General features: G+C 51.3%; 4 protein-coding genes across 4 annotated transcripts; all 4 read right to left on the reverse strand.

The window, feature by feature from the left end:
- Positions 1–1,940: 1,940 nt before the first annotated feature.
- Positions 1,941–36,868, reverse strand: IUM83_15174 (Serine protease family S33; the record flags this gene model as incomplete). The annotated part of the gene is made up of 6 exons (XM_067939974.1): positions 1,941–2,762; positions 2,813–3,269; positions 5,534–5,687; positions 20,259–20,630; positions 20,706–20,958; positions 36,434–36,868. The coding sequence occupies 6 exons, from the start codon at positions 36,866–36,868 to the stop codon at positions 1,941–1,943; spliced, it is 2,493 nt and encodes an 830-aa protein (XP_067782218.1).
- Positions 36,869–37,829: 961 nt separating this feature from the next.
- On the reverse strand, positions 37,830–38,156 carry IUM83_15175 (uncharacterized protein; the record flags this gene model as incomplete). The annotated part of the gene is made up of 1 exon (XM_067939975.1): positions 37,830–38,156. One exon carries the CDS (start codon positions 38,154–38,156, stop codon positions 37,830–37,832), a length of 327 nt encoding a protein of 108 aa, XP_067782219.1.
- Positions 38,157–55,585: 17,429 nt separating this feature from the next.
- Positions 55,586–55,977, reverse strand: IUM83_15176 (uncharacterized protein; the record flags this gene model as incomplete). Its single annotated transcript, XM_067939976.1, has 3 exons — positions 55,586–55,638; positions 55,717–55,860; positions 55,941–55,977. The coding sequence occupies 3 exons, from the start codon at positions 55,975–55,977 to the stop codon at positions 55,586–55,588; spliced, it is 234 nt and encodes a 77-aa protein (XP_067782220.1).
- Positions 55,978–68,028: 12,051 nt separating this feature from the next.
- On the reverse strand, positions 68,029–68,511 carry IUM83_15177 (uncharacterized protein; the record flags this gene model as incomplete). The annotated part of the gene is made up of 1 exon (XM_067939977.1): positions 68,029–68,511. One exon carries the CDS (start codon positions 68,509–68,511, stop codon positions 68,029–68,031), a length of 483 nt encoding a protein of 160 aa, XP_067782261.1.
- Between the last annotated feature and the right edge of the window lie 3,395 nt (positions 68,512–71,906).

Raw genomic sequence — 71,906 nt, forward strand, 5'->3', positions numbered from 1 at the left:
ACACGTCGTACGCTCAGCACGTCTCGAGGCGCTGCTGCCGGTGAGTTCAGCTGGCCGGGCCGCTTGCCCGTCGCCATCTTCAGGTACTTTTGCTATGTTTTCAGCTCGAGAGGCACCCTCGCTATCCACCACCGCGGCCCCCACCTCCTCGTCCTTCCCGACCGCACTAGCACCTTCCTCCATGTCACGTGAGCCCTTTGACGCAACTTCCCGACTGATTCAGCACCCAGCACTGCCTGCCCTAAGCCACTCTCCATCCCTAGTTTACCGATCCCACACCCGATCATCAGTGCGACATCCGTCGGATCATAAAACCGATCAGTTCCGTATACGACCCGTTTGGGAGGTAACCACTCGCATCACTCCGAGCTGCTGGTGGCGTCACGTTATTCACCCCACCGCTCCTGGCGCCACCCTGTCCCATAGCCGGTTTCTGCTGTGCAGCTGACGATCCAGTTGACCACGAAGGTGCTGCTGGAGGTGGCTGCTTCGGTGTTTGTGCCCGTGTGGCTGGTGTTGGTGAAGGCTGAGTTGCTCCTTGAGGCATGCGATGAGCGTCTTGAGCTACTTGTTGCACTCGGTTCAGTCCTTCTGCGAGCTGACTCATAGTTTGCACCAAGCCCGCGACCGTCTGGTTTAACGCGGCGATGTCCGTGCTGATCCCGGTGCTCAGATTGCTGATAGTCGCATTGATATTGTTGCCAAAGGCACGAATACCGTCGTGGGTCTCGTCCAGCCTTGCTTCCAGGCGGTCGATCCTCACATGTTCGGCGCTGCGCTGAGTACCATCCAGCTGCTGCCGTTCCGGGGCGGTGTCACTCCGCAACACTCTGCGCGCGGTGTTTCTTGCTTGCATCGTCTCAAGTTCTACTATGTCGCACTTTTCCAACTCACTATCAGTGAGCTGGAAGAGTGTATGGTAGCACTTGAACAGAGGAAGTCGTTTGTTGTTGTTTGTAGAGATGCCCGAGCTCACGTCTTGAAAGCACTCCGATGATTACTGCTAAGGTGTCCGAGATTTGCTCTCGAGATCACCAAGATGAGAGCCCACCTTACTTGGCCAGAGCAGGTTGACTTTATTCTCTGTTGATACCGGAATGAGCCTACCGCTCATTCACTGCTCCATACTCTAACTCTGTTTTTACATGCATTCCTAGGTCTCGATGGGTTCACTGTGCTGGTTGCTCGTAAAGAGCACCGACCCTTCGGCTGACTGCGGGTAGTGTTGCTGAAACCGCACCATCTTGACGCTACTGTAATATTTACAGTAACAAGCCTTGTGTGGTATTTCGATCAGCTCGCGAGATACCACGAGAATATCGTGACAAGGGTACCTGATCTTCACGGAAGAACCTACAGGACGGGTGCGGATGCCCGATACCAGATCAACACACCAGTCGGACGGGTAGGGTGATTCGTGAACCTCTGTTTGTGAGTTCTGTAATACGGGGTGGTATTGAGTTTCGTGTTTACGGCAGCTATCTGACGCCAACAAATTCGTGAGAACTCTGGATTGTTGCTCAGAATAACAGTGGTTGTATCGAAAAGTCGCCAGGAGTAAAACGAATTCGTGTGCGCACAAACGCACAAGAAACGCAAAAGTTTTCGTACAAAATGGACGTCAGACGCCATCGAATTCAAGAGAATCATTAATAGTTAGTCGGGCATAAAAAATAAAGTGACTGCATTTTTTACTAGTTACTTTTTGCACGTCGGGTTGTCACTAGTAACTTGTTGAAAATGATGAAGTAACTAGTCGAAACATTATTGTCGCACAATATTGAAAGTGACTATTTTAAATATGCACTGGAATGTATTGTGGGAGCCTAAGAGCTCATTCAACATATCGAACCTGTCAGTACTGAATGATTTTCGCAGTGTGTGACTAGCATAGCGCGATCGATGTGCTATGTAGAAAACGACTTGAGGCAGAGCAATACCTACGCGGAAGAACTCAAACTTGAGTTCAAGGCACCGTCATACACATCGTCGGTGCTAAAGTAGGTGGCCTGGTACTCGATTGGGAGCGTCAGATTGAACGCAGGCATTTCTTCAATGCACGACTTGTCCAGACCTTTCAGGCTGCCTTTGTTAGTGACAAACGAAGCCAGAATCTTCGTGCCGCAAGTCGGCGTCCAACCTTCACTTGAATCGAGCTGAGTCGACATTACGACACCGTGAACTGCATTGTTAAAAGTAACGAGCTCCTTGTTGTCCCCATCAAGAGCTTCCAGCAAATATTCGGCGTACTCATGCGGTGTTTGAGCGTCCAACTTGCTACTTAGAAGCAGAACGCTAGCGTGGCTGGGGATCTTAGCGGACTTGTTCCAGTACTCATCGTGCTCGTAGATGATGCCGTTTGCCGCATAGTTGCCGTAGTTGAATTCATTGCAAGCCGTCGACTTTTCTTTGGAGAAGGCGCAATACAGCGGAGGTACGGCATTTGCGCCGGCGGATAGAAGAGCGTTGTTAAAACGTTTATCCATCTCGGCCTGCGAGGGTTGCGGAGTCTCATACATCTCCGAGAAAGCGATGAGATTGAAGAGAAGCGGAGAGTAAAATGCATCGTCTTGCGTGGCTGCACCAGCATACGCGTTGAAGTAATTGATGAATTGACTCATAACGTCGACGTCCATGGCCTCACAGCGTTTCAGGCGGTAAATAATGGGGGAATTAATTTTCGCATCTCCGGGCCCATCAGCAATGTGCCAAGCGTAAGCGAAAGTGTTGCCGAAGGAAGGAACTCGCCGAAATTCTTGACGCTGTTCAAAAGAGTCACACATGTCGAGTTTGGATCTTTGGTAAAGTCTACCTCCAAGCCTCGAAGTGTCTTCGGCAGCGTGTTGGGCTTCTTGAAGCGACTGCTGCAGGTAGCGTCCTGCGAACAGAGCTCCAGGAAGCAGTCGCCCACTACACCAAAGTCAACATCACACTTAGACGCAGACATAAACTTGTCCGCGGATGACCCGGAAGAAGTCGCAATGCCGTCCAAAACGTATCCGGTAACGTGCGGAGGGTTCAGGTGGATCAGACGTTCCACCAGCACCGTTCCATAGCTGGTGCCGTACACAATGGTACTGGCGCCGTTTGTGTACTTCGAGATGAAGCTCACCAAATCTGTGGCGGCACTTGTCGTCGAGAACGAGGCAAGACTGCCGTACTCGTTTTCTAGTTCTTGAGCACAGGCGGGAACTTCCGATAGATTGATATCTCTACCGCTTGGAGAACCGATGGTAGTAGCTTGCGCTGCTACGCAGTCCAGAAATGTGCTGCGCCGGTTCCACGATAGTCCATCGTGTACACATTTACAGTCCCATCGAGGTAAGTGTACAAATCAAGCATCGATGATTCCACTGGAATCGATAGCCACACCACAATAAAATTAGAAAATGGCGGAGCGTGCACGCCAAGAACCGAGAGGTAAAACTAAGGATATGCTGAAAGCTTTTACTTACAGGAAGAGGAGGAATATCCGGGTCCTCCCTGTAGGAACCAGACATTCGTAGCGATTTTGGGATTACCATTGGTGGCCACCACCCGCTTCACGAAGATGTCGATCATCGGGTCGGCGAACTGTGGCGTCTCGCAAACGCCGGGGTAACACAGCGGCGCTTTGAACGTAGCACACTCCGAGTCATGTCCACTTGAGCTACCTTCATCGGAGAAGGTGTAGTCAGAGCACTTGTACCAGCCATTCAACCGGGTCTTGGCGGTAGTTTTGGTTGCTGCCGAGGTCCGCGAGATTATCGCCGCCAATGCGAATAGTTGATAAAAGCGCATTTGCCACTTCACTGGAAAATTTGGAAATGCCGAACAATAAATTCGTGCCGTATAGGAACAGTGCAATACATACATGCGTAACGTAGGTTATCATCCTGCTGTTACTATGTTGCTCATCGTTGAACCTCCGTTGCCAATGAATCCTTGGCGGAGCTTTGAACTTTGACTGAACTGTACTACATCTGTGTAGACTAGAGTATTATACTTCGTACCTACTGTTCACGCATTACAAATTACATAAACAGTACTTATACTTCACAGGCCTCTCAAAATTAGGCAGAAATATCTACCTACCTAATTTGACCTCGATTAGGCATTTTGGGAAAAGTCTGAATAGGTAGTGCTTAAGTAGTTCGATACAAATGGTTCAAAATCCAAGTTAGGCATGCAGGTGGTATACTTTATTCAAGTGAATTGTCTTAGCTACGTGGACTCCTAGCGACGCGGTCAGCTAGATCGAGCAAAGAGAAGTACTGCAGCGACTGGAGTTGGCCTTCCATTGCATAGTTGGTTAGAGCTGTTCTCTGCGGGTTCTTGACTTGCTTCAAGGCGCTGAACTCACTCTCAACTGAGTGAGTGCCAGGTGATATCGCCGCCACTCCAGCGACGAATGCGAACAGTAACGTGTAATTGCCCTCGCAGTCCACATCTGCAACATGTGTGTGAGAATGTTGTCGCGCCTGGAAGATGAGAACGACTTGATATTTGTGGTCTTGGGGGGCGTTTTTTTTCTCAGTCAGCCTCGTAAATGCAGTGCGCTCTTAACCAGGTGAAATTTCGCGGCCAAACGCTTGACAGAATTAGCACCATGCCTCGGTAATTTCACCATCAACAACACTTGCACTCAAAGGCAGAAGGCCAAGCTCATCCTCGTATTTGGGGATCCATTTTTGTCGCTGCTGCAGAGGGGTGATTATAGTTTGCACAAGGGCAGTGTTGACACAGCGGTTTGCACTAGTGACTTTAGGATGTGGTGCGGTCTGTTGGTCTCCACGAGCAACCCTTCTTAGACCCTCGCCTTTATCCTTTTGTCTTCCACATTCGTGCTAAGAGGTGGAGAGCGCCGAAAGGTGGAATGCACAGGCAGCGACGCGAATAGACTGGGAGCTAAGGTGGTTTCAGGCATGTCCGCAATTAGGTATTTTGAAAAAATAGGATTAGGCATTTTGCACTTTCCCTTCACGCACTACCTAATTTTGAGAGGCCTGTTGTCTATATGTATTAATACCAATGGTACTATCACGACGTCCCCTCAAACGACCGTCGCTTTTCAATACCCTGTGATTTCTGCTAGTGTTTGTGCAGAATTAATAGAGTCTGGTTACCAGAAAGTTCCCTCTTGATTTGATACCTGTGTAATCACTATTGCAATATTACCCTAAACCACGCGATCATACTATAGCACTGAATATGAATGTTCTGTATCGATTAAGTGTCACATTGTCGAAATCATACGATGGGCTCGCTAGTGTTAGGAAGCCGCAACATAATACGCTGTCCTGCATTGTTTATGACTACATACCATCTCTGAACAGTGTTAGCAGCTGGTTTTTGCAACCACTGGTTTTTCCAACACTGCTCTGAATCTGTACAGTTTGTCTGGATGTGACATAAGCATATTACTACATATTATATAGTACATATTAACGGAAATTACGGAATAATACCCCGGGCACTATTTAATAGTACCCCTCACAAAATCTCGAAAGGTTACTCTGTATTACCAAAAGGTTACATCGCTACCTTAGCTTACTCGTCGATCAGTGCAGCATCATCAAGAGCGTCGTGCAGCTCGTCCAGGTTAAAGTCGTCCATATCCTCGTGGTCCTCGTCAGCGGCTTCCCAGCTTGTACAGAATTGCTCACCATACACGTCGTGCTTCGCAACGTGCCAGTCCAGGTAGCTGTCTGCAAACCCAGCAGCAGAGGCTGAGTTAATGACAGTGTTGCTGTCAGTGGCGGTGTTGGGGTGCTGCGAACGTGTGCAGGCAGCGCTAGTGAATGGCTGGGGCTCCGTTCTATAGTGAAGTGAGGTGTAACAAGATGACTGGTCATCAGAGCAGGGTAGCGTACGTGAGTTACTGTAGGGTTACTACCGGGTTACTCTGAGAGAGTACTATTTGGGTAGAGGGTATTAATCGGGAATTTCCGTTAGTAACACTGCTCTGAAGCACTTGATACATGTACAGTTTGTCTGGATGTGACATAACATATTACTAGATAATATGTACTACATAATAAATAGTACATGTATCAAGTCATTCAGAGCAGTGTTGCTATATGATATGTATAATATTATATAATAATATATTATATTTTACATATCATATGTGTATGCTCAGATGTACCTAGATTTCTGCTTCAGCTGGAATTTTACTGAACCCTGGCTATTAATAGGGTGGTTTTGAAAAGGGCAAAATGAAGAGCACTCTTCATTTCAAAGTGACATTGTAACTTAAAGTCCGTACTCGCGGCCAGCTACTCACTTCACGAGAGAGGCTACGTGCTCCCCGTCTTAGAAAGGGCAGAGGTCAGTTCAAACGCCCCCAAAACCAATTTTTCTATCAATCCACTGTCGAGGAGTTCGCCTGTAGTTCCGGCCTGGGACCTTATCGGCCTGCAATTCCTCAGCCCCCAGAAAGTGGAGATCCTTACGCACCCGTAAGTGATCTCTACGTTTGCTCAGGTGCCTGCAACGCGCGAGAAACCCATTATTCTGGAGGGTACCAGTATTGGTGAACCAGGCCCGTGATTTCTCCAATTCAAAAATCAAACAAATCGAAAAGTACAACAAGTGAAATTGTATGCATCTCTGTTACTAAATGTCGCAAGACGGAGCTCGGCTCACTTCACGGCCACTCGTTGTTGAATGCAACCGTTAGTTGACGGGTCGTCCCGTAAGTCATCCCGTAAGTCGTCCCGTAAGCCGTAATAGTATCGTAGGTTACCCCATAGCTGCTGCTGCGGACATGTATTATTGCTGGATAAAAGGTTTGACGGTCCTATACTGCCTACTGTATCAGTTTGACAGGCGAAGGATGACCTCGTCAGGGGATCTTCATACAGCTGAGGGGAGGGGGGCTCCTGTTTTTGAGCTACCGGACGGGCTTACCCCTTATTTTTGAACTGCCAGATGACCTACCCCCCCCTATTTTTGGTCTGCCCCCCCCCCTCCCCCCTCAAATTTTGATTCGGGCTGCGCCCCTGGACCTCGTTTACGTCGCGTTTCTAGCTAAGGCGAGGTTATTTCGCTTGGCTTAATAATACACTGGTTTTCGTGGCCGTACGTAATGCTCATGATGGTTGGCGCGTTCGCCTTGCTGTCATTGACTGTATTGGAGCGGGTTTGGGGCGCAAGTCGAAGAGCTTCGCCACCCACGCTGTCAGCTCCACTTGCGTCATGGACGACAGGCCGCGGATTTTATTTTTGTATGATGGCTCTCTTGTAACCAATTTAAAGCCAGCCGCCCATCGTGCCTTTCGGACTTGGTCTGTTTTAAAGTGAGCGCCAATGCATTGCGAGCGCGAGTGAGCAGTCATCCGGACCTACCATTTTTGAGGAATTATCTGAAGTGAGTGGAAGTCCACTCACTCGTTTCCTGGACGGGAGTTCTGTTCCTTAACCAATGGCCACCATTTGGTGCTGTGAAATTTCACACTACCGCAGTTTAGGGCTTCATGGAGTATTAATGGTCACTGGCTTAGCTATGGGAAAAACAAGACGAAGCTTGACTTCGGGTCGGTGCCCTTCGTTCTAGATGCAGCCGATTTGACCGCAGCACGATCGTTCGGGCTACTTGACGATGCTGCACCCGTGAATACGACTGACTCGAAGTCTTCTCTGTACGGTGTTGCTCACAACAAAACATACGGAACATTAGTGAAGACGAATTTGAATCACAACAAGCTATTCAACAACGATGCGAGGATTTTGCAAGTTCGTGCGGCTTTCAGCTGATTGTACATGGCAGCAGCTAAGCAAACGCCAAATATACGTGCAAGCTCCTACACGGACAGCAATTTTTCGATCCCTATATTAACGAGGAACGTGTGCAATGCCCATTTTTCCTAAACACATTGATTTGTACGAGAAATTACCGGAAAAAAGCCTGCTCTTCATGGTTTTTCTCCACCGCTCTTATTTTCCGATACGTTTGCGTTTTCTAGCTGAGCTCATTTGCATATTCTAGCTGAGATAGCCATTAAAGTGCAGCGTGGTAGCGAGCAATATCCCGTTTGCTCGGAAACATGGTTTGCAACCAAAGGAGGGGGGGGGGGTCAGAGAACCTCTATTTTGTTAGGAATTAACTATAGAGTCCTGGAATTTCTGTAGGCTTTGCCTAATTGATGCGTTATCCGGTGGCCATCTTGGGCTAGATTCTCGAATACAACGCCGACTTAATGTTTCCTTAAGCCTTGGAGGTAAGCTGTTGAACTCATACATCCCTGGGGTAATTGTACCTCGTCGCGACAGTTTGATTAAGTTCGCCGGGCCTGACACCTCTTGAATTCTGGTTGTTTCCCACATATATGAGTTGAACTTGTTGAAAATGCTTGGATCATCTGGGCGTTGGGTCGCCGGTGCAGCACCTTGAATCATGACATGTACTGTGCTGGAGAGTGTGATTTGACGGAGCTTCTGCAGGGCTACTTGAAGGATTTCTCCTATCCACTCCTGAGTCGAACAGTAAACACGTCGTTTTTGTATTCCAATGACTTCGATTGTGATCCTGATCACTTGGCTGGGTCCTAGGAGTATCCAGGCCCCCGATATTCATTCGGCTGTTTTACTATGTGATATTGAATGATCCATGTTTGTAGAAATATCGCTTGCTGCAAAGGTGACACTCCCTTGAATACACTGTAGCATTGGGCAAGTCTAAATCCTTGATTATAGGTTGCCGTATTGGATGTCCACGCCAGAATTACGGCTGTTGTCTGAAAGTCTGCTGCGTTCCACACTATTTTTTCGGCTTCTTTCTGATGTATCTGGACATTTTCAAAGATTTCCTTGTTACGTATTCTCCATAACATGCATTGTGTGCTTGTCGTCCAAATACGCCACAGAGTTTGCATCGCCTCGGTAAGCTCATGTGACCATTCAGAGATTGAGCTTCTTGCAGCTGCCAAAAAGTCTGGAGTGGTTGATGGGGTCGATCTATCTGCTGTAAAGCTTCGCAACTCGGTCATCTCCTGATGCGTTGGATGGTGGCCAAGCCATGATGGAATCCAGGCTAGCCAAACACGTTGCGCTCTTGTACAATCCCAGAGGATGTGTTAGATAGTCTCCGGTGATGTTGTGCAGTGTTCATACGAACAACGTCGATTACTGGGCCATCCGGCATGAAAGAAGTTCAAAGTTCTAGTGCAAATTCTGTAGATCGTCCATTGCTGGTAGTCTGTCAAGATACCATCATGTTTCCAAATTGCGGCTGGGCTTTGTCGCTGTGTAGCTTCTATCCATGGGTGTTTTTCCGCGGCATCTTTCATTCGATTGAGGATATGTTGTACAGAGAATTTGGGTTGTCGCCGAAGGCGTTTAGCTCGGATTTTTCGGATAGTTTGACGTAGATTTCGTGCCAAGGTTTTTGGCGGGGCCGCCCATGGTGTTGAATACAGACTTGGGTTGTCTTGGAAGGCAATCCCGCTAGTTCTTTCGACATACAGCAGCGTTGCAAAATCTTCATCAAATCGAGTGTCATGGTTTCGCTCTGTGATTTTCCATGTCCATCCATCGTTGTATTGACTAAGTTGAAAAGCTTCTTCTCGTGGTACTGTGAGAGAAAATGCCGTCACCTTATGATACCACGTTGATACCCATTGATACTCTTTTTTCAAAGTGGGGAGATACCATGGGGTTACTGGATTTGGCAGTTGGGACCAAACCTTATCGGGAATACTCGAAATATGCATGCACACCACTTCCGTATTTGACGATGGTGCTGTATCTTGAATGGGCGGAAGCGAATAGGCGGAATCAGAATAAATTCGCCAGGTCCTAAGCTTGATATTTGGAGATGTAATAATGAGCATGGATATATCAGCGGAAAATCTCTCGCTTGCAGTGGTTTTCCTTTGTGATCAACAACACACGCATTGTCGCACCAGCTTCCTGCTCGTAGAAACCCGACAGTCCCGCCTTCCGGTTCCCCTGGAGTAGGTGCCTGTAGCGCACATTGGAGAGATCCGCTGTGATGCCAATAGCAGATCATAGTATCTTTGTTGCTTGCGACTCTATCAGCAGTTCCTGAAGATGGATGAAGTTGCAGCCGTTTTGTTTGATCTGCCCAAACCTCATATCGTCCCAGTTCTTGGACATTTGTTCTAGTTCCTTTATTCCTTTTTCTTGGACAAGAACGTATCCGATTCCTCAACGTAGGTGTAAATATACAGCAGTCAGGCGAGTTGATTTGGTCGGGATGAGCAAGGGAGTGCCACGCCGCTGTGTAGATATCTGGTGTAGATTGCATCCAATATTCTGCCTGATTCATACGTGTGATTTGGAGCGCCAATTCGATGTTTTGTAGACCCAAACCGCCTTGTTCTTCAGGAGCAAATACCAATCCGGGGGCTAACTTATTTCGAGCTTGTTCCTCTCCAATTGTTCCTTTCCAAATGAATCGTTTCTGTAGCTGTTCTAATTGGCGAAGCATTTTTGAAGTGATCAAAATGTGCTGGCCTGTAAATTGGATCACTGGCAGTACTATCGTGTTAAATAAAACCACTCGTTGTTTAACAGAGTTGGTTACTTGTGTTGCCACTTGCAGTCGTTTTTTAATGTTTTCCACTCGAAGCTCCCAATTTAGGTCAGTAGTATCTTTTACTCCGAAATGGTACCCCAATATTCGTGTTGTAGCCGTTTGAACCAATACTGGATATCCGTAGCATTTAGTCTGATGCCAAGCTGTATTGAGCGGTATCAATATACTTTTGCTCGGTTGGACTTTCAACCCCGAGAGCTGACCAAAACGATTTAAAATTGCGTTGACAGGTGCTAATTCTCTCGTTGCCGAAAGAAATATTGTACTGTCATCTACAAATCCGCTGAATGTATGTCGTCTTCCTCCTGATCCCGGAATTTCCACTCCTTTGATGGCAGGATGTGCTTGGATTGCTCGCCCTAGAAAATCAACAGCAAAGACGAAAAGTAAAGGTGCTAACGGACAACCCTGTCGTATGCCGGAGTTCACAGCCCATTTACTTGATTCTTCTCCATTTACTAAATAGCTAGCCATGGTTCCATTGTGAAGATTATGAAATACATCAAGGAATTGTTGGGGGAATCCATATTGCTCCAGCGCAGCCGCCATAAAGTTTCTTCATAGTGTGTCGTACGCCTTCTGGAGATCAACACAAAGAATCGCAGGGGAATCTGCCCAATCAATAGTAGGATCATCTATTACTGTTCGTAACAGCGCTTGAACCATTGTTACACTCCTTGTTAGTAATCTTCCCCTCACAAATCCCTGTTGCCCACTGCTAATTAGTCGTGGTAAGAAGGGGTGAATTCGATTAGCGTAAATTCTTCCCAATATCTTGTATGCTGTGTTCAACAGAGATATTGGTCTATAGTCCATTGCGCTTTTTGAATCACCTTTTTATCGAAGCGGTACTACCACCGCATCCAGGAACGATTTCGGGACTGCGGCACCGTTCTGAATATCCTGGTAAACCGCTATGAGGATTCCTACCAGTTCGTCTTTGAAATCCTTGAAGAAATCGTGAGATAGTCCTGAGGAGCCTCCAGATTTATCCCGTGGAAGCTGATCTATCGCGGTTAGAACTTCCTGATCTTCAATTGGTCTTGTCAATTTCGTTTGTTCCTCTGGTTGTAGTCGGTTTTGTTCAGGTACTTCGTGGAATTTTTTCAGAGCATCTTGAATGTTATCGGGACTAACTTTTGCATGAGATGCTCCTAATATATCGTTCCATTCTGATGCCATTCTTTCTGGTGTAGACATATTCTCAGTATAGAAGTGTCCCGGAGATGGATCAATCCCTGTTACGTATTGGTCCCGCTGCCAGTTAGCGTGTTTCTTGTAAAAAATCTTTAAATTAGAAGCAGTAGGTTGTATAGATCGACCAAAAGATCGACTACTCTGTCGTACTCGGCGATGCTGTGTTTTTAGTAGTATTTCAGTTCTTGTTGATGGTGGAGATCGGAGATTTGTCTGTAAACGGTCATAATAATGTTCGGTGTGTTCACGGTCCATACGGGCTACTTCACCAATCATTAACGAAAATTGCCTCGCAAAAGTATCCCAGGCTACGGCGGGACTACTTTGGCGCTGGAATTCAGTGGTCAAACTTTTTAGTCGCTTTTGTATTTGAGTTCGCACCCATTCTGGCCTCGAACTACTGAATGGATATCGCGTAACCCCTTTGCGTTTTCGACTCTGTGAATTTTGCATCGTTAGCCACAACCGGAGCTCCTGATGGTCGGAGTAGCCAACTGGTTCACGTGCTTCAACCCACTGCGCTGTTCCGGCAATATCACTGCTAACGTAGAACCGATCGATCCTGCTAGCTGAGCGCTTTCGCCAGTATGTGTAGTGAGTAAGGGGGTCTAATGTAATGTATTGTCTTCATCTGCGTGAGATGAAAGTGTCACGGCATCCATCAAATTAAGATTATCAATTAGATGATTGAGTTCTTTGCTTTCACAGGCACCTAAACTCGGTAGTCCATCAACAAGACGATCCACCCGAGGATTTAGTACCGCATTGAAGTCCCCACCAAGTAATGTCGATATATTTGAGTCCATCCAATCGTTCAAGTCAGAGAAGAAATCATTTCTTTTGATTCTATTTGTCGGTGCGTATATGTTTGCTAAGCACCAATCATCAAATTGAACCGCAATTCTTCTGTCATTCCAATCATTCTGTTTCGATGGATGAATTCGTGCGGCAATGCGTGGTAGTAATAGTATCCCTACTCTTCCTGAGTTGGTTGCTGTAGTTGTCCAGTAACTAAGAGGATGAGGCGGTTGTTTTGCTCCACAAACGCGATTCCACATTTCGGTCATCTCTGCAATGTCTGCCTTCGTCTTCAAATGTGTGTCCTGAACAAAAATAATTTCTGCGGGAGCTACGTCGGTGCGTAGTGGCCACCCGCGCAACCATGCCTCCCGACGCTTGCTAATAAATCCTTGTAAATTTTGTGTAATAACCTGAAGTGCTGTTCTCCCTTTATTCCATTTCGCTTCAAATGTCCTGGAGTGTAAAACATTTCCGCAACGTTATGCAGGTCTGCATACAGATCCGGGTATAAGTCTGTTGCCGTCTTGGTTGACTGAGCTGGAATAATTATTGGATGTTCGGGGTTTGTTGCGGTGGGTCAATTGACCTATGCGCTAACATCGATTCCAAGCTAGCTAGGTCACCGTCGGAATCTTGCCCATATAATGCCTTTTTTAGTCTGGGATCCTGTTTGAGTGCACCCTGCAAGATTTTGATCAAGGGTACTACCATGGCATTTGTAGGGAATGGCCTCCCACTGATTCTAGCTAGCTCAGGACCGTAAGCGATGGCTGCAATTATCAAGCGAGTAAGGTGGGCTGCCTGAGCTTTTTTGGAGATCTTGAGTAGTTCATTTTTGTCAGCGTCATACTTTCGAAGCTTGATCCAGTAGTCTCGCCCATGAATATAGAAATCATTTATCATTTCGTCGCGTTCCGTCTTCAGATAATTAATCTCATTGCCTAGTTCAGTCTGTGCCAGTTCGTCATGTTGAGCAGTGCGAACCTCGATTAGGCCTTGAATTAGACAGTCGATTCGAAATCCTCTCGTCCAGTCTTGTAGAACGTTTGCATTTATTGAGCGAATAGTATATTCGGGTGAGTCTACTGCTTGCAAGCTTTGCAATAGTTTCACAGGGTGAGCTTTAACCGCATTCTTCCATGTGGTAGTGTTTGCTGGAAGACCCGGGAAATTCAGGATGCTTATCTGCTTCCAATCAGGTTCCAGCGCATTCCATTACTCCCGTTGGCTAATCTCCCCCCGCCGACCAGCAGAAGCCGTTTTCTGATGGCTTGTAAATCTTCCTCCTCTTGGAGTGGTTAAATCGTCTCAGTGTATATCTGGAGGGACTGGGTCGTGCTTTGCGTCGCTTCTTGCCATCTCCGGTGGGGGCGACCATGATGATTCTTGCGATTCATCCATTTCAACGTCGCTATCCCCTGGTGTGCTGGCGCTAGATATTCCGTTGGCATGAAGTTGTTGTTGCCAGTGTTGTAAAGTTTCAGCGTTGGCCCCCGTCATTGTTTCCAAAGCCTGTCTCTGTGACGTGTTATTCCAGTCAAGTTGTAGCAGTAACTTTTGTACTACTGGAGCAAGGCAAAACGCTCCCACATTCGAGAACTCTAGCGATTCTTTTGTTCGTGGTCCACCTGGTTCATTAATTTTCTTCGACTCTTGTCGACCACTCTCTGGAAGACCTGTCTGGTTTAAAACAGCAATTGGCTGGGCATCTGTGTTGCTCGTTGGTGCTTTAATGTTTTCTAGTGGGTTCAGCTGCGTCCTCGGTTTTACTTTCTTCTTCACCAAGTTCTGGGGGCATGTCGAGACATGATGACTCCTCCTCTGTCTGAGGTTGGTTAACCGGACGGTTTCCGAATTGTAGCCACTGGTAGTGCTCCGAACCATACTTTAGTACAATAGGCAGATGCTCTTTTCCTCTGGGATTTAGGCATTCTGCTTGAAGGCGTTCCAGCCACAACTGTGCCTCTGGTTCAGCGATCATTACTTCTTTAGCTGATTCCCAAATGAAGTTCGCTGTTTTAGCTGTATACGGATCGAAGATCTGGTAGCTTGGCTTCGTAAGTCCATTCCGTGCTACTACTACAAAGATCGGTCGTTGTAGCAACTTGGCAGCTAGACGTAGCGTAAAATCAGAGCCCCAGAAGCTTCTGGCGATGAAAGCTGCACTCTTTGAGCTCGTTTGAGCTATATCTTCCATGTACTCCATCAGTAAATGCTTCGATTCCATTTCCGATAAGTTACTCGTATTTTTCATGCAAGCTAGTAATCGTAACTTACGTTCGTCGTGCTGGTACTCCTCGTCAAACCCATGCATCATAGCAATTTGCAAACCTTTCTTTAGTTTTGCGGTTAAGTTCTCGATAGCTTTCTGGTTTTCGGCTGTGGTGAAATCTGTGTTGAGTAGCGCCATGGCGATAGCATAGTATTGGCAATTTCCTGTTCCTGGTGTGGCTACGTCCTTTAGACCACAGTATTCAATGACTTGGTGGCCTGTTGTCGTTGCCCATTCCAGGTCATCAATGACAAGATTGCGTAATTGTTCAGTGTCCTCCCACTTCGGTTCCGGGTTGCTGCGACTTATCGCTTCCATGATTAATCTCTGTTGTTTGGACAGTGCTGCTGGTCGACGAATTTGTCGAGGGCCACTATTTGTCGGCTTTACAGCTTCCTTTTCTGGTCGACCTTGCGATTCCTGCTGGGATCCGTCTTCGCTGACTAGATCTATCACGTTCTGTTGATGGTTGTCTGTGGACACTTGCAGTTCTGATGATGACAAACTCTTGCTCTGTATGTGACTGTAGCTGGCATTACTGCGTTTTCCTCGCGACTTCGGTGTGATTCACGTTGAGATAGGCGCTGGTACCGCTCTTGGGACTTCCGGTTGAGATTCGTCTTGGTTTCCGTCGTTATTGTTCGTGGCTAGCGAAGTAATATGATGCTCAGTTACATCGTGGCGATGCTGTAGACTCGTCCACATACCTTCAAGCTCTTCAAAGCTAGTTATCGTTGATTTTTGCTTGATAAGTGTGGTGAGATATTGTGCATTTACTGTAATGCAGTTTGCTGTAGATTTCCATTGATCTGTTGAAGCTCGGCATTGAACAACCGTGTGGCCAGGCTTACCGCAATTGTAGCACGGAGAAGCCGGACTGCTACCAACGTGATGGACTAGTAATTTGGTTCCCAGCCAGTTAATAAATCTGATCCCCTCCAGAAAGGGCGGGCATCCTGGGGATCGAAAGAAAATTTCCCACGCTCCGGTTTGTAGTGTCTGGCGTCCCGAGGTAGGTTCTTGATACGTACTGAATTCTCCATCAAATCTCGATCGTAGAAATGCATCAACGGCTGCTTTATCTGTGAATCGCGAGATATTGAGTAGTTTGATTTTGTAGCGATCATGTTGACGTTCATTGGTGATACCATCTCTCCCTATCTGGATCGCCCAAACTCGTGCAGCGTTGTCACTAGGTGTTCCATCTCCAGAAGCGACTTCAGGGTGTACATTTGTTAATACAAACCGCCTGCTTCGAAATGGGATGGACTTGTAAATTTTACCTTGATCTCACTTTCTTTCAAAGAAATACCATCCAGTAGAGTTCGCCTACTGTCGAAAATGGATGTAGCAAGGCCCTTGAGTCGTCGCAGCCATATTTGCGCCGTACCATCGTGCTGCACCACTTCTAACTTGAAGAGCCGGATCAGACCTCGAAGTTCTTCTTGTTGGAGAATGGGATAATGCGATTTTTCTTCTGACAGCTCCTTTTGGTCTTGTTGCTTGAACGCCATCGTGAACATTTGCTGCATGACTTGATTGCGTGTGTGTTCTTCTTGCTCATTCATCTGTTCACCTTGATCAAATGTTCTCTCCATCTCGACCACCAGTTCACTGAAGGGGGCTTGTTTCTCTGGTATCCCTTCCGGGTTCTGGCTCTTGTTCTCGGAGGGCTCAGCTTCCGGCTCGATTTCTCCAACTGGTGGTGGTGTAGCTGGTGGTTGTCGCTCCGTTGATTCAATTGCCTCCTGATGCATTGTCTTCACAACCTCTTCTTGTCCACTCTGATCTTCAACCTTCTCTGGTTCCTTTGGTAGCTTTGTCGCCGTTGTTTTGTCTTGGTGGAGGGCGCCAGGGTCCGGTGGGTGATTTCGGGCCTCCATGGTGCACTGAGATGGCAAGATCGTAGTGCTCCCAATTGAAAACCTTATAGTTTAACAAAGCTTAAACTTCAAGGGTCGCTCGAATGCTGCTCCTTTTGGTGTCGGTTGGCTAGGTGGTGTACTGCCACGCACCACAGGTTGGTTCTTGTGCGGCTGGTCGGTCTGCGCGACTGGTCGCAAAAACGGAAGTGGTTTGCAACCAAAGGGATTCCAAGCTTCTTTCGCGCATAGTGGCTTTTGCTCGCAACGCGGCGGGACTCCTTCCGGGTAGCAGCACGAGCGACGACGGAGCGACGATCATGCTTAACTTCTTTGCAAGACGCTTTTTGAGGCCCTGCGACGTCTTTAACTTGCGCCGGCCCGTGCCGCTGGCCTTCTTGGTGCCAACTACGGCGCCAAGCTGCGTAGAAAGCTATACCAGGTCTGCGACGTTTGAGAATATTGATATTTAACCTAGTCCTACAAAAATGAGTGCTTCTTGCGCGAGCTGAACTCCCACTCACTTAAGATAATTCCTCACCATTTTCCGCCGAATACCTTTATAAAATGATTTTCGGATTTATATAATGTGGAACAGGTTATAGGCATACCCCCGTGTCGGAAGTGACCGCGCTGACTGTATTCTCAAACTGATCACCAAGATTGGTGCTTCAACTAGACGTCGTAGCCAGGGATTCCTTGAACCTTCACATCCATGTCTCAACCAATCACCTTCCTCGTCCACGCGAATAGCTATTCTGAATGGAGGCAACCGATATTAGTGCTGCGATTCTATCATTACTTCGTTGCACTACAAATGTTGGGTATGGTGACAGAACTGCGGAGGGCGTTGTGGAATGGCTAAATTTGCGGACAACTCGAAGATATTGCAAAAGCAGTACCCGCCTACTGTACAATATGGAAACTTACTTCTTGTGTGTGTGTTTAGCGTTTTTAGGAGTACACAAAAATACATGTCACATGTCACTTCCTAGTACATGTCAGCTAGACAAGGGAATATAATGTAGCCATCTGAACGATGTACCCATTTCTACGTTCTCTAAATGAAATAGCAAACCAATTCGGTGCGACTTATGGAGGTGTGACGCACTAGTAGAAACCTTGGGATGACCAAAAATGGGAGGCATACAAAATAGAAGACCAGCAATGCTGGTGCTGGGACACTGGCTTTGCCTTAGGCCGGTTCTCAACCGAAGCGTTTTTCTCGACGCGTGCGTTACATGCGTGCCCTACCCCGTATGCTCGGTTGAGAATGAAACTGACCCAATTTGATTGGTACAGTGTTTGATCAATATTATCCAATCATTGTACTGTTGCTCTTTGTGATCTACGTGTGGTGCACGACTCAACAATATCCGAAGCGCTGACCAAGACTCCCCCGTCTGGCAATGGGGAGCGAAGCTGGTCCAACCCACCAAGCTCCTGTAGTATCTCTTGAAAGCTGAATCTCTAAGTAGCGTAGAAGCATGTACTCGCCACGAAATCCACTCTCGAACTGTTGATTTTTTTTCGTGCTGCTTGGTGTCGCTTGATGGCCACCAAACAAACCAGAAGGCCGCACAGCTCATCTTCAGCTTTCCAGCGACGCCATTACCTTGCGGTGGGGGTGAAACGCGGCGGAGAAGCACGTCGAAGCCGGACCGACGCCATGTCAGAGGAGGGGGAGTGCTTTGAGGGAGAATGCAAATAATGCAGTGCACTGATTGGCCAAACGTAGTTTACGCTTGCCAAAGCATGCGTTGTGCAGTATCATTTTTGTAACGTCCTGTTAACCAATCAGATCATAAAGTGTCCGAAAACGCATGCGTCCGCCTCGGTTGAGAACGGGCCTTAGCAATGAGTACAAGCCACAAATAATTGAAATGATAGTGGGGAGGTACAGGGCGATTTCTCCTCTACGTGCATCATCCAACTCGGTCACAAGATACGTAAGGCTCACAACTAACCTTGTTACCTCTCTCTCTTACGTTTCCCCTCCTGTCATCTCTTACATTTACGGGATCTAATTTTCTTTTTTAGGCTCGGCGGGATGTTCTTGCCGTCACCCAACGTGTCAGACGTGAGAGCATGTCAGCATGTTCCCGCTCCCCACTCGCCGTACGTGATGGCAAAGAAGTACGCGGCCTCCGAATGCGTCGATGCACTGCGGGCAGAAGTAGCTGGTCTCTAATGACTTCGCCTTCGAGTCTGTAAATGCAGAGCACACTTTGCACAGGTACTGTCTGCGTTGGTGCTGCTTCGTGGTGGAGTAAAAGCCGTCCGTGTTCACTAACGTGTGGTCTTGACGTGGTATTGGTACAGACACTAGGTCCTCGGCGTTGGGGTACGTCTCGAAGTTGATCGTCCGCAACGCCAGCAGCTGCGTGAGCAAGCGGCGCAAGTACTCAGCATAGGTAAGTGGTTTCTCTCCTCTTTTCTTGAGCGTCGAGCAGTGCACGATGTATCCATTGACGACAGCCATGTCAGCGAGGCACACAAACAATTCCTTGTAATACCTTCGCAGGGATATGTACCGCGGGATACTGTAGCGCTGACGTCGTAGCTGGTTGTGGACGTCCACGCCCCACATGTCATGGTCGTAGTCCACAATCAACTGCGGACATGGAACTGTACTGCGTGTTCTTCTCCGTCCTCAGCACGCTGGCAACGTGGGTGCTTCAAACTTGTTCACCGGCTTAGAATCCATCCGGCTCAACACAACTAGTTGAGGATAGTCGCGAGCTTGCGCGATACGGTAGGTTCCTCTTCGCATCCGCTGCGGGCATTTGCTTTGCGTAAACTGAATTCCAATCGATCGACTCGTGTGGTACCAACGTGATACAAGCCCATTTGCAGCAGCTTTAAGCTCAGAGCCACTGTGGAGTAGAATCTATCCGTCACAATGAAGCGCTTCACCGGCTGATTCATCATCACTTTCGAGATATTCCTCACCACGCCTTTGGTTCCAGCCCCACGGTTTTTGTTGGTGACTTCTCCTTTTCTTCTTTTGCTTATCTGAACCGCAGTAAATCTCAACTCTGTACAGGGTTGCAAAATTCCCCGTTAATTTTAGTCAGCGGGTGGGGTTTTCTTGGACGACGGGTGGGTCGGGGTTTTGGATTTTTAACACCCACCCCTTGATTCAATTCATTTTTTGAATTGAACTGTCAAGCACCCTTCACAGAGTCTCTGTATGGATACAGAGTACCATAAATATAGATTAGCTTATTTTGTAGGATCTAGAATGCTGGAATGCAGAACAGCGAAACTTACCTCGCGCACTATCCGGTATCAGGACAACATATCATGTAGAACTAGTGCCGTACTTGCTGGGCTGGTCAGGCATGAAGATGCGCATGGGGTTGAACTTACTCCGGTTCCTTCGTCGAACGAGATGGCCTTCCCCAGACGGTATCCACGACAAAACGTTTTCTCGACTGCTTGCAACACTGGCCTAATTTTCCATGCCTTAATAGCGTGGGCTCCATCGCCCTCGTTGTTACTGAAGTGCAGGAACTTCATAATGTCTTCGAAGCGGCCGCGTTTCATGACGCGTGAGAATGTCCCACCCCATCTTCGCCGGTACACCACTGGTGGACCAGGCCGTCTCGAATCGGGGCCACAGCCCTAGCAAATAGCAGCGCCACGACGTGTACGATCTCATCAACTTGAATAGGCTTGAACTTGGTCAGGTCTGCTTCAATTTCCTCCAAGTTAGCCACGCTCACGCGCGGATCCTTGATCTGTGGAGCGAGCAACTTCTCTCGACGAGACCTTGCCATCGCCGAGATATTCTGCCTCCTGTACCGATCTGTCGCTTCAGCGATACGAATGCAGAGCTGCTTGGGCAGAAAGTAGAAGCACATCCCCAACGGGGAATCAGCGTAGGCGATAACGGATCGGGTGGGGCCGCACTGTCCGCCGTAATAGTCCGTTGCAGCGTCGACTTGGAGATTTCCTGCATCGTCAGAAAAAAGGATAATACACAATGAACAAAACTGTAAATCAAAGTATTCGGTATCATCCGGCTTACCGCTTTGCTCCTCATCGTACGCTACCCAACCACTTTCGGCAATGTTCCGAAGATCATCATCCGTCAAGTCAAACATTCCAGTGTCAAGATCGCCTTCATTCATTTCGACGCCTTCTATGTCATCTACCTCATCTGAGGCTACCACATTGTCATCCGTAACATCTTCGTCATCCACACCGGACTCGAAATCGCTCAAATCGGCAGTCGCCACAGCATTCACGTCATCTTCAGTTGTTGCACCAAATAGGTGTTTCTACTGCAGCTCATCCATGACGTTGTCACTACCAAAAACGTCCAAATTGACGAGGCCTTCGCACTGGCTCGGGGACTCGTCAGTCTCGCTCCTGGCTTCTTCAACATCCAGCTGATTCGTTCTTTCATCTGTAGGATCCGGAATAGTGTCGTTCGCCACACCGCCCTGCTTTGTAGCATCCCGAGGGGTGACTTGATCTATGACAGTGTGAACTGTCGCATCCGGAGTAGTAGCTTCGTCCTGAACGCGCTTGATCTTCAGTCAACTCGGAGAGTCGCGCGGCCACCACAGGGAGGGTCTCAACGAACTTGTTGTAGTAATTCAAGCTCCCCAAGTAACTCTGAACCGCTTTGAGCGTTGACGGGAACAGCAGGTCTTGAGCGATTTTGGGCATGGCTCGGATTCCTTCAGCGTTGATCTCATACAAGAGGTAGGGAATGGTCAATTTGCCAAACTCGCTCTTCGGGAGACTCACTGAGATGTTCCAATACCTTAGTCTAAAAAACGTGCATTCAGGTCCTCGCATAGCTGATCCCATGTCGTCGCTCCATGTCCCATGTCGTCAATTTACAATCTGTGTTCGAGTACCGGACCCATCCGAGGAGGTGCAGGGATGTTGCGCTTGAACACTGTCATCTCATCAGTCAACGCAGGAAAGGCAGCTGAGTGCTCAGTCTCGTTTCCATGGCTTCGATCCTGACCGCAGGTATCACTTAAGCCTTGAGCGCCAGCGTCGTCGAGCTTTGGGACATCCCGTTTCAGGAATTCCAGCGCGTCACGATCAATGAGAACTTCCAACTCAGGCGGTAAACGCACGAATCCCCACATATAATTGTTGATCACTGCTTGGTAAACGAGAGGCGCGCTCTTAAGTCCAAATGGTATCCTAATCCATTGAAAGTGCCCAAACGGGAAAATGAACGCTGAAATCATTTTGGCGCGTTCAGTCATCAACACCGCCCAAAAGCCACTGGCCATGTCCAAGCTCATGAACCACATCCCCAATCAGGAGGACATCAATCAGGGGAAGCGGGTTCTGTGATAGCTTGAAAAACTCGTTAACCACCCGGTAGTCAATGCACATCCTGATATCAACTCCATTTTAATTGAGCACGATGACGATTGGTAAAGCCCATTCTGATTCAGAGTGCTCAAGCAAGTCCGTTTCCAGGAGTTTCCTGAGCAACTCAGAAACCATGGCCAGCAAGTGTGGGGCAAGTTGCCTGGCACGCTGAGCTACTGGTCGCACATTTCCAACATCCAAATCACGATGTGCTCCACGGAAAGGGGCAGGGGCTGTCTTTCCATCACCGAAGAAAATCCGTTGGTGATCCTTCAAGATCTTCTCCAGCTGAGCTTCCATCTCTGGAGACGTGGCGCCTGTCTCGCCGACATCCGCTTCTTCGATCTTGCACTCAGGGCTCAAGTCATGAATCCCATGCAACATTGTGAGTTGATCGCGCAATTGGGCCACCAACTCGCTGCCTACTCGGATGTAAACGGGCGGTTCCAAGTCTACTCCTCCACTGAAACTCGCATGACTCGAGCATAGTCCGCCTCGAATCGCTGCACAGGCGTGTTCGCGGGAGCTTGGGCAGGAGAGATTGAAGCTGCATCAGTGTCTCCATCCACGTTCAAGGCTTGTTCTTCTTCAGCAACTGTAGGGGCTATGGAAGCACTCCCCACAGAGGTTGCATCTTGAGCGCGGGTCACCTCCACAACCGGATCAGTTTGAACTCCGACATCCCTGATCCTTGGACCAGCGTCACCAGGTATGCTCACATCTGGCTCCACCTCGCTAAACGTAATCTTCAGCTTCCTCGGCATCTTGTGCACCTGCACCATCAGAACCTGAGCAGTGCTGGGGGTTGATCGTAGCATGATCTTGGACGACCAAGGATGACTCGGCGTCAGCACGCAGGGCGGTTCTTGGTCATACATCAACTCAGCAAACCGATCAGCTTGCATCTGGTCTTGGGCGGACAGGGTATTGTCATAAATGAGCTGTTGCCATTCCTGATGCTGCCTTTCGCCTGGACACACGAACTGGCCAGCACGGGGAAAGAAACTATACTCTACAATTCGGGCAACGTCAGTGCGCGTGTCGATCCAGACCAACTTATCAGAAATATGCACGAATTTTACCGCAGGTGGCCACGATCTGTCTGAGTAGATGATCTTGGTTACCCATCTATCGCCACGTCCGGCCCAAATCACTTCACGTTGAGGATTGGACTGCCCATCGTCAATGCGAATAACCGCACTCTGCCCTGGTCGCAGGTAAAGACTTTCATTTGGACTCACAATCAAGTCCAAGCCCACACAGGTACGATCAGGTCCACCGTACATCAAGATCGTTTCCTCATCCGGAAGCTGAACTAAACCACTCTTGGACCAAGTGTGATCTTGACCGAGGTCAAGATCTCGGCATGCGCTGATATATATGTCGGACCACCTCCCAGTCCTGAGACCTTCACCTTCTTGTGTGTCTGTAGCTAGACCTTCAACTTACGCGCAAAGTCAAAACTCAGCATACTAATAGACGCGCCAGAGTCCAGGAGGATCTTGGTCCGACAAGCATTCACAGCACCACGCACTACGGCAACCTCATGCGCTTCGTCTGGTTCATGATCTTCCCGCCATCCATAACGCTCGCCTGGGTGTAGTCGAAACTCCACCCGGGGATCTGCACCCAAGCTATCCTGTTGTACATTGTCTGAATGCACAGGGCTTGAGCGCAAGTTGGTTGAATCGGGGGATGAATCTTGAAACACACTCATGCATTGTTGGCTATCTTGGTCTTTTCTTCTTCTTATCCGCTCTGGGCCGACGTACACTAAGGCACAAAACGCTGGAGTCTTCTCCAACCCTGCGCGTTTTGAAACCCCATCCAGCGGGCTTAGTAGTTTAAGGACTTCTCCCTAGAGTCATCCTCACCAGTCTGGATGGCGTCCAGAGTCTCGTCCTTGAGTGTACTTTGGCGAGTAAGCTTCTTCATAGCTTGGAACGCTCTTCAATCTTCACACGAAATTCTACGATGAAACTGCCTGCAGCCAGGGCGCGGGTTCGTCCGGCAAGCTTCTGTCGGATGGCCGTGCTGATCGCATCGATCATAAATCAAGTCCGTCCAGCAATTCTCCTTCGAGTGCGCGAACTTCCCGCAGCTCTCACATGTCCTTTTCCTCGACGCGTTGTTTGAACGCGGTGACATGGACCTTGATCCCGGGTCTGGATCTGGGCGTAAAACCACCTTCTCAGCTGGTGGACGCTATCCATCTGCTCCTAGGACACGGTAGACTTCCTTGGCGACATCTTCAGTCTTGAACACAGATTGCGGATCAGTATGCTGGACCATGGTTGCACGATTCTCGCGTCCCTGGCCAACGCCACTTGGACAGCAGGGGGGGGGGGGGATTTTCCCTCATCATCTAGCTCTTCAGACCGGACATGCCGCTCAGGTCTGAATCGGGCCCGGAGTCTTGAACGATCAACGTACGGCCATATCTGCGAGGCTTGAAACGGCATTGAGGATCATTATCAGCACGGAAGTCACGGCTTCTCGGCGGAGGCGTGTCGTAACCTCCTTCGCGCCAGATGTCCTCGTGTCGCATGAGTGCGTGGTCAACTTCATTGTTGCCCTTGAACTTCTGGCCTTGCAGCGCGGTCTTCAGCTGGGTGTCCTTCAACTTCTTGATGAAACGGCGAAGGTGCCGCTCTCGATGCTTAGACGACTTTTGGAATTCAATGCCGGCTTTGACCGCGGCTGTATTCAACCTGTAGAGGAATTTGCGCGGGGTTTCGCTCGAACGCACCTTCCTCACGTAGTATCGTTTGGCGTAGGATCCAGTCGTTCGGCAATACATGACCTTAAACCGGCGCGGAAGCTTCTTCCAGTTGTGGCGAACAGACTTCGGGATCCGTGTGTATTATTCTCTCAGCGAAGAGGACAGGCGTCCGCGGAGCAGACGGATCTTCAACTTGTCCGACCAGGAGCCTTGAGCAGCAATGCCGGTGAACCTTTCCCGCCAACCGACTCGATCTTCCACACACGCATCTTTTTTTGATTTTCTCGACCGCGTTGTAGTTAATGTACGGCCGGTGTGGCCACACAGTTGTATCTTCCTTGTCGTCGTCGATTTAGCCAGATCCAGGTCGAAGTCACTGTTAAGCCACTCGAGCTCGAATCGCCATCGCTGGAGTCCGAGGAGCTTGTGTCAGAACCGTATGGATCAGATGATGGCGGGTCTGCGCCCTTATTTTTACCATTTCGGGATGAGGATCTTCTGGGCACAGATGTTTCAACCGCACTTTTCTTGACCGAGAATTCCAACTTAGCTGTAGCGCTCTTCGAGGCCACCACAGTCCTCGTCACTTGGGAGCTTCGGTCGTGTTGTGACGTCTCCTGTTTCAGCGTGCTCTTACCCACGGTCACCTTCAGGGAAGTTTATCCAAATAGTCGGTGTTTAGAATCACGACTTTTCATTAGAGGAAATACATTCCCCGACTGGTCAGATCAGAGGTAAGCACCACCTTCATGTTCACGGATACCACACGTGCTGTCTGTTCCGCTGATCTAGCGACCGAAGTGATGAGCAACTGGCCATGAGGGTGAGCGTGGTGCTAAGGGTGAGGAGGTACTGCCTTCCGGAGTCCAAAGAGGTAGGATCTCACTGTCGGATTGAAGACTAACTATATGCTTGCTTCTGTACCTGTACGATACTGGTGGAGCCACCACCAACTTCTTACGACGTAGCTACGCACCGTATTGGTGGTTGACATTTATATGAAGAGTAGTATGCTCGCCGTAACTAACTTGCTACTGTTACGCAGCGGTGGCTAGTGTAATTGCTACTGTATTTGGGCAGGCGGACACAAGAGCGTGGTTGTAGAGTATACAGCGCTGTGCTGCGAACAGAGGTGAGGTACTATCGCACAAAATAATTGCTTGCTACTGTTATTGAGGGATGACTACCCTTTTTTGGTTGATAGATTATATCGATGACAGTGACGTTTATTTCCTGGTACAGATAGCTGCCTGGTGCCGAGGCATGGACAACCACGACGAGTTGAAAATGTGATCCCAAGTGTATAGTGTGAAATACGCTTTACGGAAATGTAATTACAAAACCTGCTTCTTCCACTACGAGTCATACAGGTGTGCAACGTTGCATGCTGCGAAAGGACTACCTCCTACAACATACTCCCCAGGTTGGATTTCTTCATCAGAACTTCAACGTCGTCTGTCGTCTGGGTGCAACGAGTAGCATTGTGATCGGTGCTGTTGCAAATACTACAATGATACTCGTTGCGCTGAATCGGTACATCACCACGAATTTCACCAGCGCAGAAGGCTTCAGTTTACGAGTCGTCAGGCACCGCCCCATCTAGTGCTATCGCCGATTTCCAACTGCTATCTCTCAAAGCCTCGCCGCTACTACGGATTCGCTTCTGCCTTTTGGCTTTGTCAGAGTGTGGGCGCAGGACAGAAAATTTTCTTCCAGCTTGGCGATTCATGGGAAAGGTCGAACAAGTACCTCGCGTACCAGGTCATTTTCTAGAGGTAAACTAATATTTATCTGTTGGAATGCTGTTTCGTACGTGTTTAATGTGTATGCCGGATACAAGAACGACTCCGTGCTGGGTTTAGCGGCGCCGAATTGTACCACGACTTGGTGGTTAGCGCAAGTAGGCGCTGTGCTCCGACCGTACTTGGTCGTGTCGATGATCATGGAACTTATCCCCCCGTCGTGCGTGTTCCGCAGTTGCTAGAGTTTGAAGTAGTTGCAACTGCGAATGTGTTTAATAGCACATGTAGCTTCAATTTCCGTGCTATCTGTAGACAGGATTTCCTCCAATGAAAAGTCGTGATTCCAAACACCGACTATTTGGATAAACTTCCCACCTTCAGCTGGGCAGCACCGACTTTGGTCGTGTTCTTAAGTGTGTATAGACGGGACAGGATACCACGGCGTCATTGATTGCACCACCTGTCACTGGATTCTTGGTTGCAGAATCAGGTGCCACCAGACCTACCACCTCTATTTGGGTTGGAGGTTGAGGGGTGGTGATTGCGCGAACAGCTTGAATCTGGGTCAATGTTGAACGAAGCTCGCGATTTTGGTCTGCCAGCAACTTCTGTCGGTTCAGCGCCTCCTCTGCCTCTGCCTTCACGTTCTGTAGTGGGTGTAACTTGACTCACTACTTTAGCTTACACGTTGCGCAACGTGTATGAGGAAGCGTAAGTACTTAGTAATTACTTAGGTTAATTATATTTGAATACACAAATATAGTTTAGTTCCGATAAGACTCCAAGTGCCTTAGAATAGGTAAAATGAGAACTGTATTGTTTGTATATTGATCTTCCTCTAAAATCTGCTAAAAACTGTTTATCATCTATGAAAGGGTTGACAGCGGCTGGCTGTCAGAGCCCCGCTAATATGCATGACTCTGATTGGTAGAAAGATGCTGCTTTCTACCAATAGGATCTGTGGGTAGGCGTGGACCACTCATTGTGGTGGCCCACTTCAATGTATCCATTGGTGTGTCTTACACTAAGGTGAGGAAGTATCCAAAACTTTTAACAGATAACCTATCTGTTAAATTCACAAGTGGCTTGCAGCCACTTGTACGTGTAACCCCGTTACACCATCCCCCCTTAAGGTTAGACGCGCGGGGTCCCCGCACGTCAATCTCTGAATTGACCATTCCTCAATTCTCCGCGTTTGGAGAAGAAACCCGCGCTCATTCAATGATGAGCGCGCCCCAAGAGAAGACAAACACGAAGGCGGTGGAGAGTCATCTCTCCATCAATAACTACTTCGAGCGCCAAAAGGCAAATTATAGCGACGTCGTCGTCTTCGGCGACGACGATGAAGACATGGAGTACGAGAACGACTCGCCCCCAAAGCGTAAAGACTAAGTGTCGAGCGAATCGCTCGACCCTCACGCCAAGAACATTCGCCCGCGTGACGGGGACGAATCGGACGCTTCGAGGTCGAAGCGTTCGCGAACTGAGAGTGATACCCCACTCGCTTTCGCTGGGGCTCTCAGTTCTCCGCGCGCTGTGTCTGCAGTGCGTGACCCGTGGATGCCGTCCGCGTCCGAGATCTCGGACCGGTATGGGAACTCGGTACCTCCGAATGAGGTGCCGTTATACGTACGCAACGCCATCAAGGATAACGCCGTGGCTGATGAGCTGCACTTTGATGCGGAGACGCATCAAAGGCGCGATTGTTACATCGGACGCTTCCATGAGCTCCGATGGTTTCAAAGCAAGAAGACATCTTCTCGCAGCAAAGTGCCCGAATGGCAGGCACTTTGTCAAAGTTGGAACGCGTTTGTTGAAAACTTCAACAAGAAACCGAGCGCTTACCGTGATCGGATTAAGCAAGCGCGTGATCGCTTCGAGACGTACTCGAAGCGTGGAAAGTTGGAGCAACTTCACGTTGCTGCGGAGGAGGCAAATGTGCCGTGCGCTGTGCCCGATGGCTTTCAGTGCACGAAGTGCTTCCCAGGAGCGGTCCCCTTGAGCGACCTCGACCTGAACGGGTACACGTCGTTCCGTGTGCCCGAGAGTCTCAAAGAGCTCCGTGCTAAATTCTTAGCACGTGAGGGTTCGGGCGCTAGCGATGACCGCAGCGCTCGCACTACTTCCGCTCCACCAGCGCGTACTGCTCCTCGTACGCCCTCACCATTTCCGGAACGTCCTCCAGCAAGACGTTCCGCAGCTCCCATGTATCTTGATGGGGAGGAAATCCTCTCCAACGGATATGAAAATGAGCCCCTTGAGGGTTCGTTTTCGGGATACTATGGTCAACCATCCGCTCAACAATTCAGCGGGTTGAGCCGCGGGCGTCACGGATCGGCGGTGGCGGGGGTGGGAACACGCCCCGGGTATGATCAGCCCCGGGCTGATCAGTACGCGTCTCTCCACGACCGGGTGACCGCCGTGGAGCGTCTGCAGGGCGCTGAGTTCGCCGCCCTGAAGCAGGAGCAGGCGAACCAGAAAGCCCAAGTCGCGGCGGTCTCGCAGACCGCCTCGAGTATCCTGGTCGAGTTGGGGACCCAGATGAAGGGGTTGCTCCAGCGCGTCCGCGTGCTGGAGGAGAGGCTGCTCGTCGCCGAGGCCAAGGCCGCTTCTGCCTCGGCTCCTGCCGAGGCTTCGGGTCAGCCGAGCTAACTGGCTCGTGCTGCAGGTATAGCTTGAACCGCCCGACAAAAAATGTCGGGTGGAGGCGCATGCTAGACGGTATGTCTAGCGTGCAAGCGTTGCCGTGCCGTACCAACACAGTGAACGGCCCGATGAAGCGCGGAGCAAGCTTGCTTGCCCCGAAATCCGAAACTGCATGTTTAGGCAGGTTTTGAGTAGCTAACAAAACCAATGAACTAACTTTGAATTCATTTGTGTTGCCTCTGCCCACATTGTCTGCGTTCAGCTTCTGTTGATCAACAGAAGCTGCTATTGCATCTTGGACAAATCGAATTACGGCTTGTCTTTTGGTGATGAAACTGATTGCATCCGAGCTGAAGTCATTCAGCTCGCTCTCCGCTAGAGGCCCGGCCTCTGCGAGGTTCTTCGCGGTGTCTGCGCTCTGCGCAGACCCGTGGTCGTTGTCCTTGTTGTTGGAGGAGTCTGCGCAGGGCGCAGTCTCATGTGGTTTGTTCGTTGTTGCAGCTGATACTGGGCAAGTGTCAGCGGTTTTCTGCGGCTGCTGTGTTGCAGTCGTAGGTCCTCCCCCACTTAAAGCGGGAGCCATCACTCCGAGTAAACTCGGTAGACGTAGATACCGCATGGCATTCACGTAGAACGGTGTATGCCCTGTCGAGGCATGCACTGAGTTATTGATGGCAAACTCTGCCATCGATAAGCACTCGCTCCAGTATTGGAACGAGTGAGCGTAGCTCTTCAAAATATCGACGAGCACGCGGTTCACGCGCTCGGTTTGACCGTCCGTCTGAGATGGTCCGCAGTCGACATCGAAAGTTGGCTTCCAAGAAGTAAACACTTCTTGCCACAGGTGCGCTGTGAAGCGCGGGTCTCTGTCCGACACGATGTCGGTCGGCATGCCATGGTGTTTGAACACCATGTCGACGAACAGACGGGCCGTCTGCTTCGCGGTCACCTCTGCCAGCACCGCAGCAAGATGTACCATCTTGCTGGAGCGGACGACGAAGACAACAACACCGGCATTCCCTCCGCTGTCCGGGGGGAGACCAAAGATGAAGTCCAATGACATGGACTTCCAACACTCCGGCGGAGTCGGTAGTGATTGTAAAGGAGCCTGCGCGAATGGCGCAGGCTTCACGCGTTGGCATACCTCGCAAGCACGGACGTACTTGCGCACCCACTTATGCTGGTGGTGCCAGTAGAAGTCGCGCGTGAGAAGGACGTATGTCTTCTCACGTCCGAGATGTCCCGCAGACGGGGCATCGTGATGATCCCGAGGCGCAGGTCATGGGTATTTGGCACGACAACGCGGACCGCGTTGTCGTCGACTGCATTATAAAGCAGTAGTCCGTCGTGCACCCGATATCGGCATGCACGCGCACGAAGGTGCTTGGGCAGCTTCTGACCGGACTTGTCAGAAGGCACTGTGCCATAGGCCAGCAAAAGTTTCGCGTCCGCATCGTGCGCGTACGCGGCCTTCACATCATCCAACAGAGACGACGTCGGTGTGCTCATTCGCGTGGCGTCAACGGCATTGACGTCAGCAGCTTCTGCGTAGTCCGGCCGACGTGATAACGTGTCGGCCACCACATTTAATCTTCCGGGTTTGTATTCGACCCGGAAGTTATACTCCGCAAAGAATGAGAGCCATCTCACCATTCTTTGTGATATGTGTGGCGACTTCACTGCGGTGCGCAGTGATGCATGGTCGGTGTAGACCACAAATGGTCTACTTCCAAGCAAATACACTCGGAACTTTGCGAGTGCATATTTCATGGCAAGGGGTTCCTTATCATGTACAGAATAGTTGCGCTCAGCTGGCTTCAGCTTACGCGGCTGGCAATAGACGACACGATCACGGCCCTCGTGATCGTGCTGCATCAACGCGCATCCGATCGCGAAGTCGGATGCGTCACATACGACGTGGGACGGACGATCTTGGTCAGCCACTGCCAAGATCGGTGCCTCAGTCAAGCCCCGCTTGACTGCATCGAATGCCTTTTGGCAATCAGTTGTCCAATTCTACACAGCTTCTTTCTTAAGAAGTTGTGACAGCGGGCGGATCTTGCCCGCGTAATCCTCCACGTACTTGCACAAGTACGTGGCCAAGCCAAGGAACTGCTTCAGTTCCTTGACACTTGAAGGCGTTGGCCATTCATTAATCACTCTGACCTTTTCCGGGTCAGGGCGAACACCATTCGTCCCTACGAGACACCCGAGGACGGGTATCTCGCTCGAAGATACACTTCTTCAGGTTCGCGAAGAGCTTATGCTTTCGCATAAGTTCAAGTAGCTTCCGAAGATGCACCCTGAACACATCATCGAAGTAGCTCGGCGCGAAGTCGCGCACCGAGCGGAACAAGTGCGTCACGCACCTGTTGAATGTCGGAGGGGAGTTCTTAAGCCCCTGTGGCATTACTAGCCATTCCCAGAGCATGCCGTTTGGTGTGCTAACTGCCATGAGAGGGATGTCGCTCTCACGCATTCGGATTTGATAAAATCCATCTCGCAAGTCGAGAGCACTGTAAACGGTGCTCCCGGCCATCGAATCGATGATGACATCTTTTCGTGGTATCGGCGTCTGCGCCGGTACCGTCGCATCGTTCAGCTTGTTATACGCATGAACGATGCGCCATCCACCCTGTGGCGTTTTGACACAGAACGTCGGAGCACTGTGCGGGGACTTTGATTCCCGCACTTGTCCAGCTTTGCGGCGACTTTCAAAGAAGTCGTTGATCGCCTTTACTTGTTCTCGCGGCAGTGGCCACTGCCGCGTGACACAGTACTTCGTGCCCGGCACGAGATCAATCTCGTGCTGAATACCCTTATCCCGCGGAAGCTCCGCAGGAATCTCTTCCGGGAGTACGCCTTTGTACTCCTTCAACAATTCGTAATAGGGACTCGACTTCAGCGAGTCCCAGCCTTGTTCCTCGAAGCGCTCTCGCTTCGTCTTCGCACTGAGAGTGTTTTCACTCTCAGCGGTACTTCCCATGAAGAGCTGTCTCAGCTCTTCGCTCTCGCTCTCCGTTCTTTCGCTGTTCGAAAGTACGCAGACCTGCTCGATGCGTCCATCGTGCAAGTCGCGCGTGCAGCGCTTCCAACTCATGGCTGGAAGCGAAGTCAACTCCGACGCCCTCGTCGGAGGATTAGCGAGTCCCATTTCCTGATACTGGAATCCAGTATTGGTACGCGTCAAGACGTTCAGCGTCTCGACGCCCGGCGTCACCGCCTCTGTCTGCCCGGCAGACAGTTCCTGTAGCGTCTGGGTCCCGGACCGAGACTTGCGCAGCGTTCTTCGCATGCGCCGTCTTCTTGTTGTGCGGAGCCCGGCTCCGAACGGTGGTTCTTCTGGTCCAGGCCCGGCCATGGACAGTTCTTCGCCGGCGGACCCTGTCCACGGGCACGCGGTATCAAGCCCGGCTTGATCGCATGACGCTTCGTCGTGCAGCCCGGCTGCACGACAGCATGCCAATGGCGTCAGTACGGGACGTTTGCAACCGTCCTTACTGTTTGCAGCGTCAAATCCGGGAGTTGACACGCCTTCGTCACCTCGACGCCAGTTATTGGCGGAGCCCCTCATGACCAAGGGTGCGTCGGCTCCCGGAGCCGACGTGTCGTCGTCAACCTGACCTCTTCGGGTCAGGGACTGTCCCTTGCGTACTTGAACGTGGGTGTTGGTTCCCGAAACCAACACATCTTTTCCTTCCGACATCGGCAGCATTGCCGACGTGGATCCCACTTGTGCGCATCATCGCGCACCCCTTGGGCACTCCGAGACAGCTGCATTAAGCGCTGTCTCGACTGGTGAGCCGCGCGCACCTGCTGGTGCGTGCGCTGCGGTAACAGGGCCATCGCTCTCTGTTCCGCTGTCGCGTCCGAAGCGCATGAGCGTGCACTTCTTCCAGTCTATCACCGGTTCATGCCGTGGCTTGCACGGCATGCCCATTACCACGTCGAACGTATCGTCCAGGTCCAGGAAGATAAAGTGTTCGACAAACACACGTTGTTTGTACGAGAAGCGCACGTTCACGACGCGCTTCTCGGTCTTTTCGATGGCACCTGTTGCCAGTCGTACCTCCAAAAGACTTCGAGGTACATTTACCTCCTCGAAGTCAAGTCTCGGCAGGCTCCGTAGTCGAACAAAGTTGTTCGACGCGCCTGAATCTACCAATGCTCGACGAGAGTCACTCGCTCTCTTCGAGTAAACCTTCAAGATGACTAGGTTCGGCCTGTCATCGTGTTTCTTGCACCGAGAGCTAGTCTCACTGGGGGCTGCAGTCCTCAGTGTCGCGTGCCCGATGTCGGCACGCGCGACTGCATTACCAGCAGGGCACCTCGCGCCTACTGGATGTTCACGTTTTTTTGTTTGTTCGCAGCGATGCCTAGCATCGCCACGACGGCCTCGTCCAGGGGGCATGGGAGCTGTGCACTCTCTGGTAAAGTGACCGATCCTTCCGCAACGGAAGTATCGCACGTTGCCTCCCTGCTGCTGGTAACCAGCAGCCGTTGCGTTCGAGAGGTCCATTGGTCCGGTACCTCCCGTCCTCGCTACCGGGGCGGTTGCGGCCTCGGCGCATTTGCATGGAGTTTAGCCTGCCGCAGGTTAAACTCTTCTTGCATGGCAAGGGTGATTGCAGCTTCGAGAGTACTCGGGTACTCTCGGAAGAGATAGGTCTTCACGGGCCCATCTCTAAGTCCCTTCATGAACGTGACGGCCTTAGTCGCCTCGTCGATTGGATTGGTCACGATATTTGAAACCAAGTATCGTGCGCGCTGCGCGTAAGCATGAGCGTCATGCTTACCCTGCTGCAGGTCGAGGAATTCCGCCCTCGACCGGAACTCGTTTTACGGGGGCTCAAACGCTTGTCTGAGCTCCTCTTTGAACACTTCGTACGTGCTAAAGCACGTAGGATCGGAGAGTCGGCGTCCATACGCCCAACTCCTTGCGCGTCCGCCAAGGCAGGGCATGGCGAACGCGACCTTCGACAGCGAGTCGACGATGCGTCGAGCCACTATGGCTGTGTCGAGCTCGACAAGCCACCGGAGGAGAGGCTCGCCCTCTCTTCCTACAAAATTGCTCACACTCAATTTTAATGGTTGAGCACGCGGTGTCGTCCCTGACGACGCCGTCACTGAGGAAGCAGCATCACGCTGCTCCTTCATGATGAACCCCAGAGCAACACCATGTTGCTCCGTCGGCGATAGCGTACGCAGCATCGTAGCTATCGCCGCTTCTCCAATGACTGTTGACAGTCGTTGGAGGGCTTCCCACTCTGGGTCAGACAGGTGGGGGCAGTCAGCGCGTGCAACATGCGTTGCAGGCGTATTGGAGCTCTCCATGGCACCTCCGTGCTCATGTGGTTCTCGGCTCCGCGTTCGTACACCACGTACGAACGTCAAGCAGTCGGTCGTTGGACGGACTACAAAGTGCTACCAGGTGTAGTGGGTCTAACTTGACTCACTACTTTAGCTTACACGTTGCGCAACGTGTATGAGGAAGCGTAAGTACTTAGTAATTACTTAGGTTAATTATATTTGAATACACAAATATAGTTTAGTTCCGATAAGACTCCAAGTGCCTTAGAATAGGTAAAATGAGAACTGTATTGTTTGTATATTGATCTTCCTCTAAAATCTGCTAAAAACTGTTTATCATCTATGAAAGGGTTGACAGCGGCTGGCTGTCAGAGCCCCGCTAATATGCATGACTCTGATTGGTAGAAAGATGCTGCTTTCTACCAATAGGATCTGTGGGTAGGTGTGGACCACTCATTGTGGTGGACCACTTCAATGTATTCATTGGTGTGACTTACACCAAGGTGAGGAAGTATCTAAAACGTTTAACAGATATCCTATCTGTTAAATTCACAAGTGGCTTGTAGCCAATTGTACGCGTAACTCCGTTACACGTTCCCGTTCCAGTCCATGCTTTGGATGACAGCTTCCAGGCACGCATTCGCCTCGCGGGTGGCTTTCTCGGTGCGGTGGGCGCGATCGACATCGGCTCTGCGGTGCTCGGCTTCCACTGGGCCAGGCGTGCCTGCAAGCGTCGGTCAAGCTCCGCCTGGTCCATCTCTCGCTGTTGCGCAACGAGCTCAGTGGCTCGACTAGCAGCGGCGTCACGCTCGCGCTGGACGGCCTACCCGATCCTTGTCTCCAAGTCTTCAGTCTCCATCATGCTGCTGCGAGGCTTCGCCGCAGGTCCCGATTCGGCCTCGCGGATCCGCTGCTCTGCATCACCAAATTTCAGGTGTACCGCTGCCAGAGTGAGCTCGGCCAGGTCCTTCTGCTGATGAGCGGAAGCCATTTGCTCCTTCATCGCACGGACCTCCAAGTTTGCACTCTGAAGGTCACTCTGCTCCCCCAGTAGCATGTCCAGCTGAGCTTGGTTCAGGCGAGCCGAAAACGCGGCTTGCTGTTCTTAAAACTGTCGCATGATGTTCAACGCCACTTGCGCAGCCCCGGGCGACGCCGATGAAGGTCTCGATCCCGATCGCAGAGACTCACCGGTCCAGCTGGAACTGTTCCAGGACGGGCGTTCCCGACGCAAGCTCAGGGACTAGCGTTGGCGGCCTTTGGAAGTCACGCCTGACTCGCTGTGCGAAGAATCCGGCCCATCAGGCTTCACCTCACTTCTCGACTTGAGCGTCCGACACTCTGACGTAGTCCGACTGCTCCGAGTCTCAGCGATCCTGACCTCAGCCATGTCCACGTCATCTTGATCCGGCAGGGCTCGACAGCAAGCGGGGATGAACGTGTTGGTCACAGACATCTTTGAATCGGGAGCAGCGACCAAGGTCCCGCCAGCTTGAACACTCATGACCGAGTGGCCAGGCACCGAGCCCGTGTGCACCGAAGCACTGTGTCCAAGCGACATCACCCAGGACGACGACGGCTGATCCTTGGCGTCTGCGTCTGGTGCGAGGAGCTGTACGCGGAGACGTTCAAAGTTCCTGACGGGACGATCACGCTTGGGACGGAGTCGGAGACGTCACTGGATGACACGTTCAGGGTCGAACCTTGGATGCTCATGACTTGGGCGTTGGGGCTCACGTCTGACGAGGGAATCAGCGAGTGGCCCGACGGAGTTGAGATGCTGAGCGGACGGCAAGGTCGGTGTTGTGGGCGCTTGGGGTCAGGATCGTTCTCCAGCGGCCCTCAAGGGCTGCGGAGCTCCTAGATCCCAGCCATCCTGCACTTCGACACGAACGCTTGTCCAAGCAGCTCGACCTCGTAGTCAGCCAACTTCGTGGCAACTGGTTTAGTCGATCGAGTCTTGTTGGGCATCACTCGAGGAGAAGCAAACACCGGAGGAGATGCTGGTGACGCAGCGGTGGAAACCGCGGTCCCGGCCGCCGCAGAATGAGCAGGCGGCTTGTCTTCCAACTCCTCGTCCTCCAGGTTGACTTGGATCGACGCAGAGGCCGGCGAAGATGGTTCCGGCGCGGCTGGAGGTCCAGCTGAGTCCGAAGCCAATTCCTCGGTAGCATCCGAGCGCTCAACGTCCGGTGACGAACTCGACGAGGAAGGAGCCGACACGCCGTCTAGCCCACCTAACACCTCATCATCCGAAGTTTTCAACGTCTCCAAGGCCAGCGCCTGAAGCGCACTAGCACTCGTGGCAGGCATCCGGGGAACCTCTCGCGTCTCCGAGGCTCTGAGAGGAGGCGCAGGCTTCTTGGATTGAGCGGCAGACGGGATCTTGGCCGGTGTCTTCCCCCTGGAAACAGTCGGTTGCTTCATGGCCGCCGACTTCCAGGAGGTCTCAGGTGTATTAGGGACCGCCAACTTCGGGCGAGCTGGAGACCGCGTAGTACGCGCGGCCGACTTCAGCCCCCCCAGGTGACAACGGGCGGGGACTCGGCGACCCAGACATATCCGGTACTGGAACCGCGGGTGTCGCTGGAGAAGTCACTGAGTGAGCCCCTGCCGTCGAAGCAGGCGCAGAGGGAGAGGAACTTGGACCCGGCGAGGTGGACACAGTGGTCGCAGACATGGAGGTAACGAGGTCAGCAACCGGAGAATATAATTCGTGATCCCTCGAGTCGGCCGAGCTGTCAAGGTCAACCAAGGCATCGCCGGAAGTACCCGGTGCGGCTAACGCTCCAGCTGGAGCCAGGAGAAGCACGCTGAAGGCCGAGTGGCTGGGGTCAAGTGGTCCCGGCGGTACCGACTTTCAGGAAGTCAGCGGGGTTCGAGCGATGGGACGTTGATGTCCGGCGCGCTTTCGGCTGGCTCGCTAGAACGTCTATCGGACTTGCCGGAGCCAACCGGACCCACTGGACGATGTCTAACACGGCGAAGGGTCCGAAGGCGGCGTGTGGATCGGAGCAACAACACCGCTGACTGGGAGAGTGATATGCCAGCAATCCCCTGTCGGAATCTGAGCGAGATTGGAGGAGACTGCACAGACGCGCATTAATTGCCGACTCACTCGGCGAGAGTCCAGGGGCGTCCACACCCGCAGCGGCAGCCACAAGCAAGGACGGGTCGGTCACCGAGATCTGGCCTTGGTGGTGGACGATATTCTTCTGGCGCTGAATAACTCAGCGCTGGTGCTCGATGGTTTGGCCAGTAACCGCAAGGCCCGGTCAGCGCCACCGGATGCGATGACTAAAGCCGCTTCTTGGACACACTCGAAGTAAGAAGTAACCACGCCTTGGAGAGTCGAGTAGGTCTAGTCATGCTCGTTGAGTTGACGACCTTACCGTTCCAGGTCCGTGTCGCGCAGCTGAATAACTCGGCGGTTCGCTTGCCGAGTTAGTTCCCTCAGTTGCATCTCCTGCGTGCACACTGTCTTGCGGAGGGAAGAGTTGAACTCAGTATTGTACTGAGCTCCACCATTCCACTCGTCTCGCTCACGGACGACAGCGGTGTGCTCATGACTTAACCGAGCCGACTTGGCGATAGCCACCTTCATCTGGCGATCCAGATCCCGGTTCTCGCGGGCCAGTGACTCAGCGCAGACCCGGAACTCGGCAAGTTCTTGGCACGGGAGTGACGGACCCTCCGAAGTAAGCAACTTCAGCATCTCCCGAGGCGTGGACTTGGAGAAAAGATCCCGGCGAAGGGGAGCATCCGACGAGGAAGGAGGGCGATGGAGACATAACTCGTCAAGCGTGCTCGATCATTCGGCGGGCTTGGTCCTGGTGATTGAGCCGAGTTCACAGCTCAGCGATCGTCTGTGGAGGCGAACCGACAATTTCAGGCAGCACACTGGACTCCATGGACGCAACTTGGACTCGGCGAGGTGGTGAGCTCGGCAGGATGCTGCCATAGTCGGCGGATGGAAGAGGCGGCCCGCCGTCCACGAGCAAGTTATCACGTCGGTAGCCAACAGGCATGGGACTACGAGCGGGGTTCAGCGAAGGAGTCCTGTGTGGCGAATAAATGCCGCTGTGGGCGACCGAGGAGTACGGCGACCCACTCCCAGTCAAGTCAACTTCACCGACCGGAGAAACAGGCCGCATAGCTGGGTCATCGGAGCACCAGCAAGTGAACGTGCGGAGGAAGCGCAGTGGGCCTCACTCGATCCGATGGCCGTGCTGACCGACAAACCAGCCGTTTTTGCAAATGGGACACCAGCCTAGCGTTTCCGAAATGGGTATCGCGACACAAAGGGTGCTGTGCACTCAGTGTTGTGCGTAAATTTTCACTGTGATAAACTTTATAAAAATACCGTCAAATCAGCAGCAAAGCCAGGAGGCATTGACCACCCATATCCTCGGTACAATTGAAACAGTCTTGAACGCACCGTATCGTAAACGGATTGTCCTAGTTCACCTCCACTACGGCTCTTAAGTGACAGTAAGAATTGTTCGAAGTCGTCAGCGCGATGTAGATCAAAATAAAGAGGAAACAGGTCAGGATGCTCAACCATGACGTGAGCAATGCTGTCCTGCTTTAGTGACTCTACACCCGAGTCGTCATCCTCCAAATTACCGCACCAAGGAAACCATCGCACAGGACACTTCTCTGATTCTCGTAAAGCCACGCCACGCGGCGACATATTCCGCGAGTGTACATCTTCATAGTCTTCACTTCGATGACATTGTCTTTCACCACCTTCACCTGGCTAGCAAGATGTTCAGCGTCCGGATCCATCGCCATATCGGCAAATAGCTTCAAAAGTCGCACTCTGCTTCGATTAAGTGCGAGCACAAGATTGGGACATAAATTCATGCTACGTATGACTATCTGAATCGATGAACTTAACTAAGCATCTTAATATAAAAAGTAATTCAATTCTTGAAAAAAAATATATCTCGGTTTAAGTTGTACATATTTACAATGACAACGTTCTATTCAGCGTTCGCCTGGGTTTGCTCCTGCGTGCACACACACAGCACTTAAACCACAGGTGGGCTTCCTGGTTGGCATTAATTAAACTCACATTGACATGAGCCGAACACCGTGATCCCTAACCCATTTATCCTGGGCACTGAACCCTATACCACCCTCTTCCTCTCCCAGGGGGGGGAGAACCTCTCTTGGGCAATGACAAATGGTCGCACTATTCCGAAACGTTTTCAAATTCTGCACCAAATGACATAATCAAAGAATTTTGTTGCATTCAGAGCAGTAACAGATACTGCGCGCTAGATAGCAACACAAGAAACAAAAGCGACCCGACAGCGGCGGGCCGACGTGCTGTTGATCCGCAATGCTAGTTGACGTTGAACCCGATTAGGTACGACTGAATAAGATATTTGACATAAGTACGACAAGTACCTACTACCCAAACCATTATGTCCGGAAGTGAATAGTTTAAAGTGACTATGTAGACAGGGGAGCGATCACGTGACCACCGGGAAACTGCACCGACGACCTAGGGTGCTGATAGACGGGCTGATGCGGTGGACGAGCGGCAAAGTCGGTACCAAGGAGAGTGGTAGACTGGTGGGATGGTGGCGGAATCGAGTCAGAGGGCTCGCGGTACAGGTCAGGAGCGGTTTCTCGCAGGGCTACGCAGCTTCAAAGATTCAGGCAGTAGCCACGGCAACCAAAGGCGGGGTGACACGGTGAGGATTGACGACCATGGAGTTTGTAGAATGATGTGGCGACATCGCGGAGTGGAGTGTGCGGCTAAGGAGCTCCGAGAGAGGTGAGGGTCAGCCAAGGAGCGGGTAGGACAAGAAGCCCCTTCTCGTAGGTTGGTATAGGCGACTACAAGTGCTTCGTAGGCGAGGACAACGGGTGTGCGGTGAGGCCGCTCGACCGTCAGTCGCAATTATTCCTGGGAAGATAGCTGGTCCGACGGCCAGTTCCAGTCGGGTTAGTGTGTATGTCTACCTCACACTTGGATCATCTTCGTGGAGTTCACATGTCTATCTAAGGGAACGCTCCCCTAGTTTCTCCCCAGCCACTCCGACCAGCCGATTTGCAATCCGATCGACGCGTGAGGTTACTTCACGCCGACGGAGTTCGGCTTGATTAATCGACCCCGTTAGCACCGGCAGACCGCTCGAGTACCCGAGCTTGTCGAGTCGTTGACCTCCTCCGATGCTAAGGCCAGTACTAGTGAGTCAGTGAACGAGGGTGAAGCTTTGGACGATTCGGTATCCCTGACTGATCTCGCCGATGCGACCAGCCACATGTCGGTCACGTATGGTGATGAGTTCTAATGGCACCTGAGTCGACGCGTGATAAACTTCCTATCACGATATGTTTTTGTTTCCTACATAGAAGTCGTTTACATATTCTAATCAGGGTTCGGTAGTAGACCCCAGAATAGTAGCGTTAGTAGTGCTATATTACTACCAATTAGTAGGGCTATGCTATAGTACTGGTGGTTTGGCCGATTAGTAGTACTAATTGAATAGTAGGGATAGAGAAAATGGCATTAGTAGTACTAGTTAGCACTACTATAGTTCCCCAAACTTCAACCCACGTGAGATCTTCGAAGGGCGCGAAAATTGGTGGCTTAGCGGCCTCTCCCGCTCGCTCCATCGCTCATTTCTCGTTTTGCGGCTCAACCAACACACCCATGAAGTGCGCTAAGATTGACTCTCTTTGGAGCGATCTAGCGAAGACATCTCCTTGCTCTGTTTGTGGCGGTCAGGTACATCATTTGTGCAGCAATGAGCTCTGCACGAAGCCAGATGTCGACCTCTCAAACGGGTAACAACGCTGTGGTGATATCTTCGCGTATCATCTGTTTCCCCTAACACTTGCTGAATGCAGGTTCTGCAGTCGCTTGTGTGTGAGCAGATTCTTCAATACTAGCAGTGATTCCCAGGAGCTACCACCAAACAGCATATCCGGTATCTCGTGTTCAAGCGACGCCACCGTGTTAGATCTCGCGCAAGGAGACGCTGAGAACGAAGAAGCACTAACGGGTGATATTCAAAATCACATCGTTCACAAGCCGCCTAAGAAAGGGACTGACTCGGTTTGGAGTGTGATACACCGTTTAGAGAAGCCTACCGCCTACCGGGGCAAGACGGTTCACGCATATTTGCCTGCTGTGTGCGAAGTCGAAGACATAGCAAGATTCGCTATGCCGTGCTAGCAACGCGTCTAATACCAAGACTCATTTGACATCCAAACACAAACAGCACGAATTGGTGATCCAGGTTAAGCATCATCGCCGGAGTCTCGCCGATCGCTTCATGGTACAAGTGGCTCCCAAAGCCGAAGCGAAGCCCCAAGCCCCTCCCGAGTTAAGTGAACCAGAGGTGCAACCTACCAGGCGACTAAAAACGCGGTGGAATGCTCCGGTTCCCCAAGAACAAATTTCGAGTCATATTGCGCGATGGCTAATCCGCGTCGGTGAGTGTGCGAAAACTCGATATGCTAAGCGATTGTGAATCTCATTAATATGCTTTGTCTGTGAAGGTCTGGCGCACAACTGGGTAACGACTCCGGACTTTAAACGATTTCCTAGTGGGTGTTACGGGAGACCCGAACGTCACGAACCCGTTCAGAAAGACCTACAACGATATTCCCGATAATCCCTACGACAAAGTTACTAAGCGTCGCTATGGCTTGGATATGATTAAAATGGTTCAATTCACAGTCTCAGACACGGCAGCGGCAGCTCGTAAGGTCTCGAGACAGTTTGACTCGATCTTATAAACGGATTGCACGATTCATGTACTCAATCTCTGCATTGGATATGGCATCGGACTGAAGGAGAACGTGTGCAACGAATACAAGCAAGATCCGAAAACAGACACGTTTGTCAAGCAACGAGTTGTAGTGACACAAGGTGGTGCATTCCCTTTAGGTGGAGCAGTGATTAGAAAGTTGCGTGCTCAGAACAACTACGTTGCATCCAGTAAGTCTCTTGAACGTGTTGCACGCCTCAAAGAAGTACAAAGTTTCCATAAACTACGTCAGTTAGCTGGTTTCGTGAATGTAGATATTCGTGTCGCTTCCGCAATCAAGTTATTTCAGCGGTCAATCATCAATACTCAGGCGTTTCAGGCATGCGTTCAGAATGCAGATGTGTCAATGAAGGAAAAAAAAAGTTTTCAATCGTATTACGAGTGCTGAGTGGGAGCTAGCGGTTCAATTGGAGGCAATTATGGAGCGCGTAGCAGAGCTAGTGGAGTGAGCCTACTTTGACTCACTACTTTAGCTTACACGTCGCGCTACTTGTATGAGGAAACGTAGGAGTTTATTAATAATTTGAATTAATTATACTTGAGTCCACATGTATAATATAAAATCAAATAAAACACCAAGTAGCTAGTTTAAGGTAAAATGAGAACTGTATTGTTTGTAAATTGATCTTCCTCCTAAATCTGCTAAAACTGTTTATCACCAATGAAAGGGGTTGGCAGCGGCTGGCTGTCAGAGCCCCGCAAATATGCACGTCTCTAATTGATAGAAAGACGCTGCTTTTTACCAATAGGATCTTTGGGTAGGTGTGGACCACTCATTGTGGTGGACCACTTCAATGTAGCCATTGGTGTAACTTACACCAATGTGAGGAAGTATCTAAAACCTTTAACAGATATTTATCTTTTAAACCATAAGTGACAAATGTCACTTGTGACCGTTGTCATGCACAAGTGACAGTTGTCACTTGTGTGTGTAACCCCGTTACACCATCCCTTAGACGTGCCGGGCTCGACACGTCAATTAATATTGACTGCTAGTAAATTGTTTGGGTTGGGGGTTTCCGTGCTCATCCGCAATGATCACGACCAAGCTGAAGACTGCCATTGCAACAGAGGACAAGCTCTCTGTTGCTGAGTACCATGCGCGGTAGGGCGAGGTGCGTCGCTACCACGGGAACAGACAACACAGTGTCTGTGTACGATTCTTCGATGTCGACCGCGTCTGTGCGTCGACATCTCTAAGCGAATTTCTGTTGCTTACCGTGATCGGGTAAGCAAGCGCCAAAGCACTTCGAGTGCTTCTTGAAGCGAGGCAAGTATTAGCACCTCCACGCTGTTGCGGTGGAGGCTGGTGTCCGTGCGCACTGTTCGTCCAGGTGGCGGTGTGTATTAGCAACCGCGACCACAACAAGTATACTATATGTATACCTGAAAGCTTCAATGGTATACCTGAAAGCTTCAATGGTCTCCGTGCTAATTATCTGCGTCAGGCGTTATAGCTTACTACAGCTCTGCACTACCTTCTTGCTGGTAGTGCGTGTTGGGTTTCGTATTCCTTCACCATGTCCGGAACGTCTTCCATCAGGACGTTCCGTGGTTCCCACGTGTCGTGTTGGGGAGGGAAACCTCTCCAGCGAATGCGAAAACAATCCGGACGTCGGATTGCTTTCCTATGATCAACAATTCGCTGGACGATCCAGCGAATTTCTCCACGTGCGTCTCGCAGCGGTGGTGGAGGTGGTGGAAACACGCCCCGATGGAGAAGGCCGTGTTGACCTTCATCTCGTGTCGCTCCACGTCCAGGTGACGGTCGTGGAGTACCTTCAGAGCGCGGAGGTTGCCGCTCTGTACCATCGTGTCCCGGCTGTGGCGGTCTCCCAGACCGCCTTGAACGTGCCGGTCGGGCTGTAGGCCCGACTGTATTAACTGCTCCAGCGCGTAGTCGCGCTGGAGAGGAGGGTTTCCCCTGCCGAGTCTGTCTCTTCGGGTCAGACGAGCCACTTTGCTCGTGCTGGAGGTATGGCTTTAACCGCCCGACATAAAATGTCGGGTGGAGCCGCATGCTAGACGGTATGTCTAGCGTGTATGCGTTGCCGTGGCGTGCCAACACCGTGAATGGCCCGATGAAGCGCGGAGCAAGCTTACTTGCTCCGAATTGGAAACTGCATGTTTAGGCAGGTTTTGAGTAGATAACAAAACCAATGCATCCACGTTGAATTCATTTGTGTTGCCCCTGCCAATATTATCGACATTCAGCTTCTGTTTATCCACAGAAGCAGAATCGTGTCCTGGACAAACCGAATTACGGCTTGTCTTTTATTGATGAAGTCAATCGCATCCGAGCTGAACTCGTTCAGCTCGCTCTCGAGGCCCGGCCTCTGCGTGGTTCTTCGCGGTGTCTGCACCCTGCGCAGACCCGTGGTTGTTGTTCCTTGTGGAGTCTGTGCTCTGCACAGACTCGTTTTCCTTGTTCTGGGGGTCAGCGCCCTGCGCTGACCCTTGGTTCTTCCTGCCAAGGTCTGTGCCCCGCGCAGACCTGGTTGTCTTGTTCCTTGTTGTCGCGGCTGACACTGTGCAGGTGTCAGCGCCTTTTTGCGACTGCTGTGTTGCAGTCGTAGGTCCTCCCCCACTTAAAGTGGGAGCCACCACTCCGAGTAAACTCGGTAAACGTGGATGCCGCATGGCATTCACATAAAACGGTGTATGCCCGGTCGAGGCATGCACCGAGTTGTTGATGGCGAACTCCGCCATCGACAAACGCTCGCTCCAGTATTGGAACGAGTGAGCGTAGCTCTTCAGAATATCGTCGAGCACGCGGTTCACGCGCTCGGTTTGACCGTCCGTCTGAGATGGTCCGCAGTCGACATCGAAAGTTGGCTTCCAAGAAGTGTAAACACTTCTTGCCACAGGTGCGCTGAGAAGCGCTGGTCTCTGTCCGACACGATGTCGGTCGGCATGCCATGGTGTTTGAACACCATGTCGACGAACAGACGGGCCGTCTGCTTCGCGGTCACCTCTGCCAGCACCGCAGCAAGATGTGCCATCTTGCTGGAGCGGACGACGAAGACCACAACACCGGCATTCCCTCCGCTGTCCGGGGGGAGACCAAAGATGAAGTCCAAAGACATGGACTTCCAACACTCCGACGGAGTCGGTAGTGATTGTAACGGAGCCTGCGCGAATGGCGCACGCTTTACGCGTTGGCGTACCTCGCAAGCACGGATGTACTTGCGCACCCACTTATACTGTTGGTGCCAGTAGAAGTCGCGCGTGAGAAGGACGTATGTTTTCTCACGTCCGAGATGTCCCGTAGACGGGGCATCGTGATATTAATACATGATCCTGAGGCGCAGGTCATGGGTATTTGGCACGACAACGCGGACCGCGTTGTCGTGCACTGCATTGTAAAACAGTAGTCCGTCGTGCACCCGATATCGGCATGCACGCGCACGAAGGTGCTTGGGCAGCTTCTGACCGGACTTGTCAGAAGGCACTGTGCCATAGGCCAGCAAAAGTTTCGCGTCCGCATCGTGCGCGTACGCGGCCTTCACATCATCCAACAGAGACGACGTCGGTGTGCTCGTTCGCGTGGCGTCAACGGCATTGACGTCAGCAGCTTCTGCGTAGTCCGGCCGACGTGATAACGTGTCGGCCACCACATTTAATCTTCCGGGTTTGTATTCGACCCGGAAGTTATACTCCGCAAAGAATGAGAGCCATCTCACCATTCTTTGTGATATGTGTGGCGACTTCACTGCGGTGCGCAGTGATGCATGGTCGGTGTAGACCACAAATGGTCTACTTCCAAGCAAATACACTCGGAACTTTGCGAGTGCATATTTCATGGCAAGGGGTTCCTTATCATGTACAGAATAGTTGCGCTCAGCTGGCTTCAGCTTACGCGGCTGGCAATAGACGACACGATCACGGCCCTCGTGATCGTGCTGCATCAACGCGCATCCGATCGCGAAGTCGGATGCGTCACATACGACGTGGGACGGACGATCTTGGTCAGCCACTGCCAAGATCGGTGCCTCAGTCAAGCCCCGCTTGACTGCATCGAATGCCTTTTGGCAATCAGTTGTCCAATTCTACACAGCTTCTTTCTTAAGAAGTTGTGACAGCGGGCGGATCTTGCCCGCGTAATCCTCCACGTACTTGCACAAGTACGTGGCCAAGCCAAGGAACTGCTTCAGTTCCTTGACACTTGAAGGCGTTGGCCATTCATTAATCACTCTGACCTTTTCCGGGTCAGGGCGAACACCATTCGTCCCTACGAGACACCCGAGGACGGGTATCTCGCTCGAAGATACACTTCTTCAGGTTCGCGAAGAGCTTATGCTTTCGCATAAGTTCAAGTAGCTTCCGAAGATGCACCCTGAACACATCATCGAAGTAGCTCGGCGCGAAGTCGCGCACCGAACGGAACAAGTGCGTCACGCACCTGTTGAATGTCAGAGGGGAGTTCTTAAGCCCCTGTGGCATTACTAGCCATTCCCAGAGCATGCCGTTTGGTGTGCTAACTGCCATGAGAGGGATGTCGCTCTCACGCATTCGGATTTGATAAAATCCATCTCGCAAGTCGAGAGCACTGTAAACGGTGCTCCCGGCCATCGAATCGATGATGACATCTTTTCGTGGTATCGGCGTCTGCGCCGGTACCGTCGCATCGTTCAGCTTGTTATACGCATGAACGATGCGCCATCCACCCTGTGGCGTTTTGACACAGAACGTCGGAGCACTGTGCGGGGACTTTGATTCCCGCACTTGTCCAGCTTTGCGGCGACTTTCAAAGAAGTCGTTGATCGCCTTTACTTGTTCTCGCGGCAGTGGCCACTGCCGCGTGACACAGTACTTCGTGCCCGGCACGAGATCAATCTCGTGCTGAATGCCCTTATCCCGCGGAAGCTCCGCAGGAATCTCTTCCGGGAGTACGCCTTTGTACTCCTTCAACAATTCGTAATAGGGACTCGACTTCAGCGATTCCCAGCCTTGTTCCTCGAAGCGCTCTCGCTTCGTCTTCGCACTGAGAGTGTTTTCACTCTCAGCGGTACTTCCCATGAAGAGCTGTCTCAGCTCTTCGCTCTCGCTCTCCGTTCTTTCGCTGTTCGAGAAGTACGCAGACCTGCTCGATGCGTCCATCGTGCAAGTCGCGCGTGCAGCGCTTCCAACTCATGGCTGGAAGCGAAGTCAACTCCGACGCCCTCGTCGGAGGATTAGCGAGTCCCATTTCCTGATACTGGAATCCAGTATTGGTACGCGTCAAGACGTTCAGCGTCTCGACGCCCGGCGTCACCGCCTCTGTCTGCCCGGCAGACAGTTCCTGTAGCGTCTGGGTCCCGGACCGAGACTTGCGCAGCGTTCTTCGCATGCGCCGTCTTCTTGTTGTGCGGAGCCCGGCTCCGAACGGTGGTTCTTCTGGTCCAGGCCCGGCCATGGACAGTTCTTCGCCGGCGGACCCTGTCCACGGGCACGCGGTATCAAGCCCGGCTTGATCGCATGACGCTTCGTCGTGCAGCCCGGCTGCACGACAGCATGCCAATGGCGTCAGTACGGGACGTTTGCAACCGTCCTTACTGTTTGCAGCGTCAAATCCGGGAGTTGACACGCCTTCGTCACCTCGACGCCAGTTATTGGCGGAGCCCCTCATGACCAAGGGTGCGTCGGCTCCCGGAGCCGACGTGTCGTCGTCAACCTGACCTCTTCGGGTCAGGGACTGTCCCTTGCGTACTTGAACGTGGGTGTTGGTTCCCGAAACCAACACATCTTTTCCTTCCGACATCGGCAGCATTGCCGACGTGGATCCCACTTGTGCGCATCATCGCGTACCCCTTGAACACTCCGGGACAGCAGCATTAAGCGCTGTCTCGACTGGTGAGCCGCGCGCACCTGCTGGTGCGTGCGCTGCAGTAACGGGGCCATCGCTCTCTGTTCCGCTGTCGCGACCGAAGCACACGAGCGTGCGCTTCTTCCAGTCAATTACCGGTTCATGCCGTGGCTTGCACGGCATGCCCATAACAACGTCGAACTTATCGTCCTGACCTGGACGATAAAGTGTTCGACAAACACCCGATGTTTGTACGAGAAGCGCACGTTCACGACGCGCTTCTTCGGTCTTCACGATGGCACCTGTTGCCAATCGAACTTCCAGAAGCCTTCGAGGCACCTTTACCTCCTTGAAGTCAAGACTCGGTAAGCTCCGCAGTCGAACAAAGTTGTTCGACGCGCCCGAATCTACCTGTGGGCTTGGTCGGATTGAACACAATCAGTTGCCGATCCTGGCGCGATCGGCAAGCCACACTTTGCTTCATCTAGCGCGACGTTCCTCCCGACGACGACGTACTTGTCGCATGTAATCGCCAACAGATTTAGTAGAGGCTGAATGCGAGCGGCAGCGTCCGGGGCCATTGTCGCAGCAGCTGCATTGAAGCTTAGGCATCGCCGCAGTAGCTTGAACCGGTTCAGTGACATAATACTGTCTAGTGAAGTCGTGGACCCGCCAAAATTTGTATCCTCAGGCTGAGCCCCCTCGTAGTTTGCGTGTTCCTCTTTGGCGTTGAAAGCCACGAAGAATAAAATACCCAGAAAGCCCATCAATTCAGTCATCGTGCACTGTTCGGGATCTTGATATCATTAATTACTCCATTCTCGTTGGTCTCATGCAGCACCTCGCGCCCAAAGTACAGAGGGATGTACCCCCCAAAAAAGCTAGAACAGGCTGAGTGCTCAAATATATGACGATACTCGGGTCGAAGGTATGTGCTGGTTGATCCATCGTCGTGTTCGTAAAGGTCCCGCGAGGCATCCATGGTTTGTGAACGCTCGAAACGCATGTAACGAACGGCCACGACTTCTTCCAGGGTAGTGGAGGAGATCAGTACGGTCGTAGGCTTCATACACTTCTGCTTCTTGGAGTTCATGTTCATCCTCCATTCGGATTTGCTCAGATTCATCACATTCCAGTATATCATGCCAGGCTTGATTGCACTTGTCTTTGGCCAACACCCTGTAGTTAGCGATTCCACACTGGATGATGCCGACACTATGGTTATCGATGCTGCCTTGGAACTCAGTGTAAAGCCATCGGATCTGAAACTTGCCCTTGCACTTTTTTTGCAGGACGGCAGACGCTCCCAATGAGATATGCCGTGCCAGCATGTCGATAATTTTTTTTATTCATCCAGGGCTCTCTCGCCGGAGAGAAGGTCGCAATTTCGTCGATATACACATGTTGAAGAAGACGGGGTGGCGTTCGTGTTGCAGCAGCTCCACTCGATCATTTGATACAGCCGATACACTTCCACTGACACACCCTGTAGTTTGGTGTACCCGAACAATACCGGGCCTCGGCCATGCTCGCCATTGCCACCATCAGCTCCATGCCGAACATCTGCATCTGTATTTCCTCCTCTCAGAATGCCACCGCCGTGGTACCTAATAGGCAAACCCACACGCAGCAGTTTGGTCAGTAGCTGCTGCATCACGCCCCGATCTCTTCACCAACGCACCGGCCGTAAAGACGACGTCGGCGTCGTCGACCTCCTTCAACCCGTCACCGACGTCATCGCCACCTTCAGCGTCGGATGCTGCTGCAGCTTGGTCGCCACGGCCCCGGCCGCCAGGTTGGCCACGAGCATGAGCATGAGCGCGTCCACGCCCGCGAACTCGAGCTGCTATACCACGAGCACGTCCACCTGCTCCAACTTCGGGGCCAACTGAACCAACAGTAGCTAGTAATACAACACACAACATACAGTCGAATTCTCAGTAGCTGCAGCCCATAATTATAATATCGTTGCCAACGCACCTGCCGCGAAGGCGACTTTGGCGCCGTCCTCTTCCAATCCGTCGCCGGCTTCACCGCCACCCGTAGCAACAGAACGTGTTGTGGTGCGCCTTGGTCCATCGCTGCGTACCGGATTATTGGTCATCTTCGCGTCCACAGTAGCTAGTCACAGGATTTAGTACAGAGTACAGGAAGAATTTGCAACCCCTAGATGGATCTATATTTGCGGAAGCTGCGCACCTTTCGTATAGACGTAATGCAGCACGGCGTCCTCGCCAAGGTAGTCATCTCCTTCAATCCCGCGCGGATTTCCCCCAGGACGGACGTAGTGGTAACGCGAATCAAGACATCGACCACCAAGCGTTCCCTTTGAGGTCCACCCTTCCTTGCGCAACTGGAGCCACAGCTGTCGGAACTCAAGCACTCCGTCGTGGCTCGCCGCATCCGAAGCACCTGCTTGCGTCGTGTAGGCGCTTGTTCTCCCGAGCACCCGCAAACCCCTCATCGGTCTTGCGCTTTGGCATCGATCTTGCCAGCGCCGCCGTTTATTTCTGGGTAGGGAGCGGGAATGGAGTCTGGGGGCTGGGGTGAATCGTCGCATCGTGATTAGTTTATGCAGGTACCATAATTGAGTATTTCCTGAAGATAACAGAGCACATCATCAGCTCGAATCCTGGGTTATACGTTTCTATAGTCCAACAGGTGTAACCCCAAATTTTCTGAGCGCGGTAAGCGTCACATACAATCTCCTATATGGATACACCCATTGTGACCACCCTATAGTCAGTGCAAAATAAATGGATAGACTGCTACCTATTCGTTCAGAACCATACAAACACCATACAAAATAGACGTTTTGTGCACCTATACGGGAGAGTGAAGAACCACCGCGTCAGATAGCCCTCGTTCTTCAGCGTCGGCAGCAGCACCGTGCAGCCACGCAGGTTCATCTTCTACGCTGGCCCAGCGAGTGTGTGCACGCGCGATGATGCCGTCCGCATTCACCTTGGTCACGGTCAATTGTACTGCCAACCTTCACAGACTGCGGTAACTGCGAGCAGGTAATTCAACCTAAAATACATATTGGTAGTCTTTGGTGGCAGAGAAGCAGCCAGATAAACTCGACCCATGACCCCTCATTTTCAGTTCGTATGAGGCATCTAGTCCATTCACCTTTGCGCGGAACACTCACGGCAGGTACGCACGCTTCCGCGTCATTATCATCCATTAGAAAATGACGCGAAATCGCACAGACCTGGAGCCAGTTCAATTCGAGGATTCGACGCCACGTCGCCGATCCATAAAAAAGAGCCTAATCGCAAACTATGGCAAATATATTATATTATACTGAATTTATAGCGAGACGGGTACGTTGTACCTACTTCGTTTGACCAATGAAAGATAGGTTGCACTAGTAGCACCATTTTTTATATTAGCCAATCTTCTTCTTTCACGACTAGTACCGTAAAATCGTCAAAGGGCGAAAAATGCGCCCTTTAACCCTTTGACTACCAGCCAGCTGGAGTGATTTATAGGTCCATAGGGACCCATAAGAGGTCTAATCGCAAGATGCGATTGGCCAAAACTAAAAGCTACGAGACGACGGCAAAGCACTGTACAACCTAACAGGTCTCCATGGACCTGTAAAATGCATTACCGCACGAGCCACAAACAGTTCGTGTGACCTGCCATAATTGTTTTCTCGTCTAGCTAGCAGCCCCGCCTCCCCTTCGTGGACAAAAGAACTTCGATGCGTTGTTCAATGTAGCCGACGACGACACGTGAGACTGGGAGACCGACATGGACCCTGGCCTGGAAGGGTGCGGAGCAGGTTCGAATGTATACGAGCTAATATTCAAATTCATACATCAGGCAACGCTACAGAATCCTAACCAAACTAGATAAGCTTACAGTGATAGCGTTATAGCAAGCCAGTGTGAATGTTACGCAGGATTGCATGTGCAGGAGTGCGAGCGGTTGGCGGATGTAGATTGGAAACTGCTACTACATGGGGTGCTCGGCTAAGCACGCATACTTGGGATAATGCTATAACGGAATGACGCTGAGTCGAGAGCGCGCGGGCTCCGACGCCACCGCTCGGAGGTCAGCATCCTCAGTGGGCTCGCCGTGATGTCCACCCCAAACGGCTCCTACTTCCATAGACCATTGCCGTTGTAGCGACACTGACCAGGGCGCGACGGCATGTAGCTCGACCTCTCAAACTTTTGATTGGGAGTACCGTGAAGTAAACCACCGTCGCCACGTGTAAAAATTGGTGTTTTTGATTGGTCGTTTTTTCCCCTGTGCGTTGAATTGATTTGCTGGAGCCATAGGTCCAAGGAGACCCGTAAGAAATCTCTGGTAGTGAAAGGGTTAAGTGCTCCCGTCTTTTCCAAACATCGCTCCGGAGGGATGGTGCACTTCAATGTACAATCCTCAAGGAGATGGGTACACCTAGAGGTAGTACCGTGATTTTTTAAAAGGGCGAAAAACGCGATCTTTTGGCTTTATATTACTTGACGCAGTATACTATACAAGATATAGGTGGCTTGCGAAAGGGTTAACATACAAAAGCGTAGCAACATTAATACCAATTGAGCTTATGACAATTTAAGAAAGCGCGCAATGAAAATATGGAAGAGTGCCCCGGGAAGATGAAGAAGTTGCCGGCGGTGAAGAAAGTAGGCGGTGCGATGGATGGAGAGTGACGCGGGCGACTCCGACGAGAAGGTCAACGGAGCGGGAATGCAACATGACGCCTGAGTCTGATCCCTCGACGGGATCAGGGCTGACCTGACCCCAAACTCGGTGCTCAGCTATGCACAGCCCCGTCCCTCAAAACCCCGTCGCTCGGACACCGTCACAAGGGGACCGTGATTACGAGTCACGAATCAGATTGAAGATCGGCTGCGGGAAGCACGCCGGAAGTAGGGTTAGGTACTGAATTGGAGGCTTAGCAGGCAGGAATAGCTAGTAGCCAGTAGCAAGGACATAGACTATGACTCAGTCCCGAAAATTCTCTAAACCACAAATACCTCCCACGGATCTTCCACGTTCAGGGGAACTACTAAGCGACGGCAAGTAGCCCGACACCCAGCTTGGACGTGTAGGGTTTGTGCGATGACGAACTAATAGTTTTCTGTGAGGGCGCTACTCCACAAAAAACCGCAATAGCACTAGAGGTAGCACATTCACCAGCGGCACCCACCCAGCACATTCGAAAGGTACCGTCGAATAGCTGCAGTACTTGTCTTCATCTCGGTCATCGGACCTAGGTGCTTGCGAATCTTGGGGGTTAGTGGCATGAATTTCGCGCCTATTTAGGAAGCGTAGATGGTCTTGGTCGTCTTGTGGGTGTGCACCGCGATCTACACGAGCACAGTAGCAATTACTTCCGTGTCTCGAAAAGGTCAGAAGCACATACAATACTTCCGTGTCTTCATCGACGACCCTCATCCACTTCACGACTCCTTTCTGCACGACCTTTGCCGACCGCACCAAGAAGCTGGCTTCGCATCCGGTGTGGCTCTGCCCAGAGCGGCACTGCCCCTCACCACGAGCCGATTGGGTTGCACCGTGAGTTTACCACATGCGCGTGAGGCTGTGTAAGAAGCGATCGGGTATCTTTATAACACCAGGGATGCTAAGCAACGAACCGCAACATAAGCAATAAAGTACCACAATACACTACAAAAGGACATCAATACAAATATCATATCGCCACAGCAATATAACGAACCTGTTGTGTTCCTCACGTGTTTGGGAGTTTCGCACGCGGTAAAGCACCAGGTGCTTGTCTTGGTACTTTTGAAGCTCGTCGGCAAAGTCACCCCATTTGGCAAAGTGCTTCTTGGGAAGACTTGGCTTCAAGATGGTAAGAGTTTTGTGCGCTTTGGTCATCTGCTGGTAATCTTCCCATATGTTTGTTCTGCGACGCTCCTGATGACGCGCTGGCGAGGTCATCACATCGAGATCAGGTTCATCATCAATATTTGCTGAGTTCTTTAGTCGCCCTGTGGCGCGCTTGCGGGGAGGGCTAGCCCTTGGAGAGGCTTTCGGCGACCCTGATCTCTTCTTGTGTTCGCAATTGGCGTATGTGGTGCCTGATTGTCACGAGAGAGCGGAGTAGTTACTGCGGCTTCGGCGTCAGCTCGATCTCGAGCCGCACGCACATACTGACGGATGCGGTCCTCGCGTTCTGTATTCACCGTTTTTTAGATGTGTTCTACAATTGAGAAAATTGAAAGTGACGAAGATATATTTATTCATGGCTGATGATGGCTCCTACGAGACCGCCCATGTAACATCCTACACTCGCCCTTGTCGGGAAAAAACCACGGGCGCCACATGTACTAATCAAGTACGAATCAAGTCGGTCATTGCGCATCCCTCTAATCGACTTGATCTGCCGCTTGATCATAGTTTTCAATACGTGTTAATATGTGTACCGGGGACAGGATCAGTGAAGTTCTGGCTGTGATTCATCCAGGTGTGTGAGTATCGCATGCTCAACAGCGTCCTGTTGTTCTCGAACGTGTGCTGCTTGTTGTCACGTTCACACACACAAGTGGCAAACATGTCCGACAATATGTGCATCCAAAACAATGGCACATAAATTATTAGCAAATCACAAACATAATATCAATAATTCATGCCTACCGAGGCTTAATGCATCTTTTGATGCTAGAGAGCAACGTGTATTTGGTACGCTTGTCATAGACGACTCGCCCAATCCAGTGCCCCGCTCACCCCCACCGAAGAGACAGAACTCTTCGTAATGGCGACCTCGGTTGTGCTTCCTCTTCTTTGAGAGACTCGTTACATCGATCTCGCCAACCATGCCATCCCCGCCAATCTAAACAATATATCTAGCAACATTAAAGCAACATAGTCTACTGAAACATACGCGTACCTTCAACCCGGACCGTAGCAGCTCTTTCGAACACGTCGAGCGGTAGTACCCATAGTACTCGTGCGCAGTACGTAGCGACGTAGCCACCAACTCAGCCGCATACTCTTTGGGAAGTATCATGGCCCAGGCGAGGAGGAGACGCACAGTACTACGTAGCATCAGCTTGCTCTCGTTAAAAACCGAGTTCGTAAGTAAGCAACGGCTAGCCTCCTTGCCGTCGGCATGCTGAGAGCGGCGGCAGCATCGCCAGCGCTTTCTCGTCAGTGTCTGGAGAATGGGAAGCTGACACTTGGGACAGCGCTTCGACCTTTCGATTAGGCCCACCGTCATACACTACTTGACACAGAGAGCATCGTCACCGGTAACTTACAGCACCTTGGCTATTTCGAAGAGGCTCCCTTCGTCAAGGTGGTACTGGTAGGGGCTGATAGCCAACATGGATCGTGGCAGGGTGTGTGTGTGTGTGGCTGGGGCGGTAACCATGTAAATGAGAGTGTGGGAACCCGGGAGAGGCCTAGAAAAGCGGGTTCAATGTGAACGTTTAGTACAAAAACTAAGATACTTGTGTTTACCCGCGTCAACGTTTTCGACGCCAAAGCGGGCCTGTTCTTCCAAACTGGCTGCCTGGGCCCGAGCATCTCGCAACTTATGTGAACTACACCACCACGAATCACAATGGTTATCCAATTCTAAATTTAGATATTAATCTTGATATTTAGGAAGCGGACCTGTTCTTCAGGAGAGCCGTCTACAACATTATAAAGGCAATATAATAAGAAACATAGTAAGCCGTCGTCGTCCGCGGCTGCGTCCGAGTTGGCGCTACCGGGCTTCGGACCATCCTTCGCCTCCTCCTCATCCACCACATCCCCCTCCTCGACCAGGTCGTCCATGGCGTCGTCGCCGCCGTTCCCGACGTAGTCCGCGTCGTCCCTTGTCAGACCTTGGACTGTTGGACGTAGTCGACCGGCTTGCGAGGTCGTAACCCGCCACGACGCCAAACAGCTCGTTAGTGTATACCCAGGACCACAGTACATACCCACACCATACCTTGTTCACCGGGCGCTATCTTGCGCGCCGCCATCATCGATGCTTCCGTGCTATTTATTCTCCCCCCCCCCCCCCCCCCCCCGCTGACGTAAAACAAAATGAGACGCCAGGCGCGGCGTACCTAAACGAAACCAAATATATCGCAAATCCCATGCTTTCAGCTATTGACTTTTATTGCGAAAGATAAAATCGATAAATTACCAAGCGAAACTTATGGTGCTCTCACCAGGTATATCGTCGCGTTGTAGCGATGTTGTATCACTAACACCATGAGAGAGATCGAATTACAGAAAATTTATCCATCCACGTCATCAGGTGGTGCGTCGCACCGATGAATCAGACAAAGAGGAAAACCGAGATTTAGAACACATGCCAGCCAAAGCAGCCGTGTGACGGACTCCGACACGGATACGCTAGCGTTTTCAGATACAAAGCCTGACGAATCTCCTGAAGAATCGCGTTCGGAGGATTTAGTGAGGGACGCTCTACATGTACATGTATAATCACATGGGGGTAAACCTCAAGTGGATTTCCCTATCTCAACTCACGGCGCCACACACTCGAGAGCTCCGATAACAACCATGATATTATCCAAGATCGGTTGCCTCCAACGGGGTATTCCAGACTTGATGGCCAGGCTTTGTTGCCTCTCTCTGGCAATTCACATGGCTCTCGAGTGCTGACACTTTGCCAGCAGGACTACGCCGATCCGATTGCCTCAACAACGCAAAGTCTTTCGTCGTGGGCATGGTCTTCTACGTGGATGAGACCCTCTTCATCCGCCCCACGGGTTGCGCAATAACGATATCGCTGGGAGCAGCGGGGACAACAACGGAAATCAGCTCGCGTCCAGTAACAATGTAGCCAAGTCTCTGCGTAAACAAATTTAAAAAATAATAAAATAATAAACTATATTTTAATAAAAACAATAAATATCCTTATTCATTATAATAAATATTCAAGTAAAATAATATTTATTATTTATTGGGTGAAACAAAACTGAGTACCGAACGATATCTTGATATTCATATGTCATACACAACTTAACATCACGTTTTTTTAATCGGACGTCACTTCAGTTTTGACAAGCGCCAGCTGACGGAGGGCAAGATCGACGTGTGCTGCGGGGATTTCCTGATGTTGACAGCGAAATGCTCTAGGCGTTCTGTGTCAGTACCAGTTCCCTCGACTGAGCAAAGCATTGGAATCGCGCAACGTTGTACCTCGACACGACTCGTTGTGGATATTACTATTAACTTTAAGGTAAATTTGTGGGTATTTAGACTTGGCTGAACTTCACATGATTTTGGTATACAGTCGCTGCACCGTGCTGTTCACGAGCGTGCTGCACACCCTCGTGAACAGCGACAATATCATGTAGCTCGAATAGAGAGATATTATATTCCACAATGTAGGCTGTACTTGCGTGGCGATTGTAGGTGTGCGTAGAGCAATTATGCGCTACTAAGCTTCTACAGTAAGCGTTTCGATGCACGAACTCCGTTGTGAAGTGTCTCCGCCTGAAACTATGTTTATGTTTGTGGATGGTCCTTTTTTCTCTTTTTAACGCGCCGGCTCTTGTGGCACTGGTTGTGTTCCCACACACTCGAATGGTGCGGGTCCACTGTTCAGTGGTGACCCCTCCCCCCTTTCGGAGTTGTTGTGAAGTCGACCCAATCAAAATAAACGCTATTGGATATTTATGACTCCACCGACGTGAGACACCAATGCGCAACCAGCCCTTTGGGCCCTGTTTTTCCGTCTGTGTCCGGGTCTCGGAATAAACCAAATGATTCGGATTGGTTGGCTGTTTACCCCACGACAACTCATTAATTCCAACTTCCAAGGGGATGGGAATTGTTCGATGTTTTTATTCCGAGATAAGCATGAATTCGGAGAAGCTGACAATCGCGTGTTTGTCATGGCCAAAGACGCTACGGCGCTCGTATTTTTGGTGGTCACTTGCGAGGTGGGTGTTGTGGTCAGCACCGTGAGTTTACGAGCTGATAATGAAACCAACTGACCGTTATCAACCAGGACAATGACGATCCTAGAGGCACTGCGAGACGCCCTCAGGCATTCTGGATACCTAAATCAATATAGGATGCGGAATAGTAGTAATTCCTCAATCCCTTTGTCGATACGACCCCTGTAATGCGTCTAAGTGTGCTGTCCTGTACCCGGATGAAACTGGATCCCCTCGATACGTTTGCAATGCAACGTCTATTGGAATTAGGGTTCGGTAGTAGTGAAAATTTTGGGTTAGTAGTGATACTACTACTACTAGCGGACTCTGATCCAACATCACTACTAATACTATAGTGGAACGCCTTTGGCGTTAGTAGTATCACATCTAATTAGCACTACTAATTAGCACTGTGTATCCATTTTGACGTCTACCACAGCTTTCGCTTGCTTTCCTCCATGCGCCTCAGTTCCTGACGATTGTGGCGCAATATTAGCTGCCGTTACGCTCGGTCGTTGTTAAGCCTTGTCCTTAGCGGGCTCATATCGAAGGTTCCTGTCGAGAATGCGCGTTCTTGAAACGCAGTCGAGCAACCCCGCCCCAGCTAGACACAAGCGAGTTCAGCAATAGTCAGATATTTTTTCTCACCTACCTCGGCGAACCAACGGCACACATCAATGCTTCCACACAACTGGTCGACGTTCCACACCCGGACGCTTCGCTTCCTGTCTCGCACACTCAGCTTGGATAGAACCTGCTCATATTCTTATTTGCTTGGATACTGCGCTTTAGCCACTACAGCCCACTCCACTCGATAGGTGAACCACTCATCCAGCAGTGCGTTTGCCTTTGCATTTAGAGTCGCATCCGCTGTACTCTCTTCCGCCGAGTGGGATAGTTCCTCTCCGTACAACAAATCAGCTTCAGTGTCAGAACTGTTATTGCATTCTAGGCATGATGAACTTGAAACCGAACCCACGGCATTATCACCGTGCTCATTGCGAGCATACAAGCCTTTGTAGAACACCCGACGCGCGACGTGCATGAGCGCATTTGCTTCTTATTGAATTGTATTGACCACAGCTTCTGGGGTGTCAGGAATGCGTGGAATTGTTTTGACGGCGGTCTTCGTGCGTATAGCACGGCGTAATGCAATACCCGTAGGTACAGATGGCTTCGGTAATCGTTCAGCAATCTGGTACATTGTGTGCCTAATACAGCAATGAGCCAGATCTGACAAATCAGTCATATTCAGTTGAACACGAGGAGAATTCTTCTCGTTGGTCCCCTTGCCGCGAGCTCCTCTCAGTCAGTAGGATGTGAAGCTGTACGAGTTCATGCGCGCAGATGCAACGCGACGCAAGACGTACATTGTAGACGAAATCATTGTAGCAGATTGAGATTCAACCAAAGCTAGTTGTAATGGAGTTACACACACAAGTGACAACTGTCACTTATGGTTTAAAAGATAAATATCTGTTAAAGGTTTTAGATACTTCCTCACATTGGTGTAAGTTACACCAATGGATACATTGAAGTGGTCCACCACAATGAGCGGTCCACACCTACTCAAAGATCCTATTGGTAGAAAGCAGCATCTTTCTACCAATTAGAGACGTGCATATCGGCGGGGCTCTGACAGCCAGCCGCTGTCAACCCCTTTCATAGATGATAAACGATTTTAGCAGAATTAGGTGGAAGATCAATTTACAAACAGTACAGTTCTCATTTTACCTTAAACTAGCTACTTGGTGTTTTATTTGATTTTATATTATACATGTGGACTCAAGTATAATTAATTCAAATTATTAACAAACTCCTACGCTTCCTCATACACGTAGCGTGACGTGTAAGCTAAAGTAGTGAGCCAAAGTAGACCCACTACACCTGGTAGCACTTTGTAGGCCGTCCAACGACCGACTACGTGACGTTCGTACGAGGTGTACGAACGCGGAGCCGAGAACCCCATGAGCATGGTGGTACCCATGGAGAACTCCAATACGCCTGCAACGCATGTTGCACGCGCTGATTGCCACCGCCTGTCGGACCCATAGTGGGAGGCCCTCCAATGACTGTCAACAGTCATTGGAGAATCGGCGATAGCTACGATGCTACGTACGCTATCGCCGACAGAGCAACATGGTGTTGCTCTGGGGTTCATCATGAAGGAGCTGCGCGATGATGCTTCCTCAGCGACGCCGTCGTCAGGGACGACACCGCGTGCTCAATCATTAAAATTGAGCGTGAGCAATTACGTAGTAAGAGAGAGCGAGCCTCTCCTCCGATGGCTTGTCGAACTCGACACAGGCTCGACGCATCGTCGACCCGTTGTCAAAGGTTGCGTTCGCCATGTCCTGCCTTGGCGGACAGCGAGGTGTTGGGCGTACGGACGCCGACTCTCAGATTCTACGTGCTTTAGCACGTACGAGATATTCAAAGAGGAGCTCAGACAAGCGTTTGAGCCCCCGCAAAATGAGTTCCGGTCGAGGGCAGAATTCCTCGACCTGCAGCAGGGTTAGCATGGCGTCCATGCTTACGTGCAGCGTGCATGGTGCTTGGTCTCGATCATCGTGACCAACCCGATAGACGAGGCGACTAAAGTCGTCACGTTCATGAAGGGACTGAGAGATGGGCCCGTGAAGACCTATCTCTTCCGAGAGTACCCGAGTACTCTCGAAGCTGCGATTACTCTCGCAATGCAAGAAGAGTTTAGCCTGCGGCAGGCTAAACTGCATGCGAACGTGCCGAGGTCGCAACCGCGCCCGGTAGTGAGCACGGGAGATTCGGAACCAATGGACCTCTCGAATGCAACGGCTGCTGGTCACCAGCAGCACGGAAGTAATGTGCGATGCTTCCGTTGCGGAAGGATCGGTCACTTTGCCAGAGAGTGCACTGCTTCCGTGCACTACAATGGTGGCCGTCGTGGCGATGCCGGGCATCGCCGCGAACAAACAAAACACGTGAACATCCAGTGGGCGCGGGGCGCCCTACTGGTAATGCAGTTACGCGTGCCGACATTGGGCACGCGACACTGAGGACTGCAGCCCCCAGTGAGACCAGATCTCGCTGCAAGAAGCAAGGTGACAGGCCGAACCTGGTCATCTTGAAGGTAACGTCGAAGAGAGTGAGCGACTCTCTTCGAGCATTGGTAGATTCGGGCGCGTCGAACAACTTTGTTCGACTGCGGAGTTTACCGATACTTGACTTCGAGGCGGTAAATGTACCTCGAAGTCTTTTGGAGGTACGACTGGCAACAGGTGCCATCGAAAAGACCGAGAAGCGCGTCGTGAACGTGCGCTTCTCGTACAAACAACGTGTGTTTGTCGAACACTTTATCTTCCTGGACCTGGACGATACGTTCGACGTGGTAATGGGCATGCCGTGCAAGCCACGGCATGAACCGGTGATAGACTGGAAGAAGTGCACGCTCGTGCGCTTCGGACGCGACAGCGGAACAGAGAGCGATGGCCCCGTTACTGCAGCGCACGCACCAGCAGGTGCGCGCGGCTCACCAGTCGAGACAGCGCTTAATGCAGCTGTCCCGGAGTGTTCAAGGGGTGCGCGATGATGCGCACAAGTGGGATCCACGTCGGCAATGCTGCCGATGTCGGAAGGAAAAGATGTGTTGGTTTCGGGAACCAACACCCACGTTCAAGTACGCAAGGGACAGTCCCTGACCCGAAGAGGTCAGGTTGACGACGACACGTCGGCTCCGGGAGCCGACGCACCCTTGGTCATGAGGGGCTCCGCCAATAACTGGCGTCGAGGTGATGAAGGCGTGTCAACTCCCGGATTTGACGCTGCAAACAGTAAGGACGGTTGCAAACGTCCCGTACTGACGCCATTGGCATGCTGTCGTGCAGCCGGGCTGCACGACGAAGCGTCATGCGATCAAGCCGGGCTTGATACCGCGTGCCCGTGGACAGGGTCCGCCGGCGAAGAACTGTCCATGGCCGGGCCTGGACCAGAAGAACCACCGTTCGGAGCCGGGCTCCGCACAACAAGAAGACGGCGCATGCGAAGAACGCTGCGCAAGTCTCGGTCCGGGACCCAGACGCTACAAGAACTGTCTGTCGGACAGACAGAGGCGGTGACGCCGGGCGTCGAGACGCTGAACGTCTTGACGCGTACCAATACTGGATTCCAGTATCAGGAAATGGGACTCGCTAATCCTCCGACGAGGGCGTCGGAGTTGACTTCGCTTCCAGCCATGAGTTGGAAGCGCTGCACGCGCGACTTGCACGATGGACGCATCGAGCAGGTCTGCGTACTTTCGAACAGCGAAAGAACGGAGAGCGAGAGCGAAGAGCTGAGACAGCTCTTCATGGGAAGTACCGCTGAGAGTGAAAACACTCTCAGTGCGAAGACGAAGCGAGAGCGCTTCGAGGAACAAGGCTGGGACTCGCTGAAGTCGAGTCCCTATTACGAATTGTTGAAGGAGTACAAAGGCGTACTCCCGGAAGAGATTCCTGCGGAGCTTCCGCGGGATAAGGGCATTCAGCACGAGATTGATCTCGTGCCGGGCACGAAGTACTGTGTCACGCGGCAGTGGCCACTGCCGCGAGAACAAGTAAAGGCGATCAACGACTTCTTTGAAAGTCGCCGCAAAGCTGGACAAGTGCGGGAATCAAAGTCCCCGCACAGTGCTCCGACGTTCTGTGTCAAAACGCCACAGGGTGGATGGCGCATCGTTCATGCGTATAACAAGCTGAACGATGCGACGGTACCGGCGCAGACGCCGATACCACGAAAAGATGTCATCATCGATTCGATGGCCGGGAGCACCGTTTACAGTGCTCTCGACTTGCGAGATGGATTTTATCAAATCCGAATGCGTGAGAGCGACATCCCTCTCATGGCAGTTAGCACACCAAACGGCATGCTCTGGGAATGGCTAGTAATGCCACAGGGGCCTAAGAACTCCCCTCTGACATTCAACAGGTGCGTGACGCACTTGTTCCGCTCGGTGCGCGACTTCGCGCCGAGCTACTTCGATGATGTGTTCAGGGTGCATCTTCGGAAGCTACTTGAACTTATGCGAAAGCATAAGCTCTTCGCGAACCTGAAGAAGTGTATCTTCGAGCGAGATACCCGTCCTCGGGTGTCTCGTAGGGACGAATGGTGTTCGCCCTGACCCGGAAAAGGTCAGAGTGATTAATGAATGGTCAACGCCTTCAAGTGTCAAGGAACTGAAGCAGTTCCTTGGCTTGGCCACGTACTTGTGCAAGTACGTGGAGGATTACGCGGGCAAGATCCGCCCGCTGTCACACCTTCTTAAGAAAGAAGCTGTGTAGAATTGGACAACTGATTGCCAAAAGGCATTCGATGCAGTCAAGCGGGGCTTGACTGAGGCACCGATCTTGGCAGTGGCTGACCAAGATCGTCCGTCCCACGTCGTATGTGACGCATCCGACTTCGCGATCGGATGCGCGTTGATGCAGCACGATCACGAGGGCTGTGATCGTGTCGTCTATTGCCAGCCGCGTCAGCTGAAGCCAGCTGAGCGCAACTATCCTGTACATGATAAGGAACCCCTTGCCATGAAATATGCACTCGCAAAGTTCCGAGTGTATTTGCTTGGAAGTAGACCATTTGTGGTCTACACCGACCATGCATCACTGCGCACCGCAGTGAAGTCGCCACACATATCACAAAGAATGGTGAGATGGCTCTCATTCTTTGCGGAGTATAACTTCCGGGTCGAATACAAACCCGGAAGATTAAATGTGGTGGCCGACACGTTATCACGTCGGCCGGACTACGCAGAAGCTGCTGACGTCAATGCCGTTGACGCCACGCGAACGAGCACACCGACGTCGTCTCTGTTGGATGATGTGAAGGCCGCGTACGCGCACGATGCGGACGCGAAACTTTTGCTGGCCTATGGCACAGTGCCTTCTGACAAGTCCGGTCAGAAGCTGCCCAAGCACCTTCGTGCGCGTGCATGCCGATATCGGGTGCACGACGGACTACTGCTTTACAATGCAGTCGACGACAACGCGGTCCGCGTTGTCGTGCCAAATACCCATGACCTGCGCCTCAGGATCATGTATTAATATCACGATGCCCCGTCTACGGGACATCTCGGACGTGAGAAAACATACGTCCTTCTCACGCGCGACTTCTACTGGCACCAACAGTATAAGTGGGTGCGCAAGTACATCCGTGCTTGCGAGGTATGCCAACGCGTAAAGCCTGCGCCATTCGCGCAGGCTCCGTTACAATCACTACCGACTCCGTCGGAGTGTTGGAAGTCCATGTCTTTGGACTTCATCTTTGGCCTTCCCTCGGACAGCGGAGGGAATACCGGTGTTGTGGTCTTCGTCGACCGCTTCAGCAAGATGTACCATCTTGCTGCGGTGCCGGCAGAGGTGACCGCGAAACAGACGGCCCGTCTGTTCGTCGATATGGTGTTCAAACACCATGGCATGCCGACCGACATCGTGTCGGACAGAGACCAGCGCTTCTCAGCGCACCTGTGGCAAGAAGTGTTTACACTTCTTGGAAGCCAACTTTCGATGTCGACTGCGGACCATCTCAGACGGACGGTCAAACCGAGCGCGTGAACCGCGTGCTCGACGATATTCTGAAGAGCTACGCTCACTCGTTCCAATACTGGAGCGAGCGTTTGTCGATGGCGGAGTTCGCCATCAACAACTCGGTGCATGCCTCGACCGGGCATACACCGTTTTATGTGAATGCCATGCGGCATCCACGTTTACCGAGTTTACTCGGAGTGGTGGCTCCCACTTTAAGTTGGGGAGGACCTACGACTGCAACACAGCAGTCGCAAAAAGGCGCTGACACCTGCACAGTGTCAGCCGCGACAACAAGGAACAAGACAACCAGGTCTGCGCGGGGCACAGACCTTGGCAGGAAGAACCAAGGGTCAGCGCAGGGCGCTGACCCCCAGAACAAGGAAAACGAGTCTGTGCAGAGCACAGACTCCACAAGGAACAACAACCACGGGTCTGCGCAGGGTGCAGACACCGCGAAGAACCACGCAGAGGCCGGGCGCTCGAGAGCGAGCTGAACGAGTTCAGCTCGGATGCGATTGACTTCATCAATAAAAGACAAGCCGTAATTCGGTTTGTCCAGGACACGATTCTGCTTCTGTGGATAAACAGAAGCTGAATGTCGATAATATTGGCAGGGGCAACACAAATGAATTCAACGTGGATGCATTGGTTTTGTTATCTACTCAAAACCTGCCTAAACATGCAGTTTCCAATTCGGAGCAAGTAAGCTTGCTCCGCGCTTCATCGGGCCATTCACGGTGTTGGCACGCCACGGCAACGCATACACGCTAGACATACCGTCTAGCATGCGGCTCCACCCGACATTTTATGTCGGGCGGTTAAAGCCATACCTCCAGCACGAGCCAAGTGGCTCGTCTGACCCGAAGAGACAGACTCGGCAGGGGAAACCCTCCTCTCCAGCGCGACTACGCGCTGGAGCAGTTAATACAGTCGGGCCTACAGCCCGACCGGCACGTTCAAGGCGGTCTGGGAGACCGCCACAGCCGGGACACGATGGTACAGAGCGGCAACCTCCGCGCTCTGAAGGTACTCCACGACCGTCACCTGGACGTGGAGCGACACGAGATGAAGGTCAACACGGCCTTCTCCATCGGGGCGTGTTTCCACCACCTCCACCACCGCTGCGAGACGCACGTGGAGAAATTCGCTGGATCGTCCAGCGAATTGTTGATCATAGGAAAGCAATCCGACGTCCGGATTGTTTTCGCATTCGCTGGAGAGGTTTCCCTCCCCAACACGACACGTGGGAACCACGGAACGTCCTGATGGAAGACGTTCCGGACATGGTGAAGGAATACGAAACCCAACACGCACTACCAGCAAGAAGGTAGTGCAGAGCTGTAGTAAGCTATAACGCCTGACGCAGATAATTAGCACGGAGACCATTGAAGCTTTCAGGTATACCATTGAAGCTTTCAGGTATACATATAGTATACTTGTTGTGGTCGCGGTTGCTAATACACACCGCCACCTGGACGAACAGTGCGCACGGACACCAGCCTCCACCGCAACAGCGTGGAGGTGCTAATACTTGCCTCGCTTCAAGAAGCACTCGAAGTGCTTTGGCGCTTGCTTACCCGATCACGGTAAGCAACAGAAATTCGCTTAGAAATATCGACGCACAGACGCGGTCGAAATCGAAGAATCGTGCACAGACACTTCGTTGTCTGTTCCCGGGGTAGCGGCGCACCTCGCCCTGTCGCGCATGGTACTCAGCAACAGAGAGTTTACCCTCTTTTGCAATGGCAGTCTTCAGCTTGGTCGTGATCATTGCGGATGAGCACGGAAACCCCCAACCCAAACAATTGACTAGCAGTCAATATTAATTGACGTGTCGAGCCCGACATGTCTAAGGGATGGTGTAACGGGGTTACACACACAAGTGACAGTTGTCACTTGTGCATGACATCTGTCACTTATGGTAACAGATAAATATCTGTTAAAGGTTTTAGATACTTCCTCGCATTGGTGTAAGGCAGACCAATGGATACATTGAAGTGGGCCACCACACATGAGTGGTCCACACCTACCCAAAGATCCTATTGGTTGAAAGCAGCATCTTTCTACCAATTAGAGACGTGCATATTGACGGTGCTCTGACAGCCAGCCGCTGTCAACCCCTTTCATAGATGATAAACAGTTTTAGCACATTTAGGAGGAAGATCAACTTACAAACAATACAGTTCTCATTTTACCTTAACTTAGCTATTTGGTGTTTTTTTTTAATTATAATATACTTGTGGACTCAAGTACAATTAATTCAAATTATTAATAAACTCCTACGCTTCCTCATACACGTAGCGCGACGTGTAAGCTAAAGTAGTGAGCCAAAGTAGGCCCACTACATCTACAGCCGCAGAACACCCGGTGGTGGCGTCGCGAGTGGTGGTGTTGCGACCCCTTCTCGTCTGAACGGTGGTCAAGTGACGAAAAACCCAGAACCAGTGTGTCCATCGGTGTCGTCGAGGCAAATTTCTGCTGCCAATAACCGCAATCGAAGACGCTGCATAATACGCCGCTAGGAAGGGCGCTCTCCTACAGAAGTAACCAATTACTGTCACACGCATTTCGTGTGCCTTTGCCGCGTTGTGTACACGGAAGACTCAAAAGCTTGGTGCTGTCCGAATGTTACATGAACCTGCTGGCAGAAGTTTCACAACTTCTACCTGTCGACAGGCTTGCTTACCCCGAAGGGAAACGTTCAACGAAGTTTTAAACTTGCTCTACTGCGAAATGAAGTGTTGTCGTCCTCGGTAACGCCGGCTGGCTCAGAGGATTCGAGTGCACAGATCGGTGCGGGGGACAGCGAGTCAGATTCGAGAGGATATGTAGCAACTGTGGACGTTGAGATTAACGAGGTAACGAGGGCATTGACCACGGAACTCGATACGGTAATGGATCTGGACACCGATGAGGACGGGGCGCTAGATCCTTCCCCCCAGGAGAAAGACAGCTCTAACTCTATCACCGCAGAGAGATGTATCGTGACCAGCATCGGCGCCACGATGTCGTTCGATGTCTTGAACAAACAAGACAACTCATCACAACTATGCAAGCGTTCGGCATGTTGCAGAGTTCTCTTGGCAATACTAATTTGGCATCTTCCTCAAACAAAAAGTTGTTCGCGAACACGATCGTTGCCTTGCATATCGGTGCTTTCGACGATAGAGCCGCATTTAGTGCGTCTCCTGCTAGCATGACCACATTGCGTAGGAGGGGGTAGTCTCGCAAAGACCGCCGGATACACTCTTCACCAACTTGACATAGTTTCGCCCGCAGCTCAATTCAAATGGACGCTCTGATGTTGGTTGTGAGCGCCATCTGCGTTACTATATTGCCAATCCCCGACCCTACATCAAGGAACACGTCATTCGCATCTAGGGAACCCAAAGTTTCCGCTAGCTCGAAGACACCGACTGGGAGTACTTCACCGGTATTTCCATGCATTCAGCCAGCTTGCTGCTTTGCATCCGCGCTAACATCACCAAAAATGATCGTCATCGCCCGAACTACCTCCTGCAAGAAAAGCAGCTCCAATCGATATCCTGCCCCCCCCCCCCTCACTGGTGGCGAAAACGCAGGGTTAGGGCTCGACGGCAATGCCGAAGCTCTCGAAATTGGCGGAGGCACCTCTCTTGTACTCGATGACGATGATGGAGCCCCTCGTGGACTCGGTGCTGTCGCTGCCTCCACTGACACTGAAGGCGAGGATGCTGATACTGTTAGTGCTGTTAGTGGCGGTACTGCTGCCGGGATCGGTGCGGCTTCTGCTGCTGCCGGAGGTGATGGCGGACGGCTTGATCTCGCCGCAGATCTTGCTGTTGTCGCTGGTGACAGCTGCGCCTCTCCCGGACTTGTCGAGGGCGACGCGCGTGGGCTTGGTGGTGTTGCAGTTACTGGCGATGGCAAAGCCGGCCTTGGTGCTGCCGTCGGTGGCGGCAACGACGCTCAGGGGATCGTCGCTCGTGGCGGCAGCGTGGATTCCGCCCTTGAAGGTGCCGTCGACGGCGGCGTGCAGACAGCCCCTCCCCTCGCTGGAGGTCTTGGTAGGGAAGAGGTCGTCCAGATTGACTGGTGCGCATCAATGCCAAAGAAACAGGGTGGGAAATCGCGGGTATTTCTACCGTAGGTCCGCTTGAGGCTTTTCAAGCGTAGGCGAAGTTGACGTGCGGTTCGTTTCGCTCTGGCCATGCGGCGTTCGACGTAGTCCCATGTTGTGCGTATCCCCTCTCTTTCGAACTGCAGCGCTGTTTGGACGAGCTGTTTGTCTTCCAAGTCTTGGATGCTAGCACGCATGACAATACAGAAGTGCATGAATCTACTTGTGTGTATGGGTATTGTCGACCTCTAGTGGTGCATTTACATATGATTTACTATGGACAACGGTTGGTTGTGGAGGCAGTGGAGGCATGTAAGATAAAACTAAGAAATGCATTTCGCGTTTTATGTCACGTAAGATAATTTCAAGATAGGAAAAACCACGTTCTATGGCGAAAAAATCCAGCACGTGGAACAGTATTTTTTCACTGCTTCGGAATATAACCAACGACCCCTTTCAGTCCTGGATTCTGATTGGTAGTAACAACACAGGGTAGATAAAAGCAGCAGTAACGCTTCAAGGGCACATTTTTCGCCCTTTAAGTTGGGATTTTCCAACAGTGTTTTGTGAAACCACTAAAAGGGCGAAAAATGCGCCCCGCATCGCGAAACGGTTAACCAGCGCCAAAACGGAAACAAGAGTAACAGAAAGCCCGGGAACGAGGTACACGTTTCGGAGCGTATAACTACGCGAGAGACGCTTCCCCTGTTTGCTCAGGACCACAGGCTCTAGATGCACCTTGCCAACCGTGTCGATTTGGACTTGACGTCCGTTAGCCACAGTTACCGAAACGGGAGAGGCGAGCTTGGAGCTTGGTGAGATCAATCAGGTGCTGCCTAAGTCCTGTCAGGTGGAATGATGCCCCCGAATCCATAAGGGTTCTAGACCACCTGACGCCGAGCCCTCATTGCTCGTCCTCCTTCAGTGCTGTCGCTGCCGTACCCGCGGCCGTCTTCTTGGGACAGGCTCGGGAAACGTGTCCGTATTGATTGCAGTTGTAACAGCGGGTTTGCCAGTTACCTGCCAGCTGTATTTGCCTTTTGCAGTAGTGCTCGATGAGACTGCGCGCTTGCGGTCCACGATGACAGCATGAGCTTCCACCATGTGCGGAGTCGCGAGCCTATCGTCTCTTTTCGTACGCTTGGCAGGTCGCTGCTCCGGATGTGCGTTAGCCGCAGCTTTAGGACGGGAGACCTCCGCTTGGCCGGTACTTCTGGACAGCGCAACTAATTCGCTCTCGAGGTAGTTCAGCACTGCGCAACCCTTCCACCCCTTTAAGAACTTTTTTCTACCCAATCTAGATAGGTCGGCCTCGCGTTTCGGATGCTCGTGTTCGACGAAAGTGTGGCCAACTTGTCGACAGTTCGTTTCGTCGTCTACCCCTCCTGGGAGTGAATCTGCGACATCTAGTAGGCGAGCCCCATATTCTCGATACGTCTTAGCCCTTCGTTTCCGCATATCCATGAGAGTTCGACAAATGGTGTTCTCGCTCAGAGGCGAGCTGAACTGGGCTACCAGAGGTAACCCGGCTTCTTCGATTGTCTGGGTTGAAAAGCCTCTTTTGTGTTGTATGGACCAATCCGCTACCATGTCCGCTAAGGACCCCAAAAGGATGACATGTCGTTGCATGCTCGTCCAGCGATCAACAAACTGAGCTTCTACCAATTGATCGTAGAAATGTCTCCACCACTTTCGCATCCCAGTATCAAACGCATCAGGTTCTACGCGGATCGAAAACGGTTGTATCGTAATGTACTTACGACTGGGGCGTCCTGTAGCTCGAGTTCATGCGTCATCGGCGAGGAGCCAGCTTGTGCGTCCAACGACGTTCGTGGTCCTGGCGACCGGGGGGTTGGTCTAGGCTCCTCCACCGCCCCAGTATCGTGCTCGAGTCTCGGATCATTATCGATAGCGTGGTCTTGAGAGTACAATGGTTGGACCTCATCTTCGTGATTGATCTCCGGTCCCAGGTTCGCTTCTTGAGTGCTCAATGTACGGGTCGGGGGGACGCGATCACCACCTAGTTGTCCTCTCCGCCCCGTACGGCGTGGTGAGGGTAGGGGTGGCAAAGGTGTGCGGCCGGCGAGACGCGGAGATGTACGCTTGACGTGTCGAGCCGTTTGCGACTATTAATCTGTAGATTGAGGCAACTGGTGCTGGGGTTTAGGAGGAAATCCGGGAATGTATTCACTTCAACTGTGGTCTAAACCTGCGACGCAACGACCTAGTGTTGCGGCTGCCGAGCAGTACCTCCTGTTGCGACAATCCCTCCCATCGTGAGATACCCGACCGAGCTTTATGTGGCATAAAGCTGCGGCTTGCTTGCATTACTCTACTAACAGACCTGACGTGGCGAGCACTAGCTAAAGAAAATTTAACCGTAAACGAAGCTACGTTGAATCTACCTTGCGGAAACCCTCTCGGCTACAACCGCGCACCATTGTTTGCTGTCGGCGGGGATATGGAGCAGCGTGGGAACAGGATTGGCGCTAAGTTCTTATTGGATTGCGGTGCTACGACAATTTATGTATCACGATCCTTCGCGAAGAAGAATAAGCTGAAGACGCACGTATACACAGATCGAACGATCAAGGTGAAACTGGGAGACAACAATATCGGAAGCCGTCCTGGTGTTAGCGAAGATAACTGTTCAACTTGACGGCACCCCAAACTACCAGTGTATCGCTGTTGTATTCGACATTCCGGACGAGTTTGATTGTGTTCTTGCGATGCCATTTTTCGTGGATGTATAACCGGAGATCGACTGGAAACGTCGATGCTTCAAGACAGACGTCTCGGATGGAGCCTCAACGACGGAAGTATCGACTCCCCGTGGGGGTTAATGGCTCTGGGCTTCACGATGTTGTGTACTGCGAAAGCGCTTCCCCGATAAGCCGTGATTCCTGTCGAGCAGCCGTGCCAGAAACACGGTTGGAGGGAGTAGTGGAAGGCGTCGAAAGACCAACCGGGGACGTAGATAGATTATCTAAACGAGAGAAAAAGAATGCCAAGGTTGAGGCAAGGTTTACTCTTGGAGTAGTCGACTCGGAAGGTCCAAACGAAGTACATCACACGAAAGAAGCTGTTAAAGATTCTACGGTTACCGGCCCAGGACCAGCCCGAACACGATTTCATGGTTGCGCTGACGAATGACACGATCAAGGAAATTCAACGTGACCTCAGGCGCAGAACCTGATAACGTTGGGACGAAAAAAAACAGCACGATTTCTACAAACAGATTGGGAGTCGTTCAAGAAGAACCCAGCGTACCCCGTCATCATCGAGTACAAGGACAATGTGTTTACACCCGAGCTGCCTGACGGATTGTCGATGGAGCAAGATATTGAGCATCGTATCGACGT

Source organism: Phytophthora cinnamomi (assembly GCF_018691715.1).
Source record: "Phytophthora cinnamomi strain GKB4 chromosome Unknown Contig108, whole genome shotgun sequence".
NCBI lineage: Eukaryota > Oomycota > Peronosporomycetes > Peronosporales > Peronosporaceae > Phytophthora > Phytophthora cinnamomi.